A 72,089-nucleotide genomic window follows, 5' to 3' on the forward strand; every position below is an offset into this window, starting at 1 on the left:
CCTTACAATTATGAGAAACTTACAATTTCAAACACTCCGCTTCATGTTACCAGAAGGGGAGACTTAGATTTTTCTCTGAGAGTAGGCTGTTCCTTTTTTTCTTAGTTTTTGGAAAAACAGGATGGTAGATTTTTTGGTAAGAGAGACTCTATTTTGTAATAAAAAGATCCAACAAAATGAGGAGTTATGCTGTTCTGCATAGTATTTCAAACATTTGTCTTCATTGCAGGAGTTATATTCCTGTAAATCGATTTCTTTAGGATAATGTTCCTTTCTTAAATATGGCTTTGCTCTTTGCTGTCTTTGAAAATTATTGATTATTCTTATAGATGTATATGTGTATTGTGTGTTTTCTTGTTTAAAGATCAAAGGAGCCGGGCGCGGTGGCTCACGCCTGTAATCTCAGTACTTTGGAAGGCTGAGGCGGGCGGATCATGAGATCAGGAGTTAGAGACCAGCCTGGCCAACATGGTGAAACCCCATCTCTACTAAAAATACAAAAATTAACCGGGCAGGCATGGTGGCGGGTGCCTGTAATCCCAGCTACTTGGGAGGCTGAGGCGGGAGAATCGCTTGAACCCAGGAGGCAGAGGTTGCAGTGAGCCAAGAGTGTGCCGTAGCACTCCAGCCTGGGTGACAAGAGCAAGACTCCATCTCAAAAAAAAAAAAAAAAATCAAAGGACCTGGCACATAATAAGTACTCAATAAAAGTTAATCATTATTAATAATAAAAATACTAGACTTCCATCAGTCATATAGCATGAAGGTTCAGATGATTTATATTTCAGCATAAAGGGAAATGAAATCTCACATGGTAAGGACATCAGGTAGGCTGGGCAAGGTGGCTCATGCCTGTAATCCCAGCACTTTGGGAGGTCTAAGCAGGAAGATTCCTTGATCCCAGGAGTTTAAAATCGACCTGGGCAACATAGTGAGGCCTGTCTCAAAAACAAACAAAAACCAAACCAAACAAAAATATATCGGGTATATCTGAGATACATATTATTACAAAACATTATTATTGTGCCTTCTAATTATTGTGATTATTTAATTTTCCAGAGAAATAAATGCAAACTAGTGGGAAATTATCTTCCCTTTATCATGTATCCTGACAGCTATCAATCACTCTATGCATACATTGATCCACCTTCTTTTTGGTGTACATCAGTACAGTTTTCCCTAATAACATTATACTTTTAAAATTATTGTAATGTCATGGTAAGTTTTTTTTTTTGAGGTGGAGTCTGACTCTGTTGCCCAGGCTGGAGGGCAGTGGCGGCTCACTGCAACCTCCACCTCCTGGGTTCAAGTGATTCTCCTGCCTCAGCCTCCCCAGTAGCTGGGATTACAGGCATGTGCACCACCACATCCAGGTCATTTTATATGTATATATATATATATATTTTTTTTTTTTGAGACGGGGGTCTTGCTATGTTGCACAGTCTGGTCTGGAACTCCTGGCCTCAAGCGATCCTCCTGCCTCAGCCTCCCAAAGTGCTGAGACTACAGGCGTGAGCCACTGCCCCTGGCTTTTAAGTGTCTTTCGTATTCGGATAAAATGACTGGTGGCTAGAGGACCCTAAAAAGACAAAACTGGGGGGTTGGAACTTGCAGCCTCATTCCTCAACCTCCAATGAGGCGAGAAAGGCTGAAGGTCAGGTCGATCACCAATGGCAAGTAATTTAATTAATCATGCGTCCGTAATGAAGTTTCCCTAAAAGCCCAAAAGGACAGGGTTAGGGAACTTCCAGAGTGGTGAACACATGGAGGCTCCTGGAGGAAACTCCCAGACTCTTCTCATGTGCCTTACCCTCAGCATCTCTCCCTGGGCTCTTCACCTGCATCCTTCGTAATATCTTTTATAATAACTGGATGAATGTAGGTAAAGTGTTCCCCTGAGTTCTGAGGCATCCTAGCAAATTAATGGAACCTGAGGAGAGAGTTGTGTGGAAATTCCGATTTTTTAGCAGGTCGATCAGAAGTATAGGTGCCAAACTAGTCCTTAAGATTGGCAACTGAGGTGGGCGCGGTGGCTCACGCCTGTAATCCCCACACTTTGGGAGGCCGAGGCGGGCAGATCTCCTGAGGTCAGAAGTTCGAGACTAGCCTGGCTAACATAGTGAAACCCCGTCTCTATTAAAAATATAAAAATGAGCCAGGCCTGGTGGCGGGTGCCTGTAATCCCAGCTACTCAGGAGGCTGAGGCTAGAGAATTGCTTGAATCCCCATTGCACTTCAGCCTGGGAGACAAGAGCGAAACTCTGTCTCAAAAAAAAAAAGATTGGCAACTGAAGTCGCGCAGGCTTAAGGGATCTGATGCTGTTTCCAGGTAGTGTCAGAAGTGAAGTGAATTGGCCGTCAAGGTAGCGCATGCCTGTAATCCCCATACTTTGGGAGGCAGAGGCAGGCGGATCACCTGAGATCAGGAGTTCAAGGCCAGCCTGGCCAACATGGCAAAACCCTGTCTGTACTGAAAATACAAAAATTAGCTGGGCATGGTGGTGCACACCTGTAATCCCGCTACTCGGGAGGCTGAGGCAGAAGAATTGCTTGAATCCAGGAGGCAGAGGTTGCAGTGAACCGAGATCACATCACTGCACTCCAGCCTGGGTGACAGAACAAGACTCTGCCTCAAAAAATAGAAAAGAAAGTAGGAAAAAGCATTTTGTTTTTTCATTATTATTATTATTATTTTTTTTTTAGAGACAGGATCTCGCTCTGTCACCCAGGCTGGAGTGCAGTGTTGTGATCTTGGCTCATGCCTGTAATCCCAGCACTTTGGGAGGCCAAGACAGGAGGATTGCTTGAGGCCAAGAGTTCATGACCAGCCTGGGCAACAAAGTGAGACCCTTGTTTCTACAAAAAATATAAATAAAAAATAAAAAGAGGAACTTCTGTCTATGGAATTGCCATTCTCCTTGTCTGCCAAGCTGTGATCATCTAACCACTTATTTCCGTGAAAACCTAATTCCAATATTGCCCACAGAACAAAAAGACTGAGGTAGTATGAAAAGTGGGAAGAGGGGATGGTCTAGGACATTTCCTGGGAATGGATGATGCTGGCACTGAGAGACCAGAGCAGGGATGTAGTCATGGTTACACATTTTCATGGCCACATGTACCCTGGCGACTTGAGGGTCCACATGCCCTTGTGAAATGCCTCAAAGTTTCATTCTTTTAGTGGAGGGTGGGAGAAGCAGATCTCAGTCCACCCTCTGACTCATCCCTTGGCGTTCCTGCCTGATTTTGTGTCAGGGCAAGCCTCAAGGGAATTCCGTCTCTGCCAAGCCACTGGCTGCTTTGACAGCATAAAGGTCATGGTGGATAGAAAGCTTTTCTCTTTCATTCACCTTTCCTTCAAACCATGAGCACAATTCCAGTTCCCCTTCTCATATATTCATTTACATAAGTAAGCATATATGTATATACATGTGGAACATTTGTACCTCTAAACTCTTCTGATTCAAGCAGCAGAGACAGAAAGAAAAAAATTTAAGAAAAGAAAAGAGGGCTGGGCATGTTGACTCACGCCTGTAATCCCAGCATTTTGGGAGGCCAAGGTGGGGGGATCACAGGGTCAAGAGATCGAGACCATCCTGGTCAACATGGTGAAACTCTGTCTCTGCTAAAAATGCAAAAATTAGCTGGGTGTGGTGGCGCATGCCTGCAGTCCCAGCTACTCAGGAGGCTAAGGCAGGAGAATCCTTTGAACCCAGGAAGCAGAGGTTGCAGTGAGCCGAGATTATGCCACTGCACTCCAGCCTGGTGACAGAGTAAGACTCCATCTCAAAAAAAAGAAAAAAAGAAAAAAAAACAGAAGAAAAAAGAAAATAATATTTTTTAAAACTTTTAGTGCAGTGGTATCCACAAATAAGTGTACTATGTAATTAGTTTAAATTACCAGTGAACAGATATCTTAAAGGTACATTATGTAAAAGGAAGAATGAGTTTTTAACTCCAAGTTTTGAAATTCAAATAGCCAAAATAAAAAGCAATAATCAATCAAAATAAATATGTGGCCAGGCACAGTGGCTCATGCCTGTAATCCCCACACTTTGGGAGGCTAAGGCAGGAGGATCACTTGAGCCTAGGAGTTTGAGACCAGCCTGGGTAACAAAGCAAGATGTTGTCTCTACAGAAAAACGAAAAAAACTGGCCAGGCATGGTGGCATGTGCCTGTAGTCCCAGCTACTCAGGAGGCTAAGGTGGGAGGATCGCTTTAGCCTCAAAAATCGGGGCTGCAGTGAACTATATTTGTACCACTGCACTCCAGCCTGGGCCAGAGAATGAGACTCTGTCTCAAGAAAACAAAAATAAAAATAAAAATAAAAAAATCAGTAAGTTAGGAGGGAGGATTTTAAGAATAAAGACATGGATTTTAGACACGTTGTGAATGAGATGTCATGGGCCCATCCCTGCTTGTTCATTAATGTTGGCTTAGTGAGCACCCAGGGCTAGAGACAGGATTTGGAGAGTTCACTTCCACAGGAGGCACAGTAGAGGACAAAGAATATATGAGGAGAAGACCAGAAAGTTGAAGGTTGCAAATTCCAAACACAAGAAATTACCTTCCCAGTCGCATTGGATCTGTGGTCAAACATGTGAAACATGTATGCTTTGTAATGGTTTCTGCTCTGAAAAACATTTAAAAACATTTGCTTCCTTGAATAGAAAAGTTCGGAAATGACTATCTGTAATAATAGAATAAAGGAGTAGTTTTTGTAATAGAAGAGACAATCAGCGGAATATGGATTTATACGGCTTTGTTACCAGACATTCTGAGCCCTTTAAATTTGTACAGGCAGTCTTCACCTTGCACAGTCATGTAGCACCATAAGAATGACTGTACAGGCCAGGTGCAGTGGCTCACGCCTGTAATCCCAGCATTTTGGGAGGCCGAGGTGGGCAGATCACCTGAGGTTAGGGGTTTGAGACTAGCCTGGCCAACATGGTGAAACCCTGTCTCTACTAAACATAACAAAAATTAGCCAGGCATGGTGGCATGCGCCTGTAATCCCAGCTAGTGGGGAGGCTAAGGCAGGAAAGTCGCTTGTACCTGGGAGGTGGAAGTTGCCGTGAGCCAAGATCATGCCACTGGACTCCAGCCTAGGCAGCAGTCAGACACCATCTCAAACAAAACAAAACAAAACAAAACAAAGAATGACTGTACAAAGCCATGCAAAGCAATGTTAGCTATGAATGGGAAAAATTACAATTGTTCCATAACCTTTAAAAAAGTTTGTCAAAACAGTAAAAACTCTCTGTCAGCTATAAAGGTGTAGGAAAATGAAAAAAATAGTAAAATGAATATTTAATATAAGTTAAAACATTAGAAACATGACACATTAAAGTGTCTTATTTCTTTGTAAAAAACTTACGAAGCATAGTTTGTATAGTGCTTGTCTCTTTCTCTCCATGTAACTTACAATATGAAGTGAGAATATTTTCTGTCGTCATGTGCCTTTCTTTTTTTTTTTCTTTTTTTTATTTTGAGACGGAGTCTCACTCTGTAGTCCAGGCTGGAGTGCAGTGGTGTGATCTCGGCTTACTGCAACCTCCACCTCCCAGGTTCAAGTGATTCTCATGCCTCAGCCTCCCAAATTACAGGTGTGTGCCACCACACCCAGCTAATTTTTGTATTTTTAATAGAGGTGGGGTTTCACCATGTTGGCCAGGCTGGTCTTGAACTCCTGACCTTAAGTGATCCGCCCACCTCGGCCTCCCAAAGTGCTGGGATTACAGGCGTGAGCCACCGTGCCCGGCCTTGTCATGTGCCTTTCTATGTCTGGGTCAGGTTCTGACATTTTATCCTTTGTGCTTTTGTATCATGCAATGTCTTCAAGAGTTCCTTCAGTGTAAAGTTTTTTTTGCCTCTGTGACATCTTCATTCTTTCTGTTACATTGCTTTTCTCATTTAAATTAAGTCACCTTAACTAAGTTCCTCTGGCTGCATGTTGAAGGCTCTAATGGTAGCAGGGTCAGCATTCCCATGGACAGCTATTTCTTCTTTTTTTTTTTTTGAGACGACTCTCACTCTGTCACCCAGGCTGGAGTGCAGTGACATGATCTCAGCTCATTGCAACCTCCACCTCCCCAGTTCAAGTGATTCTCATGCCTCAGCCTCTGGAATAGCTAGGATTACAGGCATGTGCCGCCACACCCGGCCAATTTTTTGTATTTTTAGTAGAGACAGGTTTTCACCATGTTGGCCAGGCTGGTCTTGAACTCCTGACCTCAAGTGATCCACCCAGCTCGACCTCCTAAACTGCTGGAATTACAGATGTGAGCCACCATGCCCAGCAACAGGTTATTTCTTCTATAGCTCAAGTGTTCACTATTCTAATTTCACTTCCAGAATTATCACTTGTTATTTCTTTGCTCTATTTTCATCTTTGTTAGCCAGTTCCTTCTTTCTATTACCCATTTGTGTAAAATGTCATGTGAATTTATCCCTGGGAGGCAACACACCTCCCCATTTTGCCATCTGTAGATGAACCGAATAACAGATGTGCAGTGACCAAAAATGCACAGACATGAAAATAAGTGATGTGATTGGCCACTGTGCACATCAGTTACTTACATAGTGATGTGTGGACTGAAGACCCAGTGGCAAAGTCTGTACTTTATGCAATTGCAAAAATACAGAGTGCCATATTGTAAGGCATGTAATTGAAATTCGAACCAGGTTGTTGGGGGACTGTTGTTATTTAACTAAACTGCAGTAACTGAAATTTGGGCATGTAGGAACTGTGCAAAGTGAGAACTATCTGCAACTCTTCTCTTGAAAAGACTTCTTGGGATACAAGTTATGTTTAGTCACTTTGTAAAGTGCTTTGGAAACTTCAGATTGAAATGGTAAGCACGGTGTCATTGGAGGGTAAATAGATACCATGTGGAAAGGAAGCTCTAAAATGGCAGGGATTACGCAGATCCTAATAAGTTGCTGGGTGCTCAGGAAACAACAATAAACATCTATCCTATGGAAATGTTATCAGTAATTACAGTCATCGACAGTCTGTCATCCCAGGATCTGTCTGAGAGTCCATGACTGTATGTGACATACACAGGAACATCCAAGGTATTAATAATGGCCAGGAGTGTGCAAAATGCCATATTTAAGCAACCTTTTCTAGAATCTTCTTTGCTTTGTTAATTTAATGAATTAATAATGTAACATGTCCACTGGAATGATGTGAATTCTCTCTTCTCCAGGTGTGAAGCTTACATTATTAATTATAGAAAAAAAATGCCAAGATTTCACTGATAAGCGAGAGAATCTCTAGAAGATACAATTAACTTCAAAGTCACTTTTTTCTCAAGGTCATTGTCTATAGAATTCTGATTATCACACAGGTAGAAAGATTTATTTTTAAATCTTTAAAAATAAGATATATTAGGTTATAGATGCTACAAAATAGGTTAATGATTAATCTACAGATAAGTGGACTGGGCGCGGTGGCTCACGCCTATAACCCCAGCACTTTGGGAGGCCGAGGGGGGTGGATCACCTGAGGTCAGGAATTCAAGACCAGTCTGACTTACATGGTGAAACCCGGTCTCTACTAAAATGCAAAAAATCAGCCGGGCGTGGTGGCAGGTGCCTGTAATCCCAGCTACAGGGGAGGCTGAGGCAGGAGAATGATGTGAACCCGGGAGGTGGAGGTTGCAGTGAGCCGAGATTGCAAAATTGCACTCCAGCCTGGGCGACAAGAGCAAAACTCCATCACAAGAAAAACAAACAAACAAACAAACAAACAAAAATCTATAGATAAGTGAAGAAGCCCTTGTCTTATAGGCAATTTAAATTTGCAAAGGTGTTTACATAAATCCACTTGAGATCTTTCCAAAGTAACCAATAATATCATCTGTATTAGAATCAACATATTGATTGACGGATTGACTGCCCCTTTGGAACAGGGCTACCCCATAGACAGTGCACCGAGAGTCGTCTACATTTGCTTTATTATGTAGTTTTGCACCTGTGAATGTTCACGAAATGATATCTCACAAATAATGGGTGACCACAAGTTTTCTATGCATGCTAGTTAGAAGTTATCACCTCCACTCTCTGCACAAATTTTAATTTTTTCCACTTTCTTCTGGATGTTGAAGCTTTTGCTGAAAACTCTGTAGAAATTTGACTGTTTGAATCTCATGCATAGAATTTTGTGGCCATCTTTGCAGAGGAATTTCTGTGTGCTTTGTCTACCTACCATATGCTCAGTTTGAACCAGATGCTGAGAGGAATACAAAATCACTGGGAAAGCCACAGGCCTTGGGGAAGGAAGGGGGGTAGAAATGACTGGTAGGTGGTGGTCTTCAGCTTTCCACACTCCAGCCCACCCTACCTCTCCTGACACAAGCTCTTTGTCCAGCCAGTATAGATGTGTTGTCTTGACAGAGGGTCATTCCAGATTGGCAGGGCAGCATAAACCCAGATGGAGAAAGTGATATGTGTGGTGTGCTTAGTGGGCTGAGAGACCGACTGATGATGGAGAATATCAGAGAATTAAAAGCTGACAGGTAATGTGGGGTTAAACCGAATAAATAAATAAATGTAAATTAAGAACTTCTCCACATCCTAATATGGGGACTGAAGGGTGGGGAGAAAGGAAAAGGGAAGGAGAGGAGAAAGATTAATGGACCACTAGAGTAATGTTCTTTAATTAAAAAAAATTTCAAGCCAGGCGCAATGGCTCACACCTGTAATCCCAGCACTTTGGGAGGCCAAAGCAGGAGGATCACTTGAGGCCAGGAGTCCAAGGCCAGGCTGGGCAACATGCTGAGACTCCATCTGTACAAAAAATTTAAAAAATTAGCCGGGAGTGGTGACATGCACCTATAGCCCCAGCTACTCATGAGGCTGAGGTGGAAGGATTGCTTGAGTCTGGGGAGGTTGAAGCTGCAATGAGTTTTTGTTGTTTTTGTTGTTGTTGTTTTAGATGGAGTCTCGCTGTGTCACCCAGGCTGGAGTGCAGTGGTGTGATCTTGGCTCACTGCAAGCCCTGCCTCCTGGGTTCAAGCGATTCTCCTGCCTCAGCCTCCCCAATAGCTGGGACTACAGCCACCATGCCTGGCTAATTTCTTTGTATTTTTGTAGAGGTGGGGTTTTGCCATGTTGGCCAGGCTGGTCTCGAACTCCTGACCTCAAGTGATCCACCCAGCTCGACCTCCCAAAGTTCTGGAATTACAGGAGTGAGCCACTGCACCAGGACTGCAATGAGTTATGATCATGCCAATGTACTCCAGCCTGGGCGACCGAGCAAGACCCTGTCTTGAATAAATAAATAAATAAATAAAAATGTTCAAAAGCAAACATGGTGGGATGTGTCTTATTGCTGATCAGAGCAACCAACATATAACACTTTGTCACATAGTCCTCATTTCTCTTTTCTCAGTTTGTCGACCAAAACTGAGCTCTTCTGTGGCGGCCATGAGAACATCCCAGTTCAGCTGCAAGGATTGCGACTGAATAAGGGCCCAGCTGCTGGATCTGAAGTCCATGGCTCTGGGGGCGCCATTCCCTTAGGCTGCTCCCAGCCAATGACAGTGCAGCAGGGATTCTGGGGAGGCCTGTTCCTAGAAGACAGGAGGCTCCTCTGATCACCAGTTTTGGCCTGGGGACTCCTTGCCTTGCCAACTTTGCTGAATGGACTCCATTGTGGTCTGGGACACCTCTACCAAAGATTCTCTCTCTCTGTTCCTCTTTCAGAGTCAAATTTGCCTGTGGCTTGAGCGTTTCCGCAGATTTCTCCAGCCGCTCTCCACTTTCCTTCACTAGTCATTTTCCTTAATAAAACCCTTGCACATTTTATCCCATCTTGGCAGCCACATCTCGGTGCATCTGGACTAACACATCTTCCAAAGGCACATTTGTTTCTATTCTTAGTTTTCCATGTCACCTCATTGGAAGAGACGGGAAGAATGTGAAGATAATGGGATTGCAGACATCTGGAAGAATTTTACTCTAACCATGAAGGATTCAAAACAAGTGTTTCCATTAGAAAACACTACATGAACACCAACACAAAAAGATGACAGTTGGGCCGGGCACAGTGGCTCACGCCTGTAATCCCAGCACTTTGGGAGGCCAAGGTGGGTGGATCACCTGAGGTCAGGAGTTTGAGACCAGCCTGGCCAACATGGTGAAACCCCATCTCTACTAAAAATACAAAAATTAGCCAGGCGTAGTGGTGGGCACCTGTAGTCTCAGCTACTGGGGAGGCTGAGGCAAGAGAATTGCTTGAACCTGGGAGGCAAATGTTGCAGTGAGCCGAGATCATGCCATTGTACTCCAGCCTGGGCAACAAGAGTGAAATTCCATCTCAAAAAAAAAAAAAAAAGACGACAGTTGCAGTTGGGTGCTTGGGAATTTGGGAGACACAGAGTTCGGTAATCCCTTTTTTAGTGATTCCCAGATTTTGTTGGTATCAACATTACTTGTTTGCCTGTGAGTGTGTGCGTATGTGTATTTTGAGACAGGGTCTTGCTCTGTTGCACAGGCTGGAATATGGTGTTATGATCACAGTTCACTGAAGCCTCAACCTCCTGGGCTCAATTGATCTTCCCACCTCAGCCTCCCGAGTAGCTGGGACTACAGGCTCATGCCACCATGCTAGGCTATTTTTTCTACTTTTTGTGGAGACAGGATTCTCACTATATTGCCAGCTGGTCTCAAACTACTGGCTCAAGCAATCCTCCTACCTCAGCTTCCCAAAGTGCTGGGATTACAGGTGTGAGCCATGGCGCCCCACAAACGCATGTACATGTTTTAAATGTAGATACCTGATTCTTTTCCACATCCACACCCCTACTCCAAGACCTACAGAAATAATCTCCAGAGATGGAATCCAGGCATATGTACTTTTAACAAAATTGCTTTGTGATTCCAATTTATACCAAAGTTTGAGAATCAGTGGACACCACTGCCCTGTTGCTCCAGAAGTTGTTTTCTTAGGAGTGATAATGATTCAAAAGCTTCCAGCTAGTTTTCTCTCTTTCCCTCACAAATCGTGGCTGACACTTGTGCCACCTGATTCTTTGTGACCGAAGATTTTTTAAGATAGATGTGGTGTGGAAAACTTGGCTTTTTATCACTTATTTGTTCCCCCAAAGTTATGCATACACCTAATTATCTTAAACGAGGATGAAGAATCTCATCCTGGCCAGGTGCAGTGGCTCATGCCTGTAATCCCAGCACTTTGGGAGGCCAAGGTGGGTGGATCACTTGAGGTCAGGAGTTCAAGACCAGCATGGCCAACATGGAGAAACTCTGTCTCTACTAAAAATATAAAAATGAGCTGGGTGTGGTGACTCATGCCTGTAATCCTAGCAACTTGGGAGGCTGAGGCAGGAGAATCACTTGAACCTGGGAGGCAGAGGTTGCAGTGCGCTGAGATCTCACACCTGCCCTCCAGCCTGGGTGACAGAGTGAGACTCTGTCAAAACAAAACAAAACAAAAAAAACACCTCATCCTCATCTCTTCATCTCTTATGTCTTCAGATTTGTAGGTTTAATGTCAGATTTCCTTAAGGTATGGCACACAAACATGTATTTTCAAATAGTTAATGCATGCCACTGGTGTTTTACTTTGAACATATCACTTTCCAGAGAAATAGTTACTCTGGCTTCTAGAAATTGGCCTATCTTGCATATCTCTTCCACGGAGGTTGCCACATTTGAGGTCTTGATAGAAGTGGAGCAGAGACCAGGCACAGTGGCTCATAGCTGTAATCCCAACACTTCGGGAGGCCAAGGAGGGACAATTGCTTGATGCCAGGAGTCGGAGACCAACCTGGGCAACCTAGAGAGACCCCACCTCTGCAAAAAAGTTGGGAGGATTGCTTGAGCCCAGGAGTTCAAGGCTGTAGTGAGCTGTGATTCCACCACTGCACACCAGCCTGGGCAACATAGCAAGACATGCAGGTCTTACATTTAAGTCTGTAATCTATCTTTAGTTATTTTTTGAGCAAGACCCTGTCTCTGGTCTCTGAAAAAAAAAAGGAATGGAACAGAGGAGATGAGTTCTAGCCATCTTCTCTGTTGATTGTAAGATTTAGGTAGATTAAACGGCAAGGCCTCCAGACTAAAAATTTTCCTTGAGTAGGAGGAATGGAAACATCACCAACTCAGTAAATGAAGTGACAATTTTCTACCAGTCTTTCCTTCTAACTTGATAAAACTCACATTCTGCACAACAAATATTCCTAAATTAAAAAGATCTTAGGTTGCTCAAATATAGTTCATCATCCTTTTTTTTTTTTTTTTTTTTTTAAAGTATGAGCTCTTGCAATAATTTGGTCTTTGGGATTTTTTTTTTCAACTTTTAGGTTCAGGGGGTACATGTGCAGGTTTGTTACATGGGTAAACTGTGTGCACTGAGGTTTGGAATATGAATGATTCCATTACCCAAGCAGTGAGCATAGTTTCCAATAGGTAGTTTTTCAGTCCTTGCCCTCCTCCCACCCTCCTGCCTCTAGTAGTTCCCAGTGTCTATTGCTGTTATCTTTATGTTGGTGTATACTCAATGTTTAGCTCCCACTTATAAGTGAGAACATGCAGTATTTGGTTTTCTGATCCTGCATTAATTTGCTTAAGATAATGGCCTCCAGCTGCATCCATGTTGCTGCAAAGGACACAATTTTGTTCTATTTTATGGCTGTGTAGTAGTCCATGGTGTATATGTATCACCTTTTCTTTATCCCGTCCACTGTTTATGGGCATCTAGGTTGATTCCATGTCTTTGCTATTGTGAATAGTGCTGCAATTAACATACAATTACATGTATCTTTTTTGTAGAATAATTTGTTTTCTTTAGGTACCTACCCAGTAGTGGGATTGCTGGGTTGAATGGTAGTTTTGTTTTTTGGTTTTTTTTTTTGAGATGGAGTCTCGCTCTGTCACCCAAGCTGGAGTGCAGTGGCGCGATCTCGGCTCACTGCAAGTTCCGCCTCCCAAGTTCACGCCATTCTCCTGCCTCAGACTCCTGAGTAGCTGGGACTACAGTGGCCCGCCACCGCGCCCAGCTAATTTTTTGTATTTTTAGTAGAGACGGGGTTTCACCTTGTTAGCCAGGATGGTCTCGATCTCCTGACCTCGTGATCCACCTGCCTCGGCCTCCCAAAGTGCTGGGATTACAGGCGTGAGCCACCGCACCCGGCCAGTAGTTCTGTTTTAAGTTCTTTGACAAATTACAGTGGCTGAACTAATTCACATTCTCACAAGCAGTATATATGCATTCCCTTTTCTCCAGAACCTTGCCAACATCTGTTATTTTTTGCCTTTTTAATAATAGCCATTCTAGGCCAGGTGCAGTGGCTCACGCCTGTAATCCCATCACTTTGGAAGCCGGAGGTGGGTGGATCACCTGAGGTCAGGAGTTTGACACCAGCCTGGCTAACATGGTGAGACCCTGTCTCTACTTAAAATACAAAAATTAGCCAGGCATGGTGGTGGGTGCCTGTAATCCCAGCTACTCGGGAGGCTGAGGCAGGAGAATCACTTGAACCCTGGAGGCAGAGGTTGCAGTGAGCCGAGATCCCGCCATTGCACTCTAGTCTGGGTGACAAGAGTGAAACTCCGTCTCAAAAAAAAATAATAATAATAATAGCCATTCTGACTGGTATGAGATGGTATCTCATTGTGGTTTTGATTTGCATTTCTCTGATGATTAGTGATGCCAAGCATTTTTTTCATATGTTTGTTGGCCACATGTATGTCTTCTTTTGAGAACTTTCTCTTCATGTCCTTTGGCCCATTTTTTAATGGGGTAGTTTTTTGAATTGTTTAAGTTCCTTATAGATTCTGGAAAATAGAACTTCGTTGGATGCATAGTTTGCAAGTATTTTCTTCCATTCTCTAGGTTGTGTGTTTACTCTGTTGGTAGTTTCTTTTGCTGTGCAGAAGCTCTTTTGTTTAATTAGGTCCCACTTGTCAATTTTTGTTTTTGTTGCCATTGTTTCTGGGGACTTAGTCATAAATTCTTTGCCAAGGCTGATGTTCAGAATAATATTTCCTAGGTTTTTTACTAGGATTTGTATAGGTTTACATATTACATATAAGTCTTTCATCTATCTTGAGTTAGTTTTTGTATATGGTGAAATGTAGGGGACTACTTTCATTCTTCTGCATATGACTAGCCAGTTATTCCGGCATCATTTATTGAATAGGGAGTTCTTTTCTCCATTGCTTGTTTTTGTTGATTTTGTCAAAGATTAGATGGTTGTAGGTATGCACTTTATTTCTGGGTCTCTATCTTTCTCCCTTGGTCTACGTGTCTGTTTTTGTACCAGTATCATGCTGCTTTGTTTACTGTAGCCTTGTTGTATAGTTTGAAGTTGGGTAGTGTGATGCCTCCAGCTTTGTTCTTTTCACTTGGAATTCTTTGGCTATTTGGGCTCTTTTTTCGTTCCATATGAATATTATAATAGTTTTTTAATTCTGTGAAAAATGATGTCAATAGATTGATAGGAATAGCATCGAATCTACAGATTGCTTTGGGCAGTATGGTCATTTTAATTATGTTGATTCTTCTGATCCATGAGCATGAGATGTTTTTCCACCTGTTTGTATCATCTATAATTTCTTTCAGCAGTGTTTTGTGGTTCTTCTTGTAGAGATCTGTCAACTCTTTGGTTAAATGTATTCCAGGGTATTTTTTAATGTGGCTATTATGAATGGAATTGCATTCTTAATTTGCCTCTCAGTTTGAATGTTATTGGTGTCTAGAAGTGCTACTGATTTTTATACATTGATTTTGTGTCCTGAAACTTTACTGAAATCATTTATTAGCAATAAGAGCCTCTTGGTGGAGTTGTTAGGGTTTTCTAGATATAGAATCATATTATCAGTGAAGAGAGACAATTTGACTTCTTTACCTATCTGGGCACCTTTTATTTCTTTCTGTTGCCTGATTTCTCTGGCTAGGACTTCTAGTACTGCATTGAATAGGAGTGGTGAGAGAGGGTATCCTTGTCTTGTTCCAGTTCTTAAGGCAAATGCTTCCAGCTTTTGCCCATTCAGTATGTTGGCTGTGAGTTTGTCATAGATAGTTCTTATTATTTCGAGGTATGTTCCTTCAATGCCTAGTTTATTGAGGGTTTTCATCACGAAGGCATTTGGGATTTTATCAAAAGCTTTTTCTGCATCTATTGAGATGGCTGGGCGTGGTGGCTCATGCCTGTAATCCCAGCACTTTGGGAGGCCGAGGTAGGTGGATGACCTGAGGTCAGGAGTTCGAGACCAGCCTGGCTAACATGGTGAGACCCCGACTCTACTAAAAATACAAAAAATTAGCCAGGCATGATGGTACACACCTGTAATCCCAGCTACTCAGGAGGCTGAGGTAGGAGAGTCGCTTGAACCTGGGAGGCAGATGTTGCAGTGAGCCAAAATCACGCTACTGCACCCCAGGCTGAACAACAGAGTGAGACTCCATCTCAAAAAAAAAAAAAAAAAAAAAAAAGGAAGCTTTTTCTGCACCTGTTGAGTGAAATGATCACATGGTTGTTTTTTGTTGTTGTTGTTGTTATTATACTTTAAGTTTTAGGGTACATGTGCACAACGTGCAGGTTTGTTACATATGTATACATGGGCCATGTTGGTGTGCTGCACCCATTAACTCATCATTTAACATTAGGTATATCTCCTAATGCTATCCCTCCCCCCTCCCCCCACCCCACAACAGTCCCCAGTGTGTGATGTTCCCCTTCCTGTGTTCATGTGTTCTCATTGTTCAATTCCCACCTATGAGTGAGAACATGCGGTATTTGGTTTTTTGTCCTTGCGATAGTTTGCTAAGAATGATGGTTTCCAGATTCATCCATGTCCCTACAAAGGACATGAAATCATCATTTTTTATGGCTGCATAGTATTCCATGGTATATATGTGCCACATTTTCTTAATCCAGTCTATCGTTGTTGGACATTTGGGTTGGTTCCAAGTCTTTGCTATTGTGAATAGTGCCGCAATAAACATACGTGTGCATTTGTCTTTATAGCAGCATGATTTATAATCCTTTGGGTATATATCCAGTAATGGGATGGCTGGGTCAAATAGTATTTCTAGTTCTAGATCCCTGAGGAATCGCCACACTGACTTCCACAATGGTTGAACTAGTTTACAGTCCCACCAACAGTGTAAAAGTGTTCCTATTTCTCCACATCCTCTCCAGCACCTGTTGTTTCCTGACTTTTTAATGATCACCATTCTAACTGGTGTGAGATGGTATCTCATTGTGGTTTTGATCACATGGTTTTTTGTTTTGTTTTTGTTTTATACAGGTGTGAGCCATTGGCCCGGCCTTTATTTTTAACTCTGTTTATGTGATGAATCACATGTGTTGATTTGTGTATGTTGAACCAGCTCTGCATCCCAGGAATAAAGCCTACTTGATTTTTTGGGAATTGATTTTTTGGTGGGCTGCTGGATTCAGTTTATAGCATTTTGTTGAGGATTTTTGTGTCTATGTTCATCAGGGAGATTGGCCTGTAGTTTTCTTTTTTTGTTGTGTCTTTGCCAGATTTTGGTATCAGAGTGATGCTGGCTTTGTAGAATGAGTTAAGAAAGAGTCCTTTCTCCTCTACTTTTTGGAATAGTTTCAATAGGATTGGTACTAAACTCTTCTTTGTACGTCTGATAGAATTCAGCTATGAATCCACCTGGTCCAAGGCTCTTTTTGGTTGGTAGGTTTTTTTCTAATTACTAATTCAATTTCAGAACTTGATATTGGTATGTTCAGGGTTTCTATTTCTTCCTGATTCAGTCTTGGGAGTTTATGTGTTTCTAGGAAATTATCCATCTCCTGTAGATTTTCTAGTTTATGTGCATAGAGGTGTTCATAATCTTGCCTAAGGACCTTTTGTATTTTCTGTGGGATCAGTTATACTGTCATTTTTGTTGTTTCTGATTGTGTTTATTTGGTTCTTCTCTCTCTTTTCTTCGTTAATTTAGTAGCAGTCTATCAATCTCAATTCTTTCAAAGAAACTGCTTTTGGTTTTGTTGAGCCTTTATATAAATTTTTGGGTCTCAATTTCGCTCTGTTCTGATTTATTTTCTTCTGCTAGCTCTGGGGTTTATTCATTCTTATTTTTCTAGTTTCTCTAGGTGCTATGTTAGATTATTAATTTGAGATATTTCTAAATTCTTGATGTAGGTGTTTAGCATTGTAAACTTTCCTGTTAACACTGCTTTAGATCTATCCCAGAGATTTTGGTATGTTGTGTCCTATTTTCATTTATTTAAAATAATTTTGAAATTTCTTCTTAATTTCATTGTTTACTCAAAAGTTATTCAGGAGCAAGTTGTTTAATTTTCATTTAATTCTGTGGTTTTGCGGGATCTCCTGGTTATTGATTTATAATTTTATCCCACTGTGGTCTGAATGTATGGTTGCTATGATTTCAATGTATTTGAATTTATTAAGACTTGTTTTATGGCTGTGCATGTGGTTGATCTTGGACTATGTTCTATGTGCTCATGAGAAGAGTGTACATTCTGTGATTGATGGGTGGAGTGTGTCTATTTGGTCCAACTGGACAAGTGTTAAATTTAAGTACAGGATTTCTTTGCTAGCTTTCTGCCTCAGTGATCTCTCTAACACTGTCAGCAGAGTGTTGAAGTCCCCTGCCATTATTGTATAGCTGTCTAAGTCTTTTTGTAAGTCAAAAAGTGCTTGTTCTATGAATATGAGTGCTCCAATGTTGGATGCATATGTATTTAGGATAGTTAAGTCACCTTGTTGGATTGAACACTTTATCATTATGTGGTGTCCTTCTTTGTCCTTTTTTACAGTTGGTTTAAAGTCTATTTTATCTGATATGAGACTAGCAACCCCTGCTCTTTTTTGTTTTATATTTGTGTAATAGATCTTTCTCCAACCCTTTATCTTGAGTCTATGAGTGTTGTTATGGTGAGATGGGTCTGTTGAAGACAGCAGATGAACGGGTCTTGTTTTTTTACTCAACTTGCCACTCTGTGCCTTTTTTTTTTTTTCCCAAGACGGAGTTTTGCTCTCAATGCCCAGGCTGGAATGCAATGATGCGATCTCAGCTCACTGCAACCTCCACCTCCCGGGTTCAAGCGATTCTCCTGCCTCAGCCTCCCGAGTAGCTGGGATTACAGGCAAGTGCCACCACGCCCGGCTAATTTTTTGTATGATTAGTACAGACGGGGTTTCTCCATGTTGATCAGGCTTGTCTCGAACTCCCGACCTCAGGTGATCCGCCCACCTCAGCCTCCCAAAGTGCTGGGATTACAGGCATGAGCCACCACGCCTGGCCACTCTATGCCTTTTAAGTGGAGCATTAAGACCATTGACATTCAAGGTTAATTAATTTGGTCTTTGAATGAGGGGTACAGTTCTCAATGTATTTGGGAGGTTTTTTTTTTTGAGACAGAGTCTTCCTCTGTCACCCAGGCTAGAGTGCAATGGCATGATCTTGGCTTACTGCAACCTCCGCCTCCTGGGTTCAAGCGATTCTTCTGCTTCAGCCTCCCCAATAGCTGGGACTACAGGCATGTGTCACCACACCTGGCTAATTTTTGCATTTTTAGTAGAGACGGTGTTTCACCATATTGGCCAGGCTGGTCTCGAACTCCTGACCTCATGATCCACCCCCCCCCCTGCAGCCTCCCAAAGTGCTGGGATTACAGGCGTGAGTCACAGTGCCCGGCCGTTTTTTTTCTTTCTTTTTTTTTTTTTGAGACAGTCTGCTCTGTTGCCCAGGCTGGAGTGCAGTTGCGCCATTTCGGCTCACTGCAAGCTCCGCCTCCCGAATTCACGCTATTCTCTTGCCTCAGCCTCCCAAGCAGCTGGGACTACAGGTGCCCGCCACCACACCCAGCCAATTTTTTCTATTTTTAGTAGAGACGGGGTTTCACCATGTTAGCCAAGATGGTCTCGATCTCCTGACCTCGTGATCTGCCCGCCTCGGCCTCCCAAAGTGCTGGGATTACAGGCATGAGCCACCATGCCCGGACTTTTTTTTTTTTTTAATAAAAGTAGTTCAAGATGGCTGGATTCCTTTTATGTAGTATGCATCCATGATAGTATACTACCTGACTAAACTTTCTTTGGGAAATTATCTGGTTATGACACTCCTCAACAACCTTCTATGGTTTCTTTCTTTTTTTTTTTTTTTTTTTTTTTTTGAGACAGAGTCTCACTCTGTTGTCCAGGCTAGAGTGCAGTGGCATGGTTTCTGCTCGCTGCAACCTCCACCTCCCAGGTTCAAGTAATTCTCCTGCCTTAGCCTCCCGAGTACCTGGGATTACAGGCACCTGCCACCATGCCTGGCTAATTTTTTGTATGTTTAGTAGACGGGGTTTCATCATGTTGGCCAGACTGGTCTCGATCTCCTGACCTCATGATCTGCCCACCTAGGCCTCCCAAAGCAGTGGGATTACAGGCATGAAGCAATGCGCCCAGCCCTTCTGTGGTTTCTTATTGTCTCAGGTCAAGCACACATTTCCTCCATGTGGTATTTTAGGGTTTCTGAAATGTGTTCTCAACCATCTTTGCAAGTTTTGCTTCTTCAGGTCCCCTTATGTACCCCACCAGACCTACTTTCTATTTCCAAATATTCCATGGCTCACCGCCTCTGTGTCTCCGTGTCCGCCACGTGGAAGTTTCTGTCTCCATCTCTTACTCCACTGATTCTTCAAGTCCAAGTGATATAACCCCCACAGCCTTTTGTATGGTACTTTATTGCAAAATGCCTTATGTTAGCATAAACTGAGTATTTGTCACATTCAGTTATATTAGATTGAATATTCTTAAAGAGCAAGAATCAGTTCTTATCCATCCTTTAGACTACTGGGATCAGTACAGTTTATTTAGTAAAATTGAATACCTTCAATCAAAGCCTCCAACCAGCAGTGACAGACTCAGCAAATACCCTGAGATCCTTTAAGAAAACTATCAGTTCTTAAAAAGTATCTGGTTGTTGAAGACAACAACCATACATCTATTGTTGGAGTAGCTGGGTGCAAAACCAAAAAAGGAAAGAGAATAATACTTTCAAGTACTTACTATGTACAGTGCATTATTATGTCCTTTTACGTAATTCAGTCCATCAGTCATTCAACAAACATTCATTGAGTCTCACTAGTGCTGTGCTAGGAGAGCAATACAGCAAGTACACCAGTGAATTCAGTCTAACATGATGGAAGAGATGATAGAGGACACATGAAGTGCTTTGGGAACACAGAGACTAGATACATACGTTCAACTATCTGGGCGGCCAATTCTTCCCAGAGGAAGTATCCTTGAGGTGAGCTTTGAAATATAAGTCAGCTAGATAAGGAAATGGGGAAGGGCATTCCGGGGACAGGGAACAGTATGTGCAAAGGCCTGGCAGCATGAAATACCACCATGCCTGTGGGAGTGTGGGTTATGGCAGGAAACAAGACTACAGAACTACGCAAGGGCCAGGATACGAAAGACCGTAGGAATAAATTTAGGTTATCCTGAAAGCTAGAGGATATCTTGAAGGCTTTAAAGCCAGAGAGTGGTGGGATCAGATTTGCCCTTTAGAAAGGCCTCACTGGCAGTGACGTGGAGAATGCACTGGAGGGAAGACAGGTGGACTAGTTAGAATAGACTAGTTAGAATGCTCTTGCAGTCATCTCACAGGGGAGTGATGAGAGACGAAACAAATGGCAATAGAGAACAAGAAAGCAATGAGAGAGAGAGACTAGATTCTATGAAACTTGGAGATTGTTTGGACGTGGAGTGGGGTTAAGAATGAAGAATCTAGGATTATTCCCACGACTCTGCCTTGGGTGACGGTACAACTCACACTAGGGTGACGGAGGTGAGGCACTTGCCTCAGACACAAAATTAAGGGGGATCCCCGAAAACTCAGTAAGATAAATAATATTTTAATGCAATATTTGCAAAATTAAAATGACTGCAAGAGGCTGGGCGCAGTAGCTCACGCCTGTAATCCCAGCACTTTGGGAGGCCGAGGTCAGGAGTTCAAGACCAGCCTAGCCAACATGGTGAAACCCCATCTCTACTAAAAATACAAAAATTATCCAGGCATGATGGTGGGTGCCTGTAATCCCAGCTACTCAGGAGGCTGAGGCAGGAGAATTGCTTGAACCATGGAGGTGGAGGTTGCGGTGAGCTGGGATCTCACCACTGCACCCCAGCCTGGGCGACAGAGTAAGACTCTGCCTCAAAAAAGTAAATAAATAAATAAAATAACTGCAAGAAAATCCATGATAAACAAAATGTCAAAATTTTAGGGAAAGAATGTGGCTTTGCTTGCATGATCTGGTTTCACTCACCTCACCCTAACACTGGCCCTGAATAATAAAGGCATTGTTAATCCATTTTCACTGAGAAAACTGCAGTCCAGAGAAGTAAAATTACTAAGTGAAGGTCACACAGCCAGCAAGTGCCAGGAGCCAGGGCCCCCACCCCTCGAGTGCATAAGGCAGTGCCTCTCTCCACTGCAGCACCCTTGCAGGCCTGAGGTCCCCTGGCTGCATTGGTGAGTGCTGTGCTGTCTTCTTTACTTGCTTTCCACTTTTAGCAAATAGTGACTATGTCAATAAAGGGAGGTGTCCTCAAACCCTATTGTCTTGAGTTTAGTTTAGCAGTAAAACAAACAAAAAAAAGGTCATATTACAAGCAGAGAGTTAAGGGTACAAGTTACAAAAGTAATAAATTCTTGGGCTAGACACAGTGGCTCATGTCTGTAATCTGAGCACTTTGGGAGACTGAGGTGGGAGGATCATCTTAGCCCAGAAGTTTGAGGCTGCAGTGAGCTGTGATTGCATCATTGTGCTCCAGCCTGGGTGAAAGAGCAAGACCTTGTCTCAAAAAAAAAAAAAAAAAAAAAAAAAGGAAAGAAACAAAGAAAAAGAAATCTTTGAGAGCCAGTCTGGACTCAATAGCAAACATCAATTTCTGAAGTTTCTGAAAGCGTGGAATCAGCGAATACAGAATTGATCATGGAAATGATGACCCACGGTGTCGGTACACATGCATTAAGTATAGTTGCTTGGAATCAATACAATCGAAATAAGTAAATATATGGGCACTTTGGCACTCAGGTCCTTCATCTCACAATTCCTGGAGGTTCCACTCTGCCACCAGATCTCAGTTGGCATCTGATATGGTTTGGCTGTGTCCCCACCCAAATCTTGTATCGAATTATAGTTCCCCTAATTCCCTTGTGTTGTGAGAGGGACCCACTGGGAGATAATTGAGTCATGGGGGCTGTTCGTGGTAGTGAATAAGTCTCACGAGATCTGATGGTTTTATAAGAGGAAACCCCTTTTGCTTGGCTCTCAGGCTTCTCTTGTCTGCCACCATGTGAGTTGTGACTTTCACCTTCCACCATGATTGTGAGGCCTCCCCAGGAACATGGAACTATGAGTCTATTAAACCCCTTTCTTTTGTAAATTGCCCACTCTCGGATATGTCTTTATCAGCAGCGTGAAAAGAGACTAATACAGCATTTGTGGAAAACAAACAATCTTTCTTTTAGCTTGGTCAATTCCAGAGATTTTGAGCTCTCAATTCAGACATGAGCCCTGCCAATGCCTTCTAGACAGAGCTTCCCTCTGCAGACTACTGTGAAGAATGTGTTTTGTTTTTGTTTTGAGACAGAGTCTCACTCTGTCCCTCAGGCTGGAGTGCAGTGACACAGCCTTGGCTCACTGTAATCTCTGCCTCCTAGATTCAAGCAATTCTCCTGCCTCAGCCTCCTGAGTAACTGGGATTACAGGCACATGCCATCACGCCCAACTAATTTTTGTATTTTTAGTAGAGACAGAGTTTTCCCATGTTGGCCAAGGTGGTCTTGAACTCCTGACCTCAAGTGATCCACCAGAATGCATTTTAAGTGACTCTGAGTAACAAACTTCCCAGTATTGATGATGGCCCAGTACATAACCTAGACTGATGACAACTCTCAGCCCATATTATGGTGGCTTTAGCCACTGCAAAGCTGTATAAGGTACAGAATAGCACTAGTTATATATGTTTTCACATTTCTTTTCTCTTTGTGATATGAATCCACTACAATGCACTAAAAGAGTATTTATTTACTGCTATATTTTTGTTTTCCATGATAGCTATTGCTTCCCAAAGTTAACGTAAAAATAGTTTACTACTGGTAACTTGCTTGGTTAACCCAACTTATGGACTATGTTAGTGCAGTAAATGTTTTATATAAACAGTTTTTGAAGGCACAGCACAAGTCAAAAGTCCACAGAGGCAATGTGACTTAATTTCTGGAAAATTAAGAGTTTCATGAACATCTAAGAAATGAAATAGATGAACATATATTTAATGGTTAGTGGCATTAAAATCAAACATTAAGGCTAATTGCAATGTACTTATCTCACTTGACCAGTTAAAATGGTTTTCAACTCGTAAAATTCTGCCTTTGCAGTAAGATTACAACATGTAAAAGTTTTTCAATGTGATTTTAACCAACATAGCCAATCATTTAGGACTAAGACCATATTTTTGATCAGGGACATTTTCTCCTCATTCAAGTACAGTTGTAAATTTGTTTTATTTTGAAATGTTTTAACATAAAAAAAATGTATAGCATGTAATGTTATGGGCACCTATTCAGCCAAAAGCCCCATTTAAGTTGTAAACTTGGTATAACTGAAGCTCTCTGTGCACTCTTCCCCATCTCATTTCCACTTTTCCCATTGGGTAGTGACGTCAATCCCAGTTATTCTTGCTACACATTACCTGTATCAGTAATGTGTAGCATGCTGCTATGAAGAAATACCACAAATTGGGTAATTTATAAAGGAAAGAGGTTTAATTGACTCACAGTTCTGCATTGCTTGGGAAGCCTCAGGAAACTTACAATCATGGCAGAAGGCAAAAGAGAATCAGGCACTTCCTTCACAGGATGGCAGGGATTGCGTGCACGGGAAATGCCGAATGCTTATAAAACCATCAGATCTTGTGAGAATTCACTCACTATCACGAGAACAGCATGGGGGAAACCGCCCCCATGACTCAATTACCTCCACCTGGTCCTGCCCTTGATACATGGGGATTATGGAGATTACAATTCAAGATGAGATTTGGATGGGGACACAGAGCCTAACCAGATCATTCCACCACTGGCCTCTCCCAAACCTCATATCCTTTTCACATTTCAAAACCAATCATACCTTCCCAACAGTACCCCAAAGTCTTCATTCATTCCGACATTAACCCAAGTCCAAGTCCAAGTCCAAAGCCTCATCTAAGACAAGGCAATTCCCTTCCACCTATGAGCCTGTAAAATTAAAAGCAAGTTAGTTACTTCCTAGATACAATGGGGGTACAAGCATTGGGTAAATGCACTCATTCCAAATGGGAGAAATTGGCAAAAATGAAGGGGTTACAGGGCCAATGCAAGTCCAAAATCCAGTGGGGCAGTCAAATCTTAAAGCTCCAAAATAATCTCCTTTGACTCCATGTCTCACATCCAGGTCACGCTGATGCAAGAGGTGGGTTCCCATGGTCTTGGGCAGCTCCACCCCTGTGGCTTTGCAGGGTACAGCCCCCCTCCCAGCTGCTTTCACAGGCTGGTGTTGAGTGTCTGTGGCTTTTCCAGGTGCATGGTGCAAGCTGCTGATGGATCTACCATTCTGGCATCTGGAGGACAGTGGCCCTCTTCTCACAGCTCCACTAGGCAGTGCCCCAGTAGGGACACTGTTTGGGGGCTCTGACTGCATATTTCCCTTCCACACTGCACTAGCAGAGGTTCTCCATGAGGGCTCTGCCCTTGCTGCAAATTTCTGCCTGGATATCCAAGCATTTCCATACATCCTCTGAAATCTAGACAGAGATTTCCCAACCTCAATTCTTGACTTCAGTACACCCACAGGCCCAACTCCACATGTAAGCCACCAAGGCTTGGGGCTTGCATCCTCTGAAGCAACATCCTGAGCTTTACCTTAGCCCCTTTTAGCCATAGCTGGAATGCAGGGCACCAAGTCCCAAAACTGCACAAAGCAGCAGGGCCCTGGGACCGGCCCACGAAACCATTTTTTCTTCCTAAGCTTCTGGGCCTGTGATGAGAGGGGCTGCCAAGAAGACCTCTGACATGCCCTGGAAACATTTTCCCCATTGTCTTGGAGATTAACATTTGGCTCCTCATTACTTAAGCAAATTTCTGCAGCAGGCTTGAATTTCTCCTCAGAAAATGGGTTTTTTTTTTCTATTGCTTTGTCAGACTGCAAATTTGTCAAACTGTTATGCTTGGCTTCCCTTTTAAACATAAGTTCCAATTCCAAACCATCTCGTTGCAGATGCATAAAACTGAATGCTTTTAAGAGCACCGAAGTCACATCTTGAACACTTTGCTGCCTAGAAATTTCTTCTGCCAGATACCCCGAATCATCTCTCTTGAGTTCAAAGTTCCACAGAGCTCTAGGGCAGGGGCAAAATGCAATCAGTCTCTTTGCTCAAGCATAGCAAGAGTCACCTTTGCTCCAGTTCCTAATAAGTTCCTAATCTACATTTGAGACAGCCTCAGCCTGGACTTCATTGTCCACATCACTATTAACATTTTGGTCAAAACCATTCATTCAACAAGTCTCTAGGAAGTTCTAAATTTTCCCACATCTCCCTGTCTTATTCTGAGCCCTCCAAACTGTTTCAACCTCTGCCTGTTACCTACTTCCAAATTCACTTCCACATTTTCAGGTATCTTTATAGCAGTGCCCCACTACCTTGGTACCAATTTACTGTATTAGTCCATTCTCACACTACTATGAAAAAATACCTGAGACTGGGTAATTTAATAAAGGAAAGAGTTTTAATTGACTCACAGTTCTGCATTGCTGGGGAGGCCTCAGGAAACTTACAATCATGGTGGAAGGCAAAGCAGAAGCAGGCACCTTCTTCACACGGTGGCAGGACAGAGTGAGTGCAAGCAGGGGAACTGCCAGACAATTATAAAACCATCAGATCTCATGAGAACTCACTCACTATCACGAGAACAGCAGGGGGGAAACCACCCCCATGATCCAATTACCTCACCTGGTCCTGCCCTTGACACGTGGGGATTACGGGGATTACAACTCAAGATGAGATTTGGGTGGGGACACAAAGCCTAACCATATCATTATCCCTCTGAACTGTTGTGTACATTCTTCAATGACCAGGGGCTTTGGGATGTGGAGAAGAATACTCCTATCTATTTGTACTTTGTTTAATGCTCAGATTATTAAACCTCATATATCTAATATTTGAAAACTAAATTTTCTTGAACACTTAAGAATTAAATTTAATTAATTACATTTCCCCAGTTTTAAACTGTAATTACAAATATATTTATTAGTATGGTTGATTTCTAAGACATTTCAAACACTTCAGATGGTAAATAAAACATACAAATGATAATAAAACGTATTATTATACTTAAATTATTTTTGAGACATCAGAATAACGGGCTAAATTTATTATGTTTGTAGTTGTTTTTATACCTTTTTTGGGTTATAGTTATTTTTATTTTAATAACATCTTGAGTTTTCATAACAATTTTTTTGATACATTCTCAGGATTGCAGTAATCTTACCAGACCCAAAAGAAAAACACTCCATAGACCAGTCAAAGTTATAAGATGTGGCTTACCAAAGATTATTCATCAGAGCACAGGACTTGAGGGCTTCTTCGGTAAGTCAAATTTGATCCCTGGTCATGGGGGCTGAACTTCTTGTTTACAGTAAAGCTCCATTTATCATCTCAGTAAAACTTTTCAAGATCATTTTTAGCCTATGTTTTATTTTTTGCAACTTGCTATCTTCCTTCAAAATAGCTTACTTTGAGCAGGGCACGGAGACTCATGTCTGTAATCCCAGCACTTTTTCTTTCTTTTTTTTTTTACTTTAAGTTCTGGGATACATGTGCAAAATTTGCAGGTCTGTTACATAGGTATACATGTGCTATGGTGGTTTGCAGCATCCTGTCACCTAGGTTTTAAGCCCCGCATGCATCAGGTGTTTGTCCTGATGCTCTCCCTCCCCTTGTCCCTCGCCCCCTGACTGGCCCTGGTGTCTGATATTCCCCTCCCTGTGTCCATGTGTTCTCACTGTTCAACTCCCACTTATGAGTGAGAACATGTGGTGTTTCGTTTTCTGTTCCTGTGTTAGTTTGCTGAGAATGATGGTTTCCAGGTTCGTCCATGTCCCTGCAAAGGACATGAACTCATTCTTCTTTATGGCTGCAATCCCAGCACTTTGAGATGCTGAAGTAGGAGAATTACCTGAGCCCAGGAATTGGAGGCTGCAGTGAGCTAGGATCGCCCCACTGCACTCCAGTCTGGGCGATAGAGTAAGACCCTGTCTCTAAAACACAAAACAAGCAAAAATCCAAATCGTTTACTTTTTCTTTATAGTCCTGGTTGGCTAGTGTTAGATAACATGTTCTGCTATTATATATTCACCTGGTCTGTTTTCATATTAAAACCGTATTCATTTCTTGTTGTATTTCACTATAACCAGTAGGACTATCAAGAAGTTTAATTACCTAGGAGATGCACAGTTAGCTTTCCTCTCTAAGATATTTGGCACATTTAACTCTATTGAACTCTTTTTTGCATCTTATGTGTAACCAGCTGCAGTGATTGTTAAACACCTATCTTCCTTGTTGTTGTGTGTGACCACTGGGGACAGTAATTCTTCCTGTCTTTTGTATAGTCTCTACAATTTCTACGACTTTTTAACAGTGTTGTATTCAACATTTTTCTTATACAGACAGAAAGAATTATACATCCATACTCGATAAATAGGTAAAAACTTAAAGAAAGAAAGAAAACACACATACTTCCTCTTTTATTTATTAAAATCAATACAAATAAAACATATTTTCTTATAATCCCTCTTCTTTTTCAGTACATCACCTTTTGTATAATTTATGCTAATGTTCCCTTTTCAGGTATCATAAACCCTTGGCCTTTTATAGATTTGATTTGTTCTAATTAATTTATTAACAATAATAGTTATTGTTCATGATGGGAAACCATTTAAGCAAGTTGCTTTGCCCTATAGCATTGTTCTGGCATCCTTAAAGACATTCTTGCTTTTTGGCAAGACATGAAGTTCCAAAAACCATCCTAATTTTTCTTGCCCCAAGACATGGAATCAGCTGTCCTCTAGGAGTCCTTCTCTTTTTGGTAGGCAGTAGTATTAGAGACCAACTTATACTTATATTTATCTGTATAAGAAAAACATTGAATACAACACTGATAAAAAATCCCAGAAATTGTAGAGACCACACAAAAGACAGGAAGACTTACTGTCCCCAGTGGTCACATACAACAACAGGGAAGATAGGAGTTTAACAATCACTGCAGCTGGTTACACTTAAATGTGCTGCTGTTGCCGTGGGACCACATACAAGAGTGATAGAGCTAGAAAAAATATATCTTTTTTAAAGCCAAAGCTTATACTGATTTTTCCATTTAAATACATGACGTTACTATAATCTACTTTCCTAATAGTAGAAAGTTTTATCATTGCCTAACTGAGAAAAGCCATTCCCTGCAACAAGAAGGAAAATCTCTAACCGCTGAACATTTATTTCACAAAACTCCTCCCAGGAAATATGAGTTCCCCCCAAATAGCACATTTTGACTTACTATTCTATTTAATTAAACAAGTACACAACTGAAGCATTCTGAACATAGATGCAGGAGGACTTAGCTGTCAGGCTGAAGATCACCTATGTCTTTTTTTTTTTTTTTGGCTATTAATCATGCCACGTTATTTTTAATTATGTACAAAGATCTAACGTGTCACCCAGGGACAATTTCACCCACTGCTCTGTTTGGCCGCCAGTCTTTTGTCTCTCTCTTCAGCAATGGTGAGGTGTATACCCTTTCCTTGGGGAAGAGAAATCCATGGTTTGTTGCCCTTGCCAATAACAAAAATGTTGGGAAGTAGAGCGGCAAAGCTGTTGCCATTGACATCTTTCACATGAACGACATCAAACGATCCAGGGTGCCTCTCTCTGTTGGTGATCACACCAATTCTTTCCAGGTTAGCACCTCCAGTCACCATACATAGCTTACCAGCGTCAAACTTGATGAAATCAGTAATCTTGCCAGTCTCCAAATCAATCTGAATGATGTCATTCACCTTGATGAGGGGATCAAGGTAGTGGATGGTGCGAGCATCATGAGTCACCAGATGAGGGATTCCTTTTGTGCCCACAAAGATTTTTCTCACTTTGCACAACTTGTACTTGGCCACTTCAGGTGTAATAAGATGTACATCAACGCAACTCTTGGTGTCATAGATCAGACAGAAATTCTCTCCCATCTCGTCAATGCTGATGACATCCATGAGTCCAGCAGGGTAGGTTATATCAGTTCAGACCTCGCCATCGATCTTAATGAACTGCTGCATGCAAATCTTCTTTCTCTCCTTCAGGTCATACTTAAGTCTGTTCCTTAGGAAAATGATGAGGGGGAGACACTCTCTCAACCTGTGGGGACCACTGGATGGACAAGGAGCAAACACACTGGTCAATTTCTCCAGCATCCAATGCTTTGGAGCTGCTACCCACTTCAGATGCTTCTTGGGACACAGCCATGGCTGTGTTAGGCAAGGAAGGAGGATCACCTATGTCTTAACCTTTTCTTTTTGCAATAACAGAATAACTCAGGCTGGGTAATTTACAAAGAAAAGAGGTTTATTTAGTTCGTTCTGCAGGCTAGGAAGTATGAAAAGCACGGCTCCAGCATCTGCTTGGCTTCTGATGAGGGGCTCATGGTAGGTTAAAACATGATGGAGAGGCTGGGCGCGACAGCTCAAGCTTGTAATCCCAGCACTTTGGGAGGCCAAGGTGGACAGATCATTTAAGGTCAGGAGTTCGAGACCACCTTGGCCAACATGATGAAACTCCGTCTCTACTAAAAATATACAAAAAATTAGCTGGGCGTGGTGGTATGTAGTCCCAGCTTCTTGGGAGGCTGAGGGAGGAGAATCGTTTGAGTCCAGGAGGCAGAGGTGGCAGTAAGCCGAGATCGTGCCACTGCACTCCAGCCTGGTGACAGAGCAAGACTCTGTCTCAAAAGAAAAAAAAAAAAAAAACAAGCAAACAAGGTGGAAAGGTCAAAGGTGAAGTGGACATGTGTGAAGAAAGGCAAAACCTGAGGAATGTCCTGGCTTTATAACAACCCACCCTTCTGAGGACTAATCCATTCCCAAGAGACCTAATCCAAGACTAATTCAAGAACTCACTCGCTACCGTGAGAACAGCACCAAGCCATTCATGAGGAATCCACCCCCATGGCCCAAACACCTCCCACTAGACCCATCTCCCAACGCTGCCACCTTGGAGATCAAATTTCAACATGAGTTTTTGGGGGAAATAAATTCAAACCATACCCAAATCATATAAATCTCCAAAATCATGAAAGCTGGCAGGGTTGCCATAACCACACTTTAATTATTTTAACTCTGTTATCCAAGGATCCCGGAAACACAAGCAATAAAAATTTTAATGCAAAAACTGTGCAGAGAAGTCTCAATTCTCATTTAAAGCCTTAATGTCATCATAATGTTGGGTTTCTTAGCCATCCTAAAGGCTGTATGCTCTGAGGCATTTACTTGTTTCTTTTAGAACATTAAAAATGGAACACTTCCATTTTTAGGGGAAGCAATTTATTTTATTGGAATTTCTTGAGTAGTCTCCAGCTGTGCAGTCCAAGAGACTTATCTGGGGGTCACAGACACATTCTGAATTGTGAGCTCTTCATTTCTGAGTCGATCAGAGTGGAAACTCTATTCAGCTTGTCAACACACATTTAGTGAGTCTCTCTTACATACCTGGCCCAAATATATGTAGGAACTAGAAGTTTGGAAATGAAAAACATTTGTTTCTTTCCTTTAAGCCACCTCTAAAAGCTAGACTAGCCTTTCAGAATCAAGGACTATGTATCAAGGACTATGCTTCTAAAAGGATCAGCTCAACTCCTAAGTGTTGCATGGGAACGGGATCAGTCCTAGAGATGACTCATGGATTGAAATTGGTCTAGGAGGGATCAGCAGTGGCCCTGACTATGTGTTGGTTATGTAGTGGAAGGAAGAAGAAAGAGGGCTCTGTAAAGAGGAAAGTCAGTCAGGAAGTGGAAGGACCACAGACTTCTGGGTGGTCCTTGAGCCCCTTCTTGGAGTGACCTTGAGCCCCTAATCTGGCCTGGGGATGACCCCTTTGAATATATTGGAACAGACCCCGAACCCCAAGGCTGGAGCACTATTTCCATTCAGGGAATAGTGATGCATGTGGGCCAATCAGTGGCTCACCCAGCTCCACCCTATTCCATGTCTGCCCCACCAGGACCTTGTCTTCTCTGGATCCAGTGCTGCAATGATCTGAGATGCATTTCTGTGTGTTTGAAGTCTTTAGGTAGCAACTAAGAGAACTACTATTTCTGACATTAAAGAAATTATGTTTGGTGATCATAAACCAGTTTCGTCATTTAATCCTTTTGTGTATCCAGACTATGACCTTCTCTTTCTTTCTTTATTTATTCATTTGCCAATTCATTTATTTAGCAAATATTTATCAAGATCTTTATGTGCACGTAGCAGCAGTTAGGAAGGTGAGAAATTAACAAGCACAAAGTATATTCTGTAGAGAGGTGACCACAGTATTACATGGTGTGACAAAGTGACAATTTAGGGACAAGTTTTGAAAATGACATTCTCCGAAGTTGAATTGGAATAAAACATAAAGTGCATAAGATTAGCTATCCATAGAAGTTACTCAATCTGACTGACACAAATTAGTCTCCCCCATAATAACAACTGTAAGTATAACTACATTTTGTAATTGGGGAAACACAATATGAGGTTACGTTGTACTACTATAATAACAAAAGCATTCATGTCTGGGGAGAAAGGGTGAAAAAGAAAAGTATTGGCCGGGCGCGGCGGCTCATGCCTATAATCCCAGCACTTTGGCTGAGGTGGGTGGATTACCTGACCTCAGGAGTTCAAGACCAGCCTGGGCAACATGGTGAAACCCCATCTCTACTAAAAATACAAAAATTAGCTGGGCATGGTGGCAGGCACCTGTAATTCCAGCTATTCGGGAAGCTGAGGCATGAGAATTGCTTGAACCCGGGAGGTGGAGTTTGCAGTGAGCCGAGATTGCGCTACTGTACTCCAGCCTGGGTGACAAGAGCGAAACTCACAACAACAAAGAAAAGTATATGCTAGTGTGCCTCCAGCACTGTCCAAGGGAGAGAAAATAATAGACCAGTGTTTGTTATCTAGATGGACATAGCCCCAGAGAGAAAGCTAATATTTGCATAGTGCTTTACTTTACAAAGCGTTTTCATGTACATATCTCTTTCAACATTCACAATTACCCCATAAACATGCTATCATTATCATTCCTGTTTTATTGAGGAGGAAATGGAGTCTGGAGGCAAAGTGACTTTCCAAGGTCACCTTGTGAATGGAGTAGACCTAGGAGTGATCTGAGTTGAAGGTGAGTGGGGTACTTTCCAATTCCCTGTAGCTGTCTCACATACGCCAGTGAAAACTCACTACAAGGCCAGGTGCAGTGGCTCACACCTGTAATCCCAGCACTTAGGGAGGCCAAGGCAGGAGGATCACTCGAGCCTAGGAGTTGGAGACCAGCCTGGGTAACATAGTGAGACCCCGTCTCTACAAAAAATACAAAAATTAGCCAGGTGTGGTGGTATTCCAGCTTCTCCAAGTCCCAAGGATTGCTGGAGCCTGAGAGGTTGAGGTTGCAGTGAGCAGCGATGGAGCCACTGCACTCCAGCCTCGGTGACAAAATATGAAAGTAAAAAATCGGGGCTGGCCTCAGGCTTTTGCAACCTGTGTAGCTGTGACCTGCTCCAGGGAGGGCCTTACTCTTGGTTTAATGCTTTATTGTCACTATCCCGAAGTTCTTTAATAATTTTTTAACAAGGAATTGGGTATTTTCATTTTGTAGCAGATCCTACAAATTGCATAGCCAGTCCTGACTGTACAAATGATGGCTACCAGCTGGGCATGAGAGTCTTGGGAGTTTGTCCCCAAGTTTTGGGAGCTTGAAAGGTATATGGGATCTGGAAACAAGGACAGGAGAGGAAGTAGGCATACGGAGAAACATGGGGAAAGGCAGGGTAGTAGGGCATACTGGGCACACTCTCTAGAGTAATATCATCTTGCAAGCTTGCTGCCTTTGGTTCATTCCAGAATATCCCTAATGAAAGAGTTATTGAAAGTAATGGCAAAGACTGCAATTACTTTTGCACCAAACTAATACCACAACAGGTCTGTGTGCTTAGTCCTTACATGTCTCCAAGGACACCATGATTGACTCTTTGCCAGCAACTGGGAATATGGCTCCTGAAATGTTCTTTATGGTAGTGACTGATACTTTTTGTTTCTTTTTGGGACAGTCTCACTCTGTCACCCAGGCTGGAGTGCAGTGGTGTGATCATAGCTCACTGCAGCCTTGATCTCCTGGGCTCAAGTAATTCTCCCACCTCAGCCTCCTGAGTAGCTAGGACTACAGGCACGCAACATCATGCCCAGCTAATTTTTAATTTTCTTTTCATAGAGACAGGGTCTCATTATGGCGCCCAGGCTGGTGTCAGACTCCTGGACTCAAGTGATCCTCCTGCCTCAGTCTCACAAAGTTTTAGTATTACAGGTGAGAGCCAATGCACCTGGCTATGATTGATGGTTTTGCTACATATACTTGGAGCAATGGGCCACACTGTACTGGTTTGTTGGGTTCTTTGCACAAATATCAAGACACTTGGGTTTTTTTACTGGGATCTTGAGTGTTAGTTGCCATGACTGGTTGTATAGCAGGAGGTACCTTTGTGACCCACCTGCTACAAAGCCCTCAGATTCTGATACTCATATAGACCAGATAGCTCTACCAGAGAGAAAGTGCTCCTGTGTGGCTGTGAATGAGGAAGGAAATCAGAGGCCTATGCTGGGCCTCCCAGGACCCTCCCTGGACTCCTCTGTTTGCACATTCCCTGCTATTTTTGCTCAGTATGCTTTGCTGCAATGAATCTTAAGGCCCTGTCACTGAGTCTCGAGCATCCATCTGGTGAACCACCAAAAAACAAGACAAAATCTTCGGAAATAGTCCTTACGCTATTTTCTACATTTTTCGTGATCAGAATCCATGTGGATTTTTTTTAATCACACACACAAAAAAATATATTATGAAAAAAACTTGGATCTCAGGGAAGAAAAGTATTCATTAATGACCTACAAAAATAAGCCATGGCAAGGTCGGGCACTGTGGCTCATGCCTGTAATCCCAGCACTTTGGGAGGCCAAGGTGGGCAGATCACAAGTTCTGGAGATCGAGACCATCCTGACTAACATGGTGAAACCCCGTTTGCACTAAAAATAGAAAAAATTAGCCGGGCGTGGTGGCAGGCACCTGTAGTCCCAGCTACTCGGGAGGCTGGGGCAGGAGAATGGCATGAACCTGGGAGGCGGAGCTTGCAGTGAGCCGAGATTGCGCCACTGCACTCCAGCCTGGGCCACAGAGCAAGACTCCGTCTCAAAAAAAAAAATAAAATAAAATAATAATCCATGGCAATGAGCAAAATGCAGGTGGGTGGGGAGGACCCTTGTAACTCTGATCACAAGAAAAGTGGTCATTTCTTTAACATATGAATCATTCCTATAAACCAAGAAGAAAATCCCAACAATCCAATAGGAAAACTATTGAATGGATTACACACACAAAAGATATGATAGTTCACTCAAAAAGGAAAGATAAGGATACTAAGCAATAAATTCAAAATTAAACCAAAGTAAGATACCAACGGCACAAACCAAATGCTTTGCCGACATTGTGGGATAGGCTGTGGTAAATTTATATATTGCTTATGAGGGTACAAATTAATACAACTTTTTTGGATTTTAATTTCTCAATAGTTCTAAAAATTTTAAATAACCTATCCTTTGGCCTAGTGAATCCACTTTAAAAAACAATCTCGCAGATATGGTTCCTGAGTATAGGTTAAATAAAAGACATTCACTCACTGAATGCTGTTTATAAAAGCAAATGTCTAAACAATCTATGGGTCCATCAACAAAATTCTTGCTGTATTATGCTTCATCCATACATTGGAAAAATATACAGCAGTTCAAAAAAATAAGGCCGGGCATGGTGTGGCTCATGCCTGTAATCCCAGCACTTTGGGAGGCCGAGGCAGGTGGATCGCTTGAGGTCAGGAGTTCGAGACTAGCCTGGCCAACATGGTGAAACCCCCATCTCTACTAAAAATACAAAAATTAGCCAGGCATGGTGGTGCATGCCTGTAATCCCAGCTACTTGGGAAGCTGAGGCAGAAGAATCGCTTGAACCAGGGAGGCGGAGGTTGCAGTGAGCCAAGATCCCACCACTGCACTCAAGCCTGGGCTGCAGAGCAAGAATCTGCCTCAAAAATAAATAAATAAATAAGTCTATATGCACTGACATGTTGAAACCCTTTGCCTGTAGATGAAAAATGTAATCTGCATAACACAAATAGCTCAATAACATTTATGAAAAAGGTATATTTGCTATATCTCTGATATGCATGTATATGCATAGAAAGGGTTTGTGAGGATGTAGACCCACTTTTTAACACTTCCTTTAAGAGGAATGGGATAGAAAGGTTTTGATTTCTTTTTTCCACTTTTCATTCTATGCTTTTACTTGTTTTTACTAGGAGAATGTATGTTCATGTTACATTTGTGGACAGAGAATAAAAACAATAAGTCAAGTGCATCAGGTTCACAAAAGCCTTACCTGAAACTGCTACAGGGTGAGCACCAGGAAAGGTAAAATCTGTTTCTCAGGACACGTGGAATTTCTGTGCCATTTGTGTGTGTAGGAGAAACTCCCAAATTCTCCCAATAAATTGCGAGTCCCGTAGGATAGGCACGCATTTGATGGCCTTGAAGAAGCGATCCTTGTATTTGCCGAACCCCTGAGAGGTCAGGCAGGCCACAAACACCTTCCAGATTGGTCGGGCGACTGGGGCCAACCACGTGCTCCAAACGCCGCCTCCGCCTGCAGCTCAAATAGACTCTCCTAGAATTTCTCCAGGAAACGGTTGGGTAGGGCGAGCTCTGGCCCACGGCTGCTTTTTCACCTGCCAAGGCCTGGGTGCTTCCTGCAGTGCCATTTCACCAACAACGACTCCTACGTCTTCTCGGTTTCCAGGATGAGCACCGAGGCCAATTTCGCCTCGCTTCTGGCGGTCTTCCACAGCGACTCACTGCTGGACCCGGCCACCTTTGCAGAAGTCAGCAAACTGGACGGCGCGGTGCAGGATCTGCGTGTGGCGCGGGGAAACGGAAGCCAGATCCAGTACCAGCAGGTGTGCGCGAGGTACAGGGCGCTCTGCGTGCCCCCCAACCCGCTCCTGTACGCCTGGCAGGTGGACAAAACGCTCGACCTGAGCAGCATCTCCTTCCCCATCTACAACCACGGCGGGCATCCCCTCTACCTGACCGGCTTCTTCGGAGGACACATCTTGGGGACAGCCTAGGAATGGGCCAGTTACTCCTGCGGGCCAAAGCCATGCGGCTGCTGTACTGCCTGAAGACGGAGCACCCTGAGGACGACGTGCAGAGCGAGCAGTGGCTCACCCATTTGCTCGACCAATTTACCAACATTAAGAACAGCCTGGCCTTGAAGAAAATAGAGGTTCCTGGCGGTTTGGGTTTACAGGGAGGCCAGGAGAAGGTGAGAGGGACGAGGAAGACTTGTGCCCAGAACTCTAACGAAAGTACTGCCTGACTGCTTGACGGGGTCCTTGCCTCAAAGCTGGGTGTGCTCTGCTGTATTTGGTACTTAATCCAATTTCCTCAACACCGATGGATGCCAGAAATTGTGAATTTTCGGTAACATTCTAGTCAATAACACAAATCCTGTGTCCACCAGATGGGCCGGTTCACTACAGACATTGATCTTCATGTTTAATTTTGGGGTTTGGTTTCTAATCAAATTATAGTACTCTGAAATTCTGCTTTTAGTTAAAGTCTTCACTGGTTTTGGGGAGCCCCCTAAAACTTGCTTGGAGCTCTCTGGGATTAAAAAACAAACTTTTAAGTAGAAGTTCCATGGTGTTAAGAAGGTAACTAGCTCAGCATTTTTCAAATTAGATACATATGAAGCACCTGGCTTAGTGTGAGGTACATATCAGCTGTTCAGTTATTGCTGGGTCAGCAACCCTATTAAGATGTATAAATAGAGAAGCAGTGGGGGTGTCAGGGCACAACCCAGGCAGGAGTGGCGGCCACAGCCTTCGTCCACCTGTGGAGGACGAGGCATCTTTGGCGGTTCAACTGTGTTGCTCCAAGTGACATATGTCATGATTTTGGTGGCTGAAGGGTTTTGCCTTGTGTACATACTAGAGTTTCTTGATCTCTTCATTTGTGGATGGACAGGTTCATCTGTATTGCTCCAAGCGACATAATTTTATTATTTTGGTGGCTGAAGGCTATTCCTTTCAGTATATATGTTAGAGTTTCCTGATCCCTTCATCTGTGGATGGACAGGGTTCTACATGTGGCTGCGGATGACAGGGTTTCCAGAAGCTTTATGGCTGAAGAGTATTCCACTGTGTATCTACACAGCAGTTTCTTTACCCCTTCATCTGTGAATAGCCAGGTTGATGTGATTCCTGGATTTCCTGGAAGAAGCAAATACAGAACAGAGCACTGAATTACTAGTTTAGACAAAGGGAAAGAGACATATGTCTACCATTATCTTCTCTTGGCACATTTGACATATTACAGACTTTATTTTACTGAGTATATTTTTGTGGCAGGCGGTCCAGTTTACATCGCTTTCCAGACAACTGGAATTTGAGGCAACTTCTATGACAGTGATCCTTGTGTTTCACCTGGCATGCATTCTCATCATACTGTTTGCAGTCGCATCATGCTATTGTTGCTGCAAGTTCTGGATCAAAAGTATTATCTGTGAAACTCAAGAGCAGGCTGGACTTGCCCGCCCCACTCTCGCTAATGATGAGGATCTTCGGGGTGGTCAGCGCATCCTCATCCATCCCCACCCTGCTCGGCTCTGAGCCCAGCTGTCTGGCCCAGGATCCACCTCTCAGCCTTTCAGCAGGGAAGGCTGCCCAGAATCCATGTGTTTTTATGAAACATCCATCAGTTTCATTTAATAATACTAAAGATTGATCATGATAATATGTATACTGATAAACCGCAGTCCCATTATGTCTTTTTCTTAAACTACTTTCTAAAATTTGAAATTTGTTCTTTTCTTCTGAAGATTTTGGAGTGTCTAGTTGAATTTCAATAATTTTAAATGACTTTTTAAAAAACCATGAAACCCTGTATGATCCAGATACCATCTCGCCACTTGGAGAGTACCTTTTATTTTGGAGACATGTGCACTTGCTAAAATAGGCTTGGAACAGCCTACAGAGTGCATGCCTTTGGGTTCTCTTGGATTGATTACTGCCATTCTTTCTTCTCCAACATTCCAGAGGCACTGACTCATGGATTACAAAGTGTTTCAAAATTCTACCACATATGCCCCTGCCAACTCTAGCTCGATTTTTATATCTTTGCAAAAACTTGACCTCTAATGAGGTCTTAGGTTTTTTTAATAATCCACTGAGTTAAAAATAACTAGACTTAGATTGCCTTTATATGGTATTCATCTGTATACTTAGCTCTTAGGCTATTGGTTAGGACTTATACAATTAAAAAACTCAAGATGCATATTTAGAAGATGTCAGAAAAACACTCACTTTCTAAGTCTTCAAAGTTATATTCTTTTATGTTGTCTCTCCTGACCATCGAGAATGCTCTTGAGGCCAGGCACAATGGCTCACACCTGTAATCCCAGCAACTTAGGAGTCCAGGGTGGGAGGATCATTTGAGCCCAGGAGTTCGAGACCAGCCTGAACAACATGGCGAAACCTCGTCTCTACAAAAAATACAAAAAATTAGCCAGGTGTGGTGTCGCACACCTGTAGTCCCAGCTACTCAGGAGGCTGAGGTGGGAGGATCCCTTGAGCCCAGGAGGTTGAGGCTGCAGTGAGAAGTGATTGCACCACTGCACTCCAGCCTGGGCAACAGAGCAAGACTCATCTCAAAAAAAAGAATGCTCTTTGTTTATATTAACACTATGCATATGGTTATTTTACTATTTTAAAACTTTTCATTAAAATGTCTTATTATTGAAATATAATTTATATTTCATTTCAATTTATATATATATCCCTTGCTTTGCAGAATATCTGTATTAAAACATTTGCCTATAAAGGCAAGTTTCTATCTTTATACTCCCATCAACGCAACTGAGGTTTGTATAGAATGCTCATTACCTCACTTGCTTTTTCAACTCTTCAGGAAGTCAGGCATTGTGAGAGGTGAAGGGAATTGTCAGTATAATATATCATTCACCGGAGAAGCTGAAGTTCCTGTTGTCACGCCAAGTTCAAAAATCTTCAGAGGTTCTCCATTGTCTACCAAATCAAGCTGAAACTCCTCTGCTGTTTTTAAATATCCTCCATAGTCTAGCCCTATCCTGTCTATTTGATCCCATTTTTCACCACTCCCCAGCATGGGCACTTAGCTCCTTATTGTGCTTAAAACAAGGCTGACCGCATAGTAAATATATGCACACTTATTGATGAGTTTTTTGTTTTTAAGAGATGGGGGTCTTGCTACTTTGCCCAGGCTGGAGTGCAGTGACTATTCATCATAGGTCACTGCAGCCTCAAACTTCTGGGCTCAAGCAATCCTCCCACCTCAGCCTTCCAAGTAGCTGGAACTGTAGGCATGCATCACACCCCGTTTATTGATGGATTTTTAAAGATGAAAACAAAATATTCTAACACACTATAAGCGTATGAATCTTGAGGCTATTACAAAAACATTTACAAGACAATTGGAGAAAGCTGAACTTTGATTAAATATTTGATATTAAGAGATTGTTAACTTTTTAAGTGTTAATGGTATTGTGTATTGTGTTTATGTTAAAAAATAATCCTTGCTTTTAAGGTGTATGTATATGATGTCTGGGGTTTGCTTCAAAATGATTGTTGGAGTGGATGGTGGTACAGATGGAACCTCACTGATAATTCTTGATGCTGAGTGATGGGTACATGGGAGTTAATTGTACCATTCTTTCTACTTCTGTTTGTGTTTGGAAATTTTTATTTTAAAAGTTTTTAAATGTTAGCAAAAGTGAAAAAGCAAAAACAAACAAAAACTTGTGACTGAGAAGAGGCTGCAACTGTTAACAAGCCAATGGCATATGGCAGTGGCTGGGAAGACTTCAGGGGTTTGGGGCTTGGGAGAACTATCAGAACTTACCAGACTCCAGGTCGGAGTCTGGTAAGAGAATTCAGCAATTCTCCTTGCTCTTTCCTGAACCTTTTTTAGGGCTTTCTCCTATTTTTTTTTTTTTTTTTTTTGAGATGGAGTCTTTCTCTGTTGTCCAGGCTGGAGTGGCAGTGGTGCCACTGGCAGTGGTGCCATCCCAGCTCACCACAACCTCTCAGGTTAAAGTGATTCTCCTGCCTCAGCTTCCCGAGTAGCTGGGACTACAGGCATGTGCCACCATTCCCGGCTAATTTTTGTATTTTTAGTAGAGAGGGGGTTTCACTATGTTGGCCAGGCTGGTCTCGAACTCCTGAACTTGTGATCCACCCGCCTCAGCCTCCCAAAATGCTGGGATTACAGGCGTGAGCCACCGCGCTCAGCCTCTCCTGATTTTCTATAACCAGTTATGAGATGGGCTAAATCTGACCTGACCTATCAGTGAAATCATTGCATACTTAAGAGGAAGATCAGAAAGGCCGTTTCATCCAGAAATATCTTTCTTGTGCTCTGCCATGCATGCCTGAAGTTCCCTGAACTAAAGCAATCAGCACCAGTTAATGTGATGCCCTCAATAAAAAATTACACACACATTTACACAGGCGCAATCACACATGGTATAACTTGCTTTTCCACTTTGGTGCACAAATATAATCTTGCCTCATTTAGAGAGTTGACTGCTTGAATGCCTACTTGCTCCACTTCCAGGCAAACTAACATCTTCTTTTCTTTTCTTTTTTCTTTTTTTATTAGCTCTTATCCCAAAGAACATCTTCTTAAGGGGTCTTTCCACCTCCAAGTGTTCAAATCCCCCAACCTATTATTATTAATATTATTATTACATTTTACTTTTTTATGGTAAAACATAATTCTTACTTCATTATGATGATGTTTTATCTTTTTAAAAAAGTTATTAAATACCCAACTTATTAAATACCAAGCAGCCTCCTACACATGCACATCTGCTTCTACGCCAGGCAGAGCGGGAATTAGAGACTCAACAGTCCCTCCCTCACACCCACCTCATTGCTTCCTGCAGCCTCACAGTGTCTTTGCTAAAGGCTGTCCTACTACCGTTTGAAGGAAAATCATTGTCCACCATTGTTAGAATGACCCCACTGGTCGGTCTAGATTTCTCCCAGAGTCTCAGATGCAACCCACATTTGATACTATCTCCTTCTTCTTCTCCTCCTTCTCCTTCTACCTTCTTCTTCCTTCTTCTCCTCCTCCTACTCCTCCTCCCTCCTCCTTTCTCCCTCCTCCTCCTTCCTCCCTCCTCCTCCTTCCTCCCTCCTCCTCCTCTTCCTTCTTCTTCTTCCTCTTCCTCTTCTGCTGCTTCTGCTACTTCTTCCTTCTCTTTTTTTTTGAAGACAGGGTTTCACTCTGTCACCCAGGCTGAAGGGTAGTGGTGCCATCATAGCTCACTGCATCCTCGACTGTTCTCAAGTAGTCCTCCTGCCTCAGCCTCCCAAATTGCTGGGATAATAGGCATAAGCCACCACACCGGCCCTAACAACTCTTCTTAATGAGCACTCTTCTACCCAGCCATTGCTCCCCAAAGCAATTCACTGTGCCGAGGTGAGCAGGTCTGCAGTTGCTTCAAATAGCAACCACATGCTGGGTCACATATGGTTTTCCCACAATCCCCTCATGCTCAGCTTCCCCCAAATTCTACTTACTACTGTGAATGGGAAGGAGTTTAGAAGGGAGGGTCAGCTTTGTAAGACAAAAGAGAAATCCACTTCAACTCTAATCAGGACCTGTTTCTACCAAAACGTGTAAGTGCAAAACTAAGAGGATGGATGAAGCGACAGTCACAGGACAAAGAAGATCCCTGCCAGGGGAATTTTTGTCTCTCCCTGTTCAGAGGTTATTTGATACCTTCATTCTAGAAAACAAGCCAACAAAACTCACTCTTTTTATAGACAGGAATGTTATGCCACATGATCCCACCCGAGGAGTAGGTTCACAGGTGGTTTTTATCTTGTTTATCTGTATTGCTAACTTTTTCTTAAATGAACATATCATTAAAAAGTCAATATAGGCCAGGCATGGTGGCTCACGCCTGTAATCCCAGCACTCTGGGAGGCCGAGGCTGGCAGATCGCTTGAGCTCAGGAGTTCGAGACCATTCTGGGCAACATGAAGAAACCCCATCTCTACAAAAATTAGCTGGGTGTAGTGGTGTGTGACTGTAGTCCCAGCTACTCAGAAGGCTGAGATGGGAGGATCACTTGAACCTGGAAGACAGAGGTTGCAGTGAGCTGAGATTGTGCCACTGCCCTCCAGCCTGGGCAACAGAGCAAGACCTTGCCTCAAAAAAAAAAGTCAGTATAAGAGACATTTGAAACAAATAAATGAATACAAAAGTCACAGGAACTGATGGCACTGAGCGGGCCCTTATGAGGTGCCAAGGTGGGGGGTTCCATGGCAGAATTGGGCACCTGGGGAAAATGTTTATTAAAAATAGCAGGAAGACAACAAAGGCAAATGTCATGTGTGTTACTGTGTCCCTCCTAAACTTCTCTCCTTTTTGCAATTACTCTAGAGTGACAGTCACAGTACACTGTCACTATAGAGGGAAAATAGCAACTTCTAAAGAGTGCTATGAGGATACTGGGATTCTGTGGAGACATTGAAATAAGTTAAATCCAGCAGGTATTTAATTTCTTTTCGGATGTACCAGTCACAGTCATAGGTTCAGTGGAAGATGCAAAATAGAAGAGTATGACATTTGGCCAGGCATGGTGACTCATGCCTGTAATCCCAGCAGTTCGGAAGGCCGAGGTGGGTCGATCTCCTGACGTCAGGAGTTCGAGACCAGCCTGACCAACATGGCGAAACCCCACTTCTACTAAAAATACAAAAATTAGCCAGGGGTGATGGCACATGCCTGTAATCTCAGCTACTTGGGAGGCTGAGGCAGAAGAATTGCTTGAACCGGGAGGCAGAGGTTGCAGTGAGCCGAGATTGCACCATTGCACTCCAGCCTGGGTGGGCTACAAAAAAGAAACTCTATCTCAAAAAAATAAAAAAATAAAATAAAGAAGAGTACGACATAGTCCCTGCACTCAAAGAACACATCGTCTACTAGGTGACTTGGGACTGTACACAAAGGATTATGATAGATTGGAATAGATTGGGGGCACGTGCTGTTGTGCTGGGGGATGTCACAATTTAATATCTGTGTGTGGCAGAGGGTGAAGGGGGTTCAGGAGGGAATGAGGGGCATTTTAATTGGAACTTCATGAATTTTAAGATGGATATTGTTGAATCAGGTATAGACAAATGACTCCACTGCCCTTTAGAAACCAAGTCAGTAAGTGTTCACAAAGAAAATTCCATGTTCGTGTGATTTTGTTGTTGTTGTTTTGTTGTAGTTTGTTCTGTATTTCAGAGATGGGTCTCTCTGTTGTCTAGGCTGGACTGCAGTGGCACAATCATAGTTCACTGCAGTCCCAAACTCCTGGGCTCAAGTGGTCCTCCTGCCTCAGCTACCTGACTAGCTGGGATTACAGGTGTGCACCACCCATGCCCAGCTAATTTTTTGTAGAGACAGGTCTTGCTATGTTGCCCAGGCTGGTTTCAAACTCCTGGCCTCAAGTAATCCTCTGACCTTGGCCTCCCAAAGTGCTGGGATTACAGACATGAGCCACTGTGCCCAGCCTTGTGAGGTTTACCTGTAATTCCCTTTAAAATAAAATAATTTTGATATAAAACTGTGAAATGACCACTCCAATAGAAAGCCTTTTTCTTGCTTTAACTAAGTCTATAGTAATCTTTTCTTCTCATGAAAGTAATGAGCCATATTAAGAAACTTGAAGTCTTTCACACATCCATCATTGTAGCCTTCTTAGCTAGGTCTTCAAAGGAAGACAAGAGAATTCCAGAAATACAGTGTACTCTTGGCTATGCTTGGTAAACAAAGGTCTCCATAAAACACCTTCTGTTTGTAAATAAATTATAACTATATAGAAAACAAAATTGCTTGCTGATGGTGAAAGAGAATATGAAGTCCAACTAATAATGGTATCAAAAATCATATTCTGGCTGGGCGCGGTGGCTCACGCCTGTAACCCCAGCACTTTGGGATGCTGAGGCAGGTGGATCACTTGAGGTCAGGAGTTTGAGACCAGCTTGGCCAACATGGTGGAACTCTGTCTCTGCTAAAAATACAAAATTAGCCAAGCATGATGGTAGGTGCCCGTAATCCCAGCTACTCAGGAGGCTGAGCCAGAATCGCTTGAACCCAGGAGGCAGAGATTACAGTGAACCGAGATCATGCTACTGCACTCCAGCCTGAGCTACAGAGGGAGACTCCATCAAAAAAAAAAATCATATTCTGAAGAGAAACCTGGATTTCTCTTACTCAAAACAAAGATGAAACAAAGAATTAAAGAATAAACATTTAATAAACTCCCTTAGGCGGCTTTACTCATGGAATCTCTTTCAAGGTACGTTTTCAGGTTTCATTTAAAAAAACAGTCTGACTTTGCCTTTTTTCAAAATATCCTTTTCTATTTAAACTTAGTCTTCTGGCTCTTTAAATTCAATCCTGTGGACTCCAAGGGAGAGTGCAGGACCAGAATTTATCAGGTGGATCAGGAAACTGCTCCCTTTCTGTTCTTTCCTAAAATAGCCAAAGATGGTGATTCAACCAAATGACAAAGAAACAATAATACTCCACCAAATTAAAACATAAACGTGAACTGTCCTCCTCAGCAATACTGTTTATGTTGTGCTTACTTAAGTACCACATAAGCACCATCATATTGAAAGTGCTATCTCGGGACAAAAAGCCATCTCCCTTGAGTTGTTAGACACAAACACAAACCAGAATGCTCTGGGCAAAGGTTGCCAGGAGCAAAAAGGCGACTTTTTGCCTGTCAATGATAGACTGGATAAAGAAAATGTGGCACATATACACCATGGAATACTATGCAGCCCTAAAAATGAATGAGTTCATGCCCTTTGCAGGGACATGGATGAAGCTGGAAGCCACCATCCTCAGCAAACTAACACAGGAATAGAAAACCAAACACCACATGTTCTCACTCATAAGTGGGAGTTGAAAAATGAGAACACATGGACACAGGGAGGGGAACATCACACACTGGGGCCTGTCAGGGGTTGTGGGGCAAGGGGAGAGAGAGCATTAGGACAAATACCTAATGTATGTGTGGCTTAAAACCTAGATGATGGGTTGATGGGTGCAGCAAACCACCATGGCACATGTATACCTATGTAACAAACCTGCATGTTCTGCACGTGTATCCCAGAGCTTAAAGTAAAATAAAAATAAATTAAAAAAAAAAAAAGAGGTGACTTTTGCTCCCACCACAGGGTACTATCTCCCTGGGTAAGACATTCGATGTCAGGGGTCCCTGTGAGCCAGCAGACATAGGCCACTGGGTTGCAGCATTAAGGGAGAGCAGGTCCTTGCAGCACAGTGACTTTGTATGGGGGGAACTACCGTTTTGTTGTTGGGAATGATGGTGATTGTGGCTCAAGGTGGAAGGTAACATACTTGAGAGTCTCTGCCAGGGAAAAATGCCCCCACTCCATTTCCCCACAATAGAAGAGAGTATCTGGCTGTCTTTGTTCATCAGTTTTTAAGGCCTACAGGGGCAATGTCTGACCCTGTTTGCAGCTGGTGCCAGGGTAGGAATGCAGAGAAAGAAAAGGTCAGAACACAGCACTAGCTGTTTGGGGGTGATGCAGAAACACAGGTGATGAAGGAGGGTTTTGAAGGCAAAGGCTGGAGTGAGATTGTCTTATTTTACTTTATCGTTTCTCACTGGAAATTCCCAGACATCACAGAAAAACAAATTTCAAAGAAAGAATTTTGGCAAAAAAAAAAAAAAAAAAGTTTGCTTTTTCCTACATCCTACTCTTTGAAGTTTGACAAAGAGGTAGGTGGCCCCTGTTAAAGTTGGGATCAAATGGTACCTTGAAGTTGCCAAGCTGGGAGCCAGTGGAGGACTTGGAAGAGCAGAAGTGGTACTTAAATGCTTTTTAAACTTTATTTTTAATTTTTGAATTTTTTGAAGAGATCGGGGTCTCATATGTTCCCCAGGCTGGTTTCTAACTCCTGGCCACAAGCGAACCTCCTGCTTTGGCCTCCCAAAATGCTGGGATTACAGGCATGAGCTGTCACACAAGGCCAATGCTTAGATATTTAACATGAATGAAAACATTTAAAAGGAGGAAAAACATGACTGTGTCTTTTCAATGTTGTCTTTGAAACCATTCCTACAGGGTTGAGAAGGACTGCAAGGATTTTGTCCATGGTTCTGGACAAAAATATAGTTACAATTAAGCATTCATCAGGCTACACTCTAACCTACTTCCTTGTTGCTAAAAGTCAGGTGCACTAGGTGCTGACATCTGCATCCCCATTGCTCCTACAGACAGGATCTTTGACATTAGAATCATAAGGCTTTTGTTTAAGGATTGCTTAAGATGTTTCTCAGACCCTGAATTCCAGCAACCAGTTTGAATACCCCTTAAAAACCCTAACTTCAAATTCCTTGGGGAGATGGATTTGAGGTTCTCTCCCATCTCCTGGTTTGGTGACCCTGGGATTACATTTTTCTCTGCTGTAACCCAACCTCTCAGCATATTGACTTGTGGTATGTGTCAGGCAACGAATCTACTATGATTACACTTTGGATCATTATTTTACCTCCTTTTCTATCTAAAAGAGTGGATTTACATGTTGTAATAGCTGCCTCTTTGTTTGATTTAAAATAATGGCATGGGCACAAGCTCCTTGTGGCAATCCCTAGAGCTGTCAATGTTGCCATAGTTTGTGTGAGAGGTCCTGGGGTGGGGGATCTGTTAGCCCATTAGTTTGCTTCCATTTGGCACATACTTAATAAGTGTCTACTAGGAGCTAAGGCTGACTCTTCCCAGCACTGTGGAGAGGAATTTGGAAGATTAATAACATGCTTAGCAGTGTAGGCAAAGGACTGGGGTGGAAGAATTTCATAGATTGGAGCTGGACCCTGCAGGGTGAATAGGATTTCAGCAGGCCGAGGAAACAAAAGCACAGGTCCCTTCAGGATATAGTCAGAAATCTTGGTTTCCAGGGATTCCAGAGGGAGAGGAAAGGGTACCCATGCAGAAGAAGCAGGGATTTTAGAGCCACTACTTACTGCCCTTCCTGACATGTCAAGGCTTTGGGGGAAAACAAAGAGTAGTTTTGTTACAGGATCGTTGGGTGTTGCTTTTCTGGCTGGAAACCTCTGTGGCTGTGGGGCCATTGCCCGATCTTTGCTTGGGCCCACTGGGCTCATTCTGCCCACTTGGCCTGGCAGATTGCGCTCTGCTCATGCTGCCAGCCTGGATCCCATGCCTGCCAAGGGTGACCCAGGTGCAGGACAGCGAGGAGTGTATGAGCAAGCGTGAGTCTGGCCTCTGTGCACAGTCAGGCATGCCAGCCAGGGGGCAAGCTGCTCCAGGTGCCGGCATGAGCACCAGCTCTCCATGAGGCTGCAGCAAGGCCAGGCACACCACAAGCAGCTTCCTCAGCTGGCACTGGGGATTGCAGTGGTGCCCAGAAGCTTGGAGACACCTGGAACCTCGGGGCCCTAAAGAGAGAGTCACATCCCTGGCTCAGGGAGCTCCCATGTCTGGGCTCCCCAAAGGGCCACAGTTCTTCTCTCCTTCTCTTCACCCACAACATGATGAGCAGGGGGCAAGTTTCAGCCCTGTTTATGTTACAACTTTTTAGTCTTGCCATTTGATGGGCCCTGAGTTCTCATTCTGGGACCAAGAAGAATGAGGTACACAGACAAGTGGAGGGTGAGCAAGATGAAAAGGGGCTTTACTGCATGATAGAACAGCTCAGAGGAGACCCGCAGGGGGCAGCTCCTTTCCGCAGCCAGGGTGTCCTGATGAGTGTTCACCTCCTAGCAGAGAGGAGACCCTGGAGTGGAAAGTTCCTCTCTGCAGGCAGGTTGTCCTGTTGTCTCTGCAGCTTTCAGCAGAGAGGAGGCCCTGGGGTGGGTTGCTCCTCTCCGCAGCTGGCTGTCCCAATGTCTCTGCAAGTCTCTGAAGCTCGCAGCATAGAGGAGGCCTTAGAGTGGATAGCTTCTCTCTGCTGCTGGTTGTCCTAACATGTGCTCAGTTCTGGCTGAGCCTGTGGCTTTTATGGGCCTCAGAGAGGAGGAAGCATGCAACAGTTGGTCCGTGAGCAGCCATGGGTGGGCCCAGAAAAGCCACCACAAGCTCCACTCTGGTCTGCAGGACTGGCAGCCTGGCTTCCACCTATCAGGCCCTCCCTGGCCTGAAGGTGGGACCTCACCAGGGACCCGCCCCCTTCTGCCCAGGAATCTGTCTGCCTCCTGCTGCCATTCATAGTGCCCAGGCTCCCTCCAACTTTGCTCCAAGATCAGACCAGGCAGTGACAGCAGGGAGAAGCCAGGCTGTGGAGCAGGTACTTCCTAGCCTATAAGGGTGGGGGTGGGGGTGGGGGTGCCTTCCTGGGTCTCCAAGAGTGCAGGGATGCCTAGGTCTGCAGCTGCAGTTTGGGCACCTGCAGCTGTGCCTGGGAGGGTGCGGATCTTGCCTACTCTGTGGAGTGGGAGGCCCAGGTCTGCAGCTGAAGTTTGGGCAGCTGCAGCAGCACCCAGGAAGCTCCCACCCCAACTTAGAAGGGATGGGGCTTCCACAGGTCCCCAGCTCCCACAGGCTCCATAGAGCAAGCAGCGCTGGCCACTCCTCCCTGCTGCAGCTGGTGTGATGGCAGCGGTGGCTCCAGATGGCCTGCCCCTGCCATCAGTTTCACCTCTCTTGGGGATCTCTGTGCTTGGAGCAGTAACATGGTATGATTAAGGTAGGATTTCAGGGCCTGGTAGGCTGAGGCAGGGAAGGAAGGAAGCAGATGTTCAGCTAGCAGAGCAGCAGAAAGATTTAAGATCCTGATTCTTTTCCTCACTAAGGCCGGATCTCATTTCTCTTCTTGGACTCCATGAGACACACAGGTGTCCTTGACTAATTTCCACTTTCTGCTTTAGCTAGTTTGAATTTAGGCTCTATCATTTGTTAAACTAAGCTTAGCCTAAAGCTGCCTCCTTACATATTTTAAGTTCAGCCTAAAGATGTCTCTGTACATAGTGAACTGTAAATTAACTGGATGTATGAACAGACTGCAAGCTATGCTTGTGCCAATCATCAAGTTTTGGCCAATCAAAAGTGACCAACTGTTCAAAATGTATTCAAATAAGGCAAACGCTCAGCTGTAACCAATCTAGCTGTTTCTGCGCCTCACTTCCATTTTCTATACATCATTTTCATTTTGCTGTTCATAAATCTTCTCGGACCACCAGGCTGTACTGGAACCTCTCTCTGTCTCCTCTGGTTCAGGGGCTGCCCTAGTTCTTTGCTCAATTAAACTCTGCTAAATTTAATTTGTCTAAGATTTTTCTTTCATTTACTTTTTATTTCTTGAGAAAAGATCTTGCTCTGTTGCCCAGGCTGGATTGCAGTGGTACCATCTCGGCTCACTGCAGCCTCTGCCTCCCAGGTTCAAGCAATTCTCATGCCTCAGCCTCTCAAGTAGCTGGGATTACAGGCATGTGTCACCACACCTGGCTAATTTTTGTATTTTTCATTGAGATGGGGTTTTGCCATGTTGGCCAGGCTGGTCTCAATCTCCTGGCCTCGAGTGATCAACCCACCTCAGCCTCCCAAAGTGTTGGGATTACAGGCATGAGCCACCATGCCTGGCCTGTTTAAGATTTTTCTTCTAACACACTCCAGCCAAAATAATCCTGGCTAATCCGGCTGGGTGCGGTGGCTCAAGCCTGTAATCCCAGCACTTTGGGAGGCCAAGACGGGGGGCTCACTTGAGGTCGGGAGTTCAAGACCAGCCTAGCCAACATGGAGAAACCCCATCTCTACTAAAAATACAAAATTAGCCGGGTGTGGTAGCAGGCTCCTGTAATCCCAGCTACTCGGGAGGCTGAGGCAGGAGAACTGCTTGAACCCGGGAGGCGGAAGTTGCAGTGATCCAAGATTGCGCCATTTCCCTCCAGCCTGGGCAACAAGAGCGAAGCTTCATCTCAAAAAAAAAAAAAAAAAAAGAATCCTGGCTAATCCAGTACCATTATTTTTTCTCACTAGCCAAAGATTACACCTAAATTGTGCCTTTTTATTTATTGCTTTTCTTTTCCTCTTTGATCACATTTCAAATATATGAAGCTGGCTAGAGAATTACAATGATCACTCAATGCCTTGAGCAATTGGCACTGCTACTTGAAGTGACAAATAGCCCCAATATGGGAAGGGTAGGCACGGGAGAGCTCTTAGCTTTGGGCTTCACACAGAGGCAGGAGGGCTTTCTGAAAAATGTACTTGGGTGAGACTCCATCATTTGGGACTTGTCCTGGGATTCTTTTTTTTTTTTTTTTCCCCAAGATGGAGTCTTGCTCTCTCACCAAGGCTGGAGTGCTGTGGCGTGATCTCAGCTCACTGCAACCTCCACCTCCTGGGTTCAAGTGATTCTCCTGCCTTAGCCTCCCAGGTAGCTGAGATTACAGGCACATGCCACCATGGCCAGCTAATTTTTGTATTTTTAGTAGAGACAGGGTTTCACCATGGTGGCCAAGCTGGAGGCTGGTGTCAAACTCCTGACCTCGTGATCCGCTTGCCTCAGCCTCTCAAAGTGTTGGGATTACAGGTGTGAGCCACCGCGCCCAGCTTGTCCTGGGATTCTAACAAAAGACATTGAGTTGAGAAAGATTCTGTCCTCTAAACTACTCTACATTACGCCGCCCTTCCCCCTTCCTCACAACCCCTCACGGATCTCAACAAAGGCTGTGTGTCAAGGACATTGGGACAAAGGTCTATTCACCAGTGTAGTGGAACAGACAGCAATCTAGACATTTCCATGAGTAAAGGAAATAATTGTTTGTGTGAATTTTTAACATTTCAAGTCTGTGTTGCCACACAGACAATCTCACTGGCGTCCCTTAGTTCTCAAACTCGAAGGATTTAAGAGCCAACATGCTTTTATATTTTCATCTCTCTGTTACTGTACATTTCAACATCTGCCATTTTAATTTGATCCCACTAATTCATAGCAGTGAATTTTTAAAAATGCCTAAATGATCATCATTTTTTTTATTCTCTAAGATTTCATTTTTCATCAAGATCACACTCTTGTTTTTTATTCCTTAGTTCTTGCATTTCCCAAAACTTTGGCTGTTTATCTGCTTTTATTTTCTTCCTTCTTTTCTTACCTCAATAATATGCTTTCGTGAATATGCTCTATTAAAAAATGCAACACATACAACCAGACGTGGTGGCCCATGCCTATAATCCCAGCAATTTGGGAGGCTGAGGCAGAAGAATCGCTTGAGGCCAGGAGTATGAGTCTAGCCTGGGCAACATAATGAGACCCCATCTGGGGTTGTGTTGCGTGCCTGCAGTCCTAGCTACTCGGGAGGCCTGAGGCAGGAGTATCACTTGAGCCCAGGAGTTCAAGGCTGCAATAAATTCTGATTGTACCACTACCCTCCAGCCTGGGTGACACAGCAAGATCCTGTCTCTAAAAATAAAATAAAATAAATAATAATAAAAAACCAAAATTTAAAAATAATGCAACTCACAGATGATGGATATGCTAATTACCCTGATCTGATCACCATACGTTGTATGTATGGAAATATCACTATGTCACCCATGAATATGTACAACTACTGTTTGTCAATTAAAAAATAAAATTAAAGAAGGAAATAGTTGATATGCTCAAAGGAAAAAAAATGCAATTCACAATGCAAAGATATAACTCCAAGAGGTGCTATAGAAAACCACCATAAAGCTGGGTGTGGTGGCTCACGCCTGTAATCCCAGCATTTTGGGAGGCAAAGGCAGGTGGATCACGAGGTCAGGAGTTTGAAACCAGCCTGGCCAAGATGGTGAAACCTCATCTCTACTAAAAATACAAAAATCAGTTGGGCGCGGTGGCAGGCACCTGTAATCCCAGCTACTTGGGAGGCTGAGTTAGGAGAATCACTTGAAACCAGGAGGCAGAGGTTGCAGCAAGCTGAGATAGCGCCACTGCACTCTAGCCAGGGTGACAGAGCAAGACTCCGTCTCAAAAAAAAAGGAAAGAAAAGAAAACCACCATAAGAGTAGCCCATCATTTTTCCCTAGGCTTAGACATGACCAAACATGGCCAGCACATTCTCTGAAAGGCAGTTAATAAAATGAAAATATTTGCAGTTTCACAGGACCCAGAAGTGTTTGGTTGAGATCTCATGGACCCATCTGCCTGATTCAGGTCCAGTCACAGATCCCTGCATTACTCTTGGGTGTGTGACCCATATATGTAGTTGTTTCTTCTTAACAGAAGATATCCAACTCAGGGTGTTGTCCCAAAGACCACCAGGATGGCTCAGTAGTAGAAAGGAGAGCTTTATCATCAATATCAGTTTGCAAAATGGGAAGAGACAGTCTCTGATGTGTGACAAAGGTGTTCTCTTTTTCAAGAGGGAAGAGCAGGTGGGATTTTTTTTCCTCACAGGACATACATATTCAGCAGTTTTGAGGGAAAAACTATACATATTTATGAGGGTAGCTGAATGCATGTGCAATGGGCAAACATGTCTGTAACATACATCTCGTGTTCACTTTGGGGCAGGGTTTTATCATTAAAATGAGGTGGAATTGGCTGGGCGCGGTGGCTCGTGTCCGTAATCCTAGCACTTTGGGAGGCCGAGGCAGGCAGATCATGAGGTCAGGAGTTGGAGACCAGCCTGGCCAATGTGGTGAAACCCTGTCTCTACTAAAAATACAAAAATTAGCCGGACACGATGGCAGATGCCTGAAATCCCAGCTACTGGGGAGGCTGAGGCAGGAGAGCCGCTTGAACCCAGGAGGTGGCGGTTACAGTGAGCTGAGATCAGGCCACTGAACTCCAGCCTAGGTGACAGAGCAAGACATCATCTCAAAATAAATAAGTAAATAGATAAATGAATATAAAAAATAAAATGAGGTGGAATTTGGCTCTTTACATCAAAAGGTGAACTGTAGGACACAAAGACAGTTTGTATGCAGTCTCTGTAAGTTGCTAAAACTGGCTTAAGGTCTGCAATTGCTTATCAGAAAGGAAGATTCTTAAGTCTGGTCCTCTGTCCAACAGAGTTATACTGGTCTGGGTTGTAAATCAGTTAGGAGGGGACTGAGCTCCCATTGCTAGGAAGCTTAAAGCTGAAGGAATTTAGAAATTTGCCATGCCAGTCAGCCCAAGCCCTTGACTTACAGGGAACTTTGTTTCCTTAACCTTAGAATCCATCTTAGTGATAAAGGGGTGTCTATTTTGGACTGTCAGATCACAGTGGGCCCAAGTATGGCTGAAGAGCTGGAGCTAGCCTGTCCATCCCTAGTAGGTTTCAATCCAGACTTCCTTAAGAATAATTTTTCAGGGCCAGGAGCGGTGGCTCACACCTGTAATCCCAGCACTTTGGGAGGCTGAGGTGGGTGGATCATGAGGTCAGCAGTTTGAGACCAGCCTGGCCAACATGGTGAAACCTCATCTCTACTAAAAATACAAAATTAGCTGGATGTGGTGGCACGCACCTGTAATCCCAGCTACTTGGGAGGCTGAGGTGGAAGAATCGCTTGAACCCAGGAGGCAGAGGTTGCAGTGAGCTGAGATCACGCCACTGCACTCCAGCCTGGGTGACAGAGTGAGACTCTGTCTCAAAAAAACAAAACAAAACAAAGAATAATTTTTCAGAATCCGTCACCTGTGCAGCCTTGTCTGCCCAGACTGCTTTGCCTAAATGAACTATCTAAGTCTTAGCCTTAGCGGGGAGTTTAGCCTCTCCCAGACACTCACTGTATCAGCCTGGTTTTCTCTAGTTACTTCCCAGCCATCAGACTTACATCATGAATCCTCAAGGAATTTTTTCTCCGCCTTCTCCTCCTTGTAGTCAACCACTCTAGCTTTTCTGTGTGATTGATGGATAGTTTTCAATCACTTATGGCCCTTATAAACACACCACTTCATATTTGTAGGGCTGTCTCCCCAGATACATTGTAAGTTGCTTATGGGAAGGAACCTCGTACGTGTCCTTTATACCTTTCTATTGCGTCTTGCACAGTGCTGCGTACATTTGATGCCCAGTGAAGGGGCATGTCTTTCCAGTGGAAGAAGATATGGGATAGATAAAGTACCAGATAAAAGTTTTCTGATAGTTAAAAAGCAGAGAGAACTAGAAAGTGAAATTAGAGAAGGGGAGGGAACAATAACAAAAAGAAATGAGAAAAATACTCCTTTGTTCCTTGGGCTGCTAGCATTCTTTCTCATCTGAGAGTTAATGTAGAATCGGTTAAGTGCTGTGTCATAATAAAATGTCCAAAGTGTGTATATTTTATAGTCCATCATCAAAGGCATTTAATGTTTAACGCTACTTTGATTTCTATGTGAATGTTGACTCAAGGGTCCCCCTTTGCACTATGGCAGGAAACTCAACGTTGTCCTTGAATAAGAATTGAATCATTCTTATTCAACACATATTATTTTCAACACAGTATAGCATGGGGGCATTTATTGGATAGTTTCTCAGTATATCTCATTTCCATAAACTTCTTTTTTCTTTCTTTCTTTCTTTTTTTTTTTTGACAGGATCACTCTTTGTCACCCAGGCTGGAGTGCAGTGGCATGATCTCGACTCACTGCAGCCTCAACCTCCTGGGCTCAAGCAATCCTCCCACCTCAGCCTACTGAGTAACTGGGACTACAGGTGTGTGCCACCATGCCAGGCTAATTTTTTAATTTTTTGTACAGACAGGGTCTTGCTGCATTGCCCAGGCTGGTCTTGAACTCTTGGGCTCAAGCAATCCACCCACCTTGGCCTCCCAAAGTGTTGGGGCTACAGGCATGACCACTACACCCAGACCCTATAAAAGCAATAAGGATATAGAAAAAACTTTCCACTATCATGAAATAAAGGGTAGCTACTCATTGCTATTATTTCATGATTGCTATCAACTCCTTGCTATTAAATTCAATTTGACAGTCTATGTTGCAGTAGAGAGTTCTCATAACCAATATAACAGCTCTTCACTTTGTCCCTAAAGTGTTGTCTATTAAGGTTTCAGCCATTCACATGCTAAAATGTAAAGTGTCCTCTTAAACGCAGAGTCATTTATAAAATCAGTACAGTAACTTGGAGACAATTGAAATTGATCTCTTCCATGTAACACCAAGAGCATGTAAAACCGTGGATACATTTCTCAGCAAGAAGTAGTGAAAAACAGGGCTGGTTTCCTCTTCCTATCAATTCTGAAGCATCAGGCCCCGGCATCTGCTCAGAACCCGGCTGCATGCTCTGGACCAGAGTCAGTTATTTGTCACTGATATGGGTGTAAGTCTTGTCACCATTTATCCAGGATGTTTGACACATCCAACTCACCCAAGAATGCACTGGCAGAAATCAAAGATTATTTGGGCTGGGCACAGTGGCTCACACCTGTAATCTCAGCACTTTGAGAGACTAAGGTGGACAGATCACCTGAGATGGGAAGTTCGAGACCAGCCTGGCCAACATGGTGAAACCCTGCCTCTACTAAAAATACAAAAGGGGGGCTGAGGCAAGAGAATCACTTGAACCCAGGAGGCAGAGGTTGCAGTGAGCCAAGATCGCACCACTGCACTCCAGCCTGGGTGACATAGCAAGACCCCGTCTAAAAAACAAAAAGAAACCACAAAGATTATTTGGAACAACCCAGAAGAAAGCTAAACACTTGGAAATAATTTTCAACCTGAGAAAAATTCCTGAATATCAAACATTCCGAGTTATTTTATTATTATTTCACAATGTAGTCAGATAAAGTTTTTGTTTTTGTTTTTGTTTTTTTTTTAAGACAGAGTCTCACTCTGTCGCCCAGACTGGAGTGCAGTGGCGCCATCTCGGCTCACTGCAAGCTCTGCCTCCCGGGTTCACGCCATTCTCCTGCCTCAGCCTCCCAAGTAGCTGGGACTACAGGCGCCCTCCACCACGCCCTGCTAATGTTTTGTATTTTTAGTAGAGACGGAGTTTCACTGTGTTAGCCGGAATGGTCTCGATCTCCTGACCTTGTGATCCACCCACCTCGGCCTCCCAAAGTGCTGGGATTACAGGTGTCAGCCACCACGCCTGGTCAGATAAAGATCTTTTTTTTAACGCATCTCAATTTTACAAACTTTCCATTTTTTCACGTGCAGAGAATGCCTGTTTTTATGTTGTTTGTGGATATCAAGGGCATGCCGTAAAGGCATGCAAAGAAAAGAATTGAGAAGTAAAAATTATGGAGCTAAGGAGATCACAGAAATAATGTTAATTAAATACCTCGTTTTTATTTTCTCTTTACGAACACACAGACTACGATAGTGGTTCTAGCCCCAGGTCCAGAGGTGAGGGAAGGAACTCAGTCAGACAGCTCTACCAGGAAGTTTATCTGCAAATAGAAAGTTATTTTACTGACATTTACAGATACCAGAGCACATGTGTTGACTGTACGTTCTGGGTATGTAGATGGTCTGGGTAGAGCTGTACACACCTTTTTGCTGAGTCCTTATTATTATCTAAGATGTAATATGTGGTCCTGAACATGGCTTGGTCTGTGACTCTAACAAGAATCCAGATCATGACCTGGACCTTCTGGGCATGAGTCTAGAGCTGTGTTGTCCAGTAAGGTAGCCACTTGCCATACATAGTTATTGATACTTCATTTTAATGCAATGAAAACTTCAGTTTTCAATAGCCACATTTCAATTGGTCCATAGTCACATATGATTAGTGCCTCAGGTAGAGATTTCCTTCATCACCGGAAGTTCTGCGGACCGTGCTGGGTCCCTGGGACCAGTATTTGCGAACCAGCAGCAGAAACATCGCCTGGGAGCTTGGAAGAAATGCGGAATCTCAACTGTGTCCAGACCTACTGAGGGAGAATCTGCTTTTTATGAGAATCCTGGGTAATTTATATACCATTCAAGAGTAAGAAGCACTGTTCTAGACAATCGAGCTGTAAACCAAAAATAAAATTCTAAGGCCCCCCCAACCATCTGAACAGACTTCCTCCTTGGCCAGAACACTCTTAAAATTTAACCTGAAAAACTGGTTCAGGCCATGACAGGAAGTGGGGATCGGATGTGCCTCATTATACCCCTCTGGCAGTAACATCAACACAGACTTTAAGTCTGATAAGAAATATTTTACAACCTATTCTCTCTGAAGCCTACTACCTGAAGGCTTCCTCTGCAAATAAGAACTTCGGTCTCCACAATTCTTTATCTTAACCCAAATGTTTCCTTTCTATTGATCCCAGGTCTTTAGAGAAACTCACCGAATTGTTAACCAAAAAATGTTTAAATCTACCTATAGCCTGGAGCCTCCCCCACCCCCTGCACCCTGCTCCTTTCTTCCAGTTGTCCTGCCTTTCTGAACTAAGCCCGTGTATTTCTTACATGTATTGGATTGAAGTCTCATGCCTCCCTAAAATGTATAAAACCAAGCTGCACCCCTACCACCTTGGGTGCATGTTCTCAGGGCCTCCTGAGGGCTGTGTTATGGGTCATGGTCACGCCTATTTGGCTCAGCATAAATCTCCTCAAATATTTTACAGAGGTTGACTCTTTTCATCCACAGAGGAAACATACCCTAAGGCTTAGAAGAAGGAAAGAACTGCATCCAGATTGGGCTATAGGTACAGTTACTTCCTACAGAAATGCGTCTTTCCTGTGGCTTCTTAAAACTAAGAAAAATATTAAGTTGTGAGAAAAGAAAAGAACTTTCATCTAAGGAACGCAAGTCCTTGTAATTATTGGGTCCAGAGAGGCATTAAAACCAGGCAGCAATTGCTGCAGAATTTTGCTCCTTAGTTCAGTTTAAGTGGGTTATTTTCACACAACCAGGAAATTTAGGCACGCAGACACATTAAAGGGTGAGTAGAGCAGGATTTTATTGGGTGAAAAGAGAAAAAAGAAAAAAACAGCGAAATGAGATGGAGTCCTGCTAACAGGCCCCCCACCTCACAGATTGAATCCCAGGCCACCACACAGGAACTGAAGAGGCCAGGCTCCTCCCACTGCCTGTGGCTCCGCCCCATCCTCCAGTGCGCCTGTTGGCAGGCTCAGACAAGGCCCTGGGCAGGCTCCCTAATCTGCACAAAAGTATCTCATGTAAACACTTGTTGGGCAGGTCGGAGATTCTCCGGGGACCTCTTTTTATAAGCCTAGGCATTTGGCTGTCTCACAATCATGCCCTACTCCCTGCTTTGAGCTATGTATTCATTTCTTGAAATGGCTTGCTATTGCCACAGGCAGCTATAAGTTAATCTAATAATGCCACATGGGACACCATAACCCACGCCCTAAAGCTTCACAGTGTATAGCTAATCAGTGTTATTTCTGTAAACCAATGGGAATTCCTGACAAAAAACTTTGTCTTAGCCCACTCCCTGTCTCCCTCTTTTTGCCTTTAAAAATCCACTTGCAACTACTGCAAATTGGAGTGGATATTCAGGGCAACTTACCTCAGCTTCTCCCTTTTAAGTCAACCCTTACCTCTGGCTACAATTTAACAGTCAGTGTCTGTACAACTGTTTGTGTTGACCAATGCCTTCTTCTTGACCTACTCATAAAAATACCTAAACATTTATGAAGCCCTTACCCTGAGCCATGAACTGTTCCAGGTGCTTCATCCATTTTGATTCATTAATCCTCACAAACAGCCCTACAGGTGGCTTCTATTATTAACTTTATTTTACAAATGAGGATTCTGAGACACAAAGAATGGAAATAAAGTCACAATGGAGGTGTGGCACAGTGTTTCACACCTGTAATTTCAGTACTTTGGGAGGCTGAGGCAGGAGGATGGCTTGAGGCCAGGAGTTTGAGACTAGCCTGGGCCAAACAGTGAGACTCCATCTCTACAAGAAAAAAAAAAAAAAAAAAAGAAAAAGAGTCACAATGGCTGACTCCAACTCAGCAGTTCCTGGGCCCTAGAGAAGTGTGAAAGGAAAATCTTGGGGCCCCAAATTTACTAAGCTAAGGGAAAAGTCAAGCTGGGAATTGTTCAGGACAAACCTGCCTCCCATTCTATTCAAAGTCATCCCTCTGCTCACTGAAACAGATGCATATTGCCTCCTTTGGAAAAGCTTATTAGAAACTCAAAGAATGCAACCATTTGTCTCTCACCTACCTGTGACCTGGAAGTCCCCTCCCTGCTTTGAGTTGTCCCCACTGTCACGCATGTCCGTGTGAAGAGAGTCCACCAACAGGCTTTGTGTGAGCAACAAATCTGTTTATTTCACCTGGGTGCAGGCAGGCTGAGTCCGAAAAAGGAGTCAGCAAAGGGTGGTGGGATTATCATTAGTTCTTATAGGTTTGGGATAGGCGTACAAAGTACCTTCTTAAGGGTGGGGGGAGAATATTACAAAGTACCTTCTTAAGGGTGGGGGACAATATATGTATCAATTAGGGTGGGCAGGAACAAATCACAATGGTGGAATGTCATCAGTTAAGGCTATTTTGGCTTCTTTCGTGGATCTTCAGTTGCTTGAGGCCATCTGGATGTATACATGCAGGTCACAGGGGATATAATGGCTTAGCTTGGGCTCAGAGGCCTGACATTCCTGTCTTCATATATTAATAAGAAAAACAAAACAAAATAGTGGTGAAGAGTTGGGGCGGCGAAAATTTTTGGGAGTGGTATGGAGAGATAATGGGCAATGTTTCTCAGGGCTGCTTTGAGCGGGATTAGGGGCAGCGTGGGAACCTAGAGTGGGAGAGATTAAACTGAAGAAAGATTTTGGGGTAAGGGGTGATATTGTGGGGTTGTTAGAAGGAGCATTTGTCGTATAGAATTATTGGTGATGGCCTGGATGCAGTTTTGTATGAATTGAGAAACTAAAAGGAAAACACAAGGTCTGAATTAGAGAAGGAGAATAACAGGTATTAAAGGACTAAGAATTGGGAGGACCCAGGACATCCAATTAGAGAGTGACCAAGGGGGTTCAGCATAATTATTTGCTTGGTTGGCGAGTTTTTGGGCTCTATCCTTGAGGTTTCTTATGTTGTCATATACCAGGCCAGGTTGATTTAGGTGAAAACAACTCTTCATTTAAAAATATACAGAGTCCTCCTTTTTTAGCAGTGAGTAAATTGAGGCCTCGGTGATTTTGGAAGAAAGAGAAATGCAAAGCCAGCAAATGTTTGTTAAAGAACGGTTAGAAATCGCTAGGAGAGAGTGAGTGAGATTGATAGTGTGGTGGAGATAGCTGGGGCAAGGTAGTAGGTGGCATAAGAATGGTAACGAGAATAAGAGTGAGTATAAAAGTAAAGAATAGGACTTCATCGGGATGAAAGTGTTGGAGTGTGTCCTGTCAGCAAAGATCATCTATCCACTCCAAGAGGGAGTCAAGAGTGGAGGACTGGGGATAGATATTCATGATGGAAAGGAAATGAGAGGTTTTAAGAGGCGGGCTAATGGCTTGTAACCTACATGGAACAGGTTATGAAATGACGACAGAATAGAATGGGCCTGTGAGGCTGGAAGGAGATATTTTCCTTGGTTCAAGAACCATTTGCCTTGTGTGGGAAGAGACTGATAGGTGGAAACTTCAGTAGGAGAGTAAATAGGAGTAACCAATGAGAAGGAGAAAAACTGGTCATGAGGGACAGAAATTGGAAGCTAGCTGCTTCTTTAGCTACCCTATCAGCATAAGCGTTGCCCTGAGCGATGGGATCTGATGCCTTTTGATGGCCCTTGCAGTGAATGACTCCAGCTTCCTTTGGAAGTAAAGAGGCTTTGAAAAGAGTTTTTATTAAAGAGGCATTAATGATGGAGGACCCTTGCATAATGAGGAAATTTCTTTCTGCCCATATAACAGCATGATGGTGCAGGATATGCAAGGCATATTTAGAGTCAGTATAAATATTGATGCGTAGTCCCTCTGCAAGAGTGACGGCCCGAGTTAAGGCAATGAGTTTGGCTTGCTGAGAGATAGTGGAGGGGGGCAGAGTGGTATCCTCAATGATAGACATTGAAGATACTATAGCATACCCTGCCATTGCTGGTGAGAGGCAATTAGGCCTGGTGGAACTGCCATCAATAAACCAAGTGTGATCAGGGTGAGGAAAAGGAAAGAAGGAAATATGGGGAAATGGAGTGAATGTCAGGTGGATCAGAGAGGTACAGTCATGGGGGTCAGGTGTGGTATCCGGAATAATGTGGGAGGCCGGATTTAAGTCTGGGCCAGGAACAATGGTAATTGTGGGAGACTCAACAAAGACTGAGTATATAGCTGAAGGAGCTAGGCGGCAGAAAGTATATGCGTCAAGCGTGAGGAGGAAAATAGATTTTGACAGTTATGGGAACTGTAGAGAGTAAGTGGAGCATAGCTTGTGATTTTGAGGGCCTCTAAAATTATTAAAGTGGTGGCAGCTGCCGCACATAGACATGAAGGCTATGCTAAAACAGTTAGGTCAAGTTGTTTGGACAGAAAGGCTACAAGGCGCGGTCCTGGCTCTTATATAAGAATTCTGACCACACAGCCCTGTACTTCGGCTCTGTGTAATAAAAAGGGTTGGGATGAGTTAGGGAAAGCTAGTGTGGGAGCAGCTTTTAGGGCTGTTTTTTAAGGAATGGAAAGGGGAGTGGGGAAAGGACTTAGGATTTATGGGGTCAGCTAGGTTTATCTAGAATGGGTTGTGGAGGGAGGTATTGAGGATAGGAGAGTATATGGGTTTGGCACCAAGGGGTGGATAAGCCAGACAATTTGGTTGATAAGGTGCAGATCCTGAACTAACCTGTAAGACTTGTGTGGTTTTTGGACAGGTAAAATGGGGGAATTGTAAGGAGAGTTTATAGGCTTTAAAAGGCCATGCTGTAACAGGCAAGTGGTAACAGGCTTTAATCCTTTTAAAGCATGCTGTGGAATGGGATATTGGCATTGAGCAGGGTAAGGGTGATTAGATTTTAATGGGATGGTAAGGGGTGCATGATTGATCGTCAAGGAGGGAGTAGAGGTGTCCTATACTTGTGGATTAAGTTGGGGAGATACAAGGGGAGGATGTGAAGGAGGCTTTGAACTGGGGGAAAAGGTGGCAATGAGGTGTGGCTGTAGCCCAGGAATAATCAGGGAAGCAGATAATGTAGTTAAAATGTCTCGACCTAATAAGGGACCTGGGCAGGTGGGGATAACTAAAAAACAGTGCATAAAAGAATGTTGTCCGAGTTGGCACCAGAGTGGGGGAGTTTTAAGAGGTTGTGAAGCTTGGCCGTCAATACCCACAACAGTTATGGGGGGCAAGGAAACAGGCCCTTGAAAAGAAGGTAACGTGGAGTGGGTAGCCTCCGTATTGATTAAGAAGGGGACAGACTTACCCTCCACTGTAAGAGTTATGCAAAGCGTCTGTGATGGTCTTGTAGTCTTCCAAGGCGATCGGGCAGCGTCAGTCTTCAGCCACTAAGCCGAGAAGATCTGGGAAGGAGTCAGTCAGAGAGCCTTGGGCCAGAGTTCCAGGGGCTCTGGGAGTGGCTGCAGGGTTGGACAGTCCGATTTCCAGTGGGGTCCCGCACAGATGGGACATGGCTTAGGAGGAATCCCGGGCTGCAGGCATTCCTTGGCCTAGTGGCCAGATTTCCGGCACTTGAAGCGAGATCCTGGGGGAGGCGGTCCTGGAGGAACATCTGGCCACTGTAGTTCAGACGTTTTGGAGTTCTTGTGTGCTGGAGATGTGGCTGGGGTTTCTCTCACAGTGGAGGCAAGTAATTGCAACTCAGAAATACGTTGTTACTTGGCTGCCTGTACTCTATTATTGTACACCTTGAAGGCGAGGTTAATTATGTCCTGTTTTGGGTTTGAGGGCTGGAATCTAATTTTCGGCGCTTTTTCTAATGTTGGGAGCAGATTGGGTAATAAAATGTATATTGAGAATAAGACAGCCTTCCTCTGGGGTCTAGGACAGTAAAGTGTCTAAGGGTTGTTGCCAAACGGGCCATGAAATGGGCTGGGTTTTTATATTTAATGAAAAAGAGCCTAAATGCTAACTGATTTGGGAGAGGTCAGATAAAGAAAAAAGGAGCATTAACCTTGACTATGCCTTTAGCTCCAGCCACCTCTTCAAGAGGAAATTGTTGGGCAGGTGGGGGAGGGCTAGTCACGCAACAAAACTGTAGGCCAGACCAGGTATGAGGAGGGGAGGTAATGGAAAGATTATAGGGTGGGGGAGCAGAGGCTGAGGAAGAATTGGGACCTGGCTAGGCCTGGCGAGGAGCAGCCTGGGGAGAAGGGGAAAGGTTGGATGAGTCCGTAGAAAAGAAGGATTCAAAGGACTCAGAGCTTTGGGTGGAAACTGAACGAACAGACAGGAGAGAAAGAAGAAAGATTTGGGACAAGTCACATTGGGAGCAGAGACTAGGAGGAACCAATGTGTAAAAGAATGCCTGGACGTCAGGCACCTCAGAACATTTGCCCATTTTTCGACAAAAATTATCTAGATCTTGTAGGATAGACAAATCGAAAGCGCTATTCTCTGACCGCTTGGAACTACTGTCGAGTTTGTACTGGGGCCAAGCGGTATTGCAGAAGAAAACAAGGCGTTTAAGTTCTAGGTCAGGTGTGAGTTGAAGAGGTTTTAAGTTCTTGAGAACACAGGCTAAGGGAGAAGAAAGGGAAATTGAGGGCGGAAGTTGCCCATAGTGAAGGAGGTAAGTTTAAAGAGAAAGGTAGAGACACGGAGAAGAGGATGGGTGAGCAGCCAAAGCAGGCATCCCCGTGGTGATCAGACACCAATGAAATGTGGGTGAATAATCAGGCAGGCGTCCCCGCAGTGATTAAACACCAAGGTAAGACTGTCTTCCCGAGTCTGTGACCGGCGCCGGAGTTTTGGGTCCACGGATAAAATGTGTCTCGTTGGTCTCTACTAGAGAGGGAAAAGAACTGGAATTGGAAGGACAGGGAGATTGAAGAGTAGCGAGAGAGGAAGATTGAAGGGTAGTAAGAGAGGCTGAAGAAGAGTGAAAACACCGCTTACCAGATTTGAAATTGGTGAGATGTTTCTTGGGCTGGTTGGGCTGAGGACCTGAGGTCGTAGGTGGATCTCCTTAGGGAGTGAGGGCGAGGACAGGGGACCGGTCTCCCGAAGGAGTCCTCCTGTCCCGGGTCTTCAGCACCAAATGTCACGTGGGTCCGTGTGAAGAGAGTCCACCAACAGGCTTTGTGTGAGCAACAAGGCTGTTTTTTTCACCTGGGTGCAAGGGGGCTGAGTCCGAAAAAGGAGTCAGCAAAGGGTGGTGGGATTATCATTAATTCTTATAGGTTTGGGATAGGCATACAAAGTATCTTCTTAAGGGCTAGAGGAGAATATTACAAAGTACCTTCTTAAGGGTGGGGCAGAATATATATATCAGTAAGGGTGGGGCAGGAACAAATCACAATGGTGGAATGTCATCAGTTAAGGCTATTTTCACTTCTTTTGTGAATCTTCAGTTGCTTCAGGCCATCTGGATGTATACATGCAGGTCACAGGGGATATAATGGCTTAGCTTGGGCTCAGAGGCCTGACACTCACCTTTTTGGACAAACCAATGTACTTCTTACATATATTGATTGATGTCTCATGTCTCCCTAAATGTATAAAACCAAGCTGTGCCCTGACCACCTTGGACACATGTCATCAGGACCTCCTGAGGCTGTGTCACGGTTTGCATCCTTAGCTTTGGCAAATAAACCTCCTAAAATGATAGAGACTTGTCTCATCATTTTTCTTGACTGACAGAAGCTACGCAAGACCATCTCTGCAGGCTGCTGGCAGTTCCTGGAAGACTACAGCTTTGGGGGCTTCTTGCCAGGTGCAAAAAAACACAGTCACATTTTACAGTGTGTTAAGGATCTCTCCTGTGTTGTGTGCTCCTCCTGGTTCCACCTGACTCCCTAAGAGGCTCCAAGAGTTGAATTTGCCGGCCTATTTAGAGGGATGGCCTTGCAGAGCTCCTCATTTCCTTTCTATTTTGTCTCCTTTAACTCAGCCTGTTGCTCAACTCTTTCCCCAAATCCCCAGGAATAACCCAAGGAAGAGAAGAAAAAGAGCTGCCAGTTAAAGTCACTCCAAATTCCCAAGGCAACCTGTTCCCCTGCCCGCCCCACCCCGCCACCCCCCCGCGGGAAGGCAATCCTGCCTAGCACCACAGCAGGAGATTCAGCTGTTTCCTGCCCAACGTCAGTGGCTCAGGCTGAGTCATCCTTTTCCCTGCCTGGGCCAAGGCGTGGCTCCTCCAATCCCTTACAAAATGCTTCCACCCCAAAATGCTCAGGCCAGCCTGTTAAGGGCTGGAGAGCCAACTCATTCAGTGTCTCCTTTGAATTTCATGAATTAAAAATGACTGCACTTAAAGCCCCAAAGTGCCACTAACAGACCTGAGATGAACCCTGTTGGCCTTTGGCAGAAACCAAACTGCCCACATGCATTAAGTCCAGCGGGAGGGCTGGGGGTTGGCCAGGGCCTGGCCTCTCTGATGACTAAAGAGACATGTGAGCAAAAACAGCTGTGGTCAGCATCAGTCTTTTTTTTGAGATGGGATCTCACTCTGTCACCCAGGCTGGAGTGCAAAGGCGCAACTAGGGCTCACTGTAACCTTCATCTCCTGGGCTGAAACAATCGTCCCATCTCAGCCTCCCAAGTAGCTGGGACTATAGGCATGCGCCACGATGCTCAGCTAATTTTTTTTTTTGTAGAGATAGGGTTTCGCCATGTTGACCAGGCAGGTCTCAAACTCCTGGCCTCAAGTGAACCACCTACCTCAGCCTCCCAAAGTGCTTGGATTACAGACTTGAGCCGCCACGCCCAGCCATCATCAGTCTTGCTTGTTTATTCAAAATGTAGGTATGGGGTATCCGTTTTGAACCCAGAAGCATCTGAGATGGGACTCAGTCAATTTAGAAAGCTTATCTTGCCAAGGTTAAGGATGCACCCATGACAGAGCCTCAGGGGGTCCTGGTGACATGTGCCCAACAAGGTCGGGGCATAGCTTGCTTTTATACATTTGATGGAGACATGAGACATTAATCAATATGTGTAAGATGTGTATTGGTTCCATCTGGAAGGGCGGGACAACTTAAAGATGGGGCAGCTTCCAGTTCATAGATAGATTTTAAAATGTTCTGTTTGGCAATTGGTTGAAAAAGTTATTATCAATAGAAAGGAATGTTTGGGTTACGAAAAGGGGTTGTGGACACCAAGTTTTTATCATGCGGATGAAGCCTCTGGGTAGTAGGCTTCAGAGAGAATAGATTGTAAATATTTCTTATCAGACTTAAGATCTGTGTTGATGTTAATGTTGGTCAGCTTTTCCTGAATTCCAAAGAGAGGAGGGGATCATGAGGCATGTCCAACGCCCCCTTCCGTCATGGCCTGAACTAGTTTTTTCAGGTGAACTTTCAAATGCTGTTGCCTGAAAGGAGGGGTCCATTCAGATGGTTGGTGGGCCTTAGAATTTTATTTTTGGTTTGCACTGTGACACATTGCTCAGAACCAACATGGCGCACCACTGAGGACACCTTTTGCCCCTCCTTTCCAGCACTCCACTTGGCTGGTTTTAAGGTGCTAAATTCTGGAAGGGTAGAGATTGTGTCTGTGTACCCCCATGGGTGACCAGCAGAGGGCCCTGCATGCAGTAGGTGCTCAATTGATGCTTATTAAGAGAAGAGATACAAATGAATGGGGATTCTACTGATTCCTATTACTACTCAATAACTAACAAGAGCTTCATGGTACTTAGTAGCTCTTTGTACTCCTTCTCCAGTAAACTTAACTTCAGATCATCGGTGCTTATGCAAGTCCTGTTTGATAACTGGGAAGGCTGAAGTTGAGTGAGGTCATGAGTTGGCTACCACTCAATCTGACAGAATAAAATTCAGTCTTCCTTGTTGGCACCTTGAAGCTTTATTGTTTAGGAGGAGCAGAGATCTAAGGGGGAAATGAATGTCATAACCGGTCACTTGGGCTGGCTGATTCAAGCTTATCTGAAGGTGACCTGAGACAAGAAAATTGCATTTGTTTTTGTGGCTGCAGAATTTTTTCAGGGGCAGATGCACAGCCAAGGTGCAGGGCCTCTGGGGTCCTTAGGGATGGCTGTGTTTTTCATGAGAAGCCTGGAAAGGAAGAAGGACTGGGAAGTGGGGGTGAAATGAACAAACAAAAGTAGGAAGCCACCCTGCGATGGGCACATGCCAGGGCTGGCCTCCATGCCTTCATCTCTGTCGGGAGACACAGACGTCCCAGAGCCCCAGACAACAGCACTTATCTTAAATATTTCCCAATACCTTCACACTCATGGAAACAGAGGAAATATTTCAAGGAGGAGACAGTGACATCATGCTCACTTTTGCGTGTAGCTCCAAGTTGTGCTGCGCCCTTTATTGTCATTCTGCAAACTCCCATGCTTAGCTTTTCCCTTCAAGCCGGAGAGGTGGAGTAAGTGGATTCCTCTATGTCCAGATGGGACTCTGATTCTCTCTCTTTTTTCCTTTGGTTTTTGTTTGTTTGTTTGTTTGCTTGTTTTTTTTTTTTTTTTTGAGATGGAGTCTCGCTCTGTCACCCAGGCTGGAGTGCAGTGGCACGACCTCCATCCCCCGGGTTCAAGTGATTCTCCTGCCTCAGCCTCCCAAGTAGCTGAGATTACAGATGCCCACCACCATGCCAAGCTAATTTTTGTATTTTTAGTAGAGATGGGGTTTCACCATGTTGGCCAGGCTGGTCTTGAACTCCTGACCTCAGGTGATCCACCCACCTTGGCCTCCGGAAGTGCTGAGATTACAGGCGTGAGCCACCAGACCCGGCCTTTTTTTTTTTTTTTTTTTGACACAGGGTCTCACTCTGTCATCTGGGCTGGAGTGCAGTGGCTCCATCAGGGTTCACTGCAGCCTTGACTTCCTGGACTGAAGCCATCCTTCCACCTCAGCCTCCTGAGTAGCTGGGACTACAGGCAACATCACCACACTGGCTATATTGCCCAGGCTGGTCTCAAACTCCTGGACTCAGGTGATCCTCCTGCCTTGGCCTCCCAAAGTGCTGAGATTACAGGCATGAGCCACCATGCCTGGACTGATTCTCTTTTTTTTTTTTTTAGAGAGAGAAACTCACTCTACCACCTGAGCTACAGTGCAGTGACACAATCATAGCTCACTGCAGCCTCAAACTCCTGGGCTCAAACTCCATAGCTTACTACCTCAGTCTCCCAAGTAGCTGGGACTACAAGAACACACTACCATACCTAGCTAATTTTTGTATTTTTTTTTGGTAGAGAAGGGGTCTCTCTTTATTGCCCAGGCTGGTCTTGAACTCCTGGTCATCCTCTTGCCTTGGCCTCCCAAAATGCTGAGATTACAGGTGTGAGCCACCATGCCAAGCTAGGACTCTGATTCTTAAATGGCCACAATCGAGAATCACTATTTTTGGAGAGTCATTGTTTAGCGCGTCATTATGCACAGATTTTCCAAAAACCCACCTGGAGAAAACCACTCACACTATGGCCTTGAGCACTGATGTCATCAGCACATAGCCCAGAGGGACCAGCTGTGAGTAAAGTCCATGACAAGGGAACTTTCCATCTCAGGGAGAAGTTAGGGCTTTGCACAATGTCTTATGGATGACACACAACTTTTATCTTCATTAATTAAAAGCAGTAAGAGTTTAAATTATGATAGTAATAATAGTAATTATACGTAGCACTTTTTCGAAGTCCTGAGATATTGCTGCATTCCCCTCCTTTAGCCCCGGAAGAATCTATTCCTTCCTCTGTGTCCTTTTTTAGAGCTTATCTCTAGGTGGCATGAAAGAGACAGAGCACACTAAACTTAAACCAGACGTCCTGAGTTTCAATCCTCATCTATCACTTATTAGTTAGAAGGCCTAAAATATTCACTCAAAATTTTATTCTCTGAACCTTGGTTTACTAATCCATAAAGTAAAGACAATCACAAAATTTATCTCAAAGAATCATTGTGAGGATTATATGAGGTCCCAAGCAAGAAGTCAGGCTTTCAATAAATACTTGATGGAAGAAGGAATTGCACTGTATCCTAATGAATCAATCAACATGTCTCAACTGGAACTGGCTTCATGCCGGTGATGGGACAGGACTTACTCATCTTTGTATCCCTGGCATCCAGCAAGTGCCCAGCCCATAATAGGTGCTGAATAAATGTTATTGAATCTATGAATGAATGAGCCTTGTAACTCATGACACTACTAGGGCAACTAGTCTGGGCAGTGTTGTCAAGAGCTCTGCTGAGCTGGAGAGGGCTGAACTGCCAGGGGGTTGTAGTAGCCGATTAAGACAGCAAACTAAAATGAAAGTGAGAGTCTTGGCCAGGTGCAGTGGCTCGCCCGCAGCCTCGAACTCTTGGGCTCAAGTGATCCTCCCACCTCAGTCTCCCAAGTAGCTGGAACTATAAGAATGTACCACCACATCTGGCTAATTTTTGTATTTTTTATAGAGATGGGGTCTTATTATGTCGCTGATCTTGAACTTCTGATGATCCTCCTGCCTTGGCCTTCCAAAGTGTTGGGATTACAGGCGTAAGCCACTGTGCCAGGCTAGAACTCTGATCCTTTTTTTTTGAGATGGAGTTTCACTTTTGTTGCCCAGGCTGGAGTGCAATGGCGCGATCTCGGCTCACTGCAACCTCCGCCTCCTGGGCTCAAGCTATTCTCCTGCCTCAGCCTCCCAAGTGGCTGAGATTACAGGCATGCGCCACCACGCCTGGCTAGTTTTGTATTTTTAGTAGAGACAGGGTTTCTCCATGTTGGTCAGGCTGGTCTCGAACTCCTGACCTCAGATGATCCACCTGCCTCGGCATCCCGAAGGGCTGAAATTACAGGCGTGAGCCACTGCGCCCGGCCAGAACTCTGATTCTTAAATGGCCTCATTAAAGAACCAGCGGTTTTGAGGGGCATTGCATTCATGGGGTCATTGTGCACTCATGCTTTAGGACATCAAGCTGGGTGTGGTGGCTCATGCCTAGAAATCTCAGCCTTTTGAGAGGCCAAGATGGGAGGATCACTTGAGGCCAGAGGTTTTAGACCAGCCTGGGCAACATAGTGAGACCTCATCTCTACTAAAAATAAAAATAAATAAATAAATTAGCTGGGTGTGGTGGTGACAGGGCTTGGCACTCCCGCGCTTCAGGACACCATCTGGTCAAGAATATTCCCTTTGGCTGGGTGCAATGGCTCATGCCTGTAATCCCAGGACTTTGGCAGTATGAGACAAGAAGACTGCCTGAGGCCAGGACTTCAAGCCTGGCCTGGGCAGCATAGCAAGACTCTGTCTCTACAAAAAAAAAAAATTAAAAATTAGCCAGGTGTGGTGACAAGCACCTGTAGTCCCAGCTACTCAGCAGGCTGAGACGGGAGGATCACTTGAGCCCGGGAGGTTGAGGTTGGAGTGAGCTGTGATTGTGCCACTGCACTCCAGCCTGGGTGACAGAGCAAGACCTTGTCAAATAAATAAATAAACCAAATAAAGTGAGAGTCCACCCTTTATTCACTTACCGCAATAGTGTAAGCAAGATGCTAAGTGGAAGAAAACATCAGTGCTCCTGGTTCCATCTTCCCCTGTGGAACAGCGTAGAGCATTGGGTTGTGCACTGTCAGTGCAGAGACAGCAACAGGGGAGGTGTCTCGCTACTGAGGGAGCCCAGAGCAAAGGGCTCCTGCAGTTTTATGGTCCTGGGGGACTTGGGTGGCGACAGCAAATCCGGGACAAAGATTCTGAGTGGAAAAGTACCGAATACCGTCAGGGTAGACAAAAAGTTTCTTCATAGTTTTCCTCTCTCCCCTGATAAGAGGTCTTGGCCTGAGGAAGGGGCACCTGGGCTAGGAATGCAGCTATGTGTAGGAGCACGGCTGGCCAGCGGGGCCTGAGCCCTCGACTGCAGCTCCCTTTGTAATGCCCTGGCTGTGCACCACGCCTGGTGCGGGGAGGACAGCTTTTCCCAGGGAGGCCTGCCAGGTAAAGCCTAGGTAACTGCCTAGGGTTGGGCCAGAAAAAAAAACACACACACATAGGTATTTGACCAGGAGCCAGACTCCTCCTCCAGGATGCTACGTCTGACAGATAAAGTACCCAGAGACTGACTGACTTACTTACTTTATTTATTTATTTATTTATTTATTTATTTATTTATTTATTTTGGAGGGCACAGGGTCTTGCTCTGTTGCCCAGACCAGAATGCAGTAGCGCAATCATTGCTTACTACAACCTTGAACTCCTGGGCGGCTCAAGCAATCCTCCCATCTCAGCCTCCTGAGCAGCTGGGACCACAGGCACATGCCACCTTGCCCAGCTAATAACATTTTTTTTTTTGTACAGACAGCATCTCTCTATGTTGCCCAGGCTGGTCTTGAACTCCTGGCCACAAGGGATTTTCCCTGCCTCAGCCTCCCAAACTGTTGGAATTACAGGTGTAAGCCACCGTGGCCTCCCACAGTAGGCCAGCCAGAGACTTTAAATGAGTTGTCTAAGTTTCTTTGTGGTGGTGGCTGCAGAGCTGGAACCAGAATAAAGTTTTTTGGGCTCTACCCTGGTTATATCACACTGGACCCTAAGTGGCTACATGAACAGTTGTAGCCTCAGATATGACAGGAAGTTGCTCTTCTGCTTTGAGAAGTTGTCCAACCCTGGCCAGCCAGAGTGAATTGTCAATTTCCAAAGCCTGTTGTGGGAGGCAGAATTTCAATCCCATGACCTGGAC

General features: G+C 43.9%; 1 pseudogene; it reads right to left on the minus strand.

The window, feature by feature from the left end:
* Positions 1-28,788: 28,788 nt before the first annotated feature.
* Positions 28,789-29,556, minus strand: LOC100459057 (small ribosomal subunit protein eS4, X isoform-like; annotated as a pseudogene).
* Between the last annotated feature and the right edge of the window lie 42,533 nt (positions 29,557-72,089).

Source organism: Pongo abelii, chromosome 8 (genome assembly GCF_028885655.2).
Source record: "Pongo abelii isolate AG06213 chromosome 8, NHGRI_mPonAbe1-v2.0_pri, whole genome shotgun sequence".
Classification (NCBI taxonomy): domain Eukaryota; kingdom Metazoa; phylum Chordata; class Mammalia; order Primates; family Hominidae; genus Pongo; species Pongo abelii.